The sequence below is a fragment of the Carya illinoinensis genome, chromosome 9 (genome assembly GCF_018687715.1).
Source record: "Carya illinoinensis cultivar Pawnee chromosome 9, C.illinoinensisPawnee_v1, whole genome shotgun sequence".
Classification (NCBI taxonomy): domain Eukaryota; kingdom Viridiplantae; phylum Streptophyta; class Magnoliopsida; order Fagales; family Juglandaceae; genus Carya; species Carya illinoinensis.
The window spans coordinates 17,582,452-17,651,614 of NC_056760.1; the positions used below are offsets into that span (position 1 = coordinate 17,582,452).

The window sequence follows — 69,163 nt, forward strand, 5'->3', positions numbered from 1 at the left end:
TAGTTATGTTGATTAAAATAGGTAAGATGACATAATCCTAAATAATAACTTGTATATTCCTCTAATTATGACTTTTTTTAGTTGCACTTTAAAGTAATGTAGCAATATAGCGTTGAGAAAAATAGGTAACATGGCATATCCTAGCTTGATCATCAGATCTTGGCAGAAATTTCCATTTGTCAATTTCTAAAAATTTTACTTGGTTTTTAAAAATTATATCCAGCTATTTGACTCGTTTTTTCCTAATTTTGTTCTCCAAAATTGTTGTATATATGTCGAGGAAGATTGATTTGATTTTCAATGAAATCTAACAATCTTGACATCAAATTTTAGAAAAGGACTTGAAAAGGCTGCAAAGAACTTAGAAAACAAGTTAATCGAACATCTTATTCCTTGCCTTTATGCAAACCGAGTCTTGGGGGTAACACGTGTAAAATGCGAGCTCCTGGTAGGTTGATATGGGCATCCTTCGATTAAATTCCAACAAATGTGGGCGTCTCATGTGAATTTTAGACAGGTTGTTAAAGAAACTTGGCAGGTTCTAGTCACTGTTGTGGGTCTTTTTTGGCTAGGTTCTAAATTGGAAAAGTTGAAAGTGGTATTAAAGGATTGGAATCGTATAATTTTTGGGCACTCTAAGACTAATATTAGTTATTTGGAAAAGCAAATAGAAAGACTTAAAGGTCAGCTGCAAGCTAGCTTTTCTAAAGAGGTTGAGACAACATTCTTAGTTGCCAAGGAAGAGCTTCCGGTTTGGCTTCTCAAAGAGGAGACTCAGATTTCACAACAGGCTAAAATCAGTTGGATGGAGAAGGGCAAGGCATCCACTCAGTTTTTTAAAACGTTTGTTTCTGTGAATAAGCTTATTGTGCAGGAAAAGCAATTTCGAGATTATTCTTGTTTGAATTCCCCAGAAGCTATCCATACTGGTGTTGTCGATTTCTTGAGTGACTTCCTTCAGGCAAGACCAAGAAGGGATCACCTGGATTTATCATTGTTTGTGAAGAATGTTATTTTGGCGGAGGAAAACAAGATTCTTCTTCAGCTCCCTTCGATCCAAGAGGGGAAAAAGGCTATGTTTTCTATTTTGATTTATATTAGTTGTTGCGACTAAACTCTAACTCAAATTAATGAACCAAAAATTTAGTACAGTTTTACTTGCAAGTATACAGGTGTTGTAGTATCTTATAGGATCGAATCCACAGGGATTGACTTTTGTGATAGAGGAAACAAATTCAGACAATGAAACGAAATTACTAAAAGAAACATACAATCGAATATAAAGATATGGAGAAAGACTAAGGTTTCGAGGATCCGTCTAATAATTTATGATATTGTTTCCGATTGATTTACTTCAATTAAAATAGAATAATGATTCCGTTTAATTGGAAGATTTACCATTTAAGATCAAGAAAAACAGACGCTTATGATCGAGAGTGAACGATTGATGATTAAAACATTTACAAATCTATTTGAATACCACAGGGATTCCTCAAGCATTCACTGTATTCGGAAATCACAATGAATCAAGACGAGTATGTAGATAATCAAAATATCCAATAATAAAATCTTTCAATCGATCAAGCTCGTAAAATAGATTTTACGTGGATTTGAAAACAATATTTAAATCATTAAACTTCACCTCTAACTTTAGTATGAAAATTTAGCCAACCATACTCATAAAATGAGCCACGGAAATAACTAATATGGAAACAACTAAGAAAATGTCAAGAAAATAAAATCTGCTGAACGAATAAATCACAAGATCTGAAATGAAAGTAAAAACTACAAAATAAAAATCAAATCCGAAAAGTAATAGTCTATCAATGATTAAAACCATAAAACTGAAAACTAAAAGAGATAAATCTAAAATAGAAGAAAACTGCTTCACGTCGACTTCAAAATAATCTGGACGAAGAATGCATGCAAGACGTCACCCCCACACTAAAATCTTCAATTCCTGCCGACACTCCCTCAGCTCCCTCTCTTATCAAAATAGCCAATTAAATCACTCCAGTTCCCTTCAACCGACTCACTCCTTTCACCCCTTCAATCATCTCTCGTCTGCACCTCAAATCCTCACCTACCGATTCCTTCCTTCTATCATCAACCAAGATAAATCTCAGCCAATCAAATTATTCCAGCCAATTCCTTTCTCTCATCTCATTCTTTTCTTTAATGAGAGCCCACGTAAATTCCTATCTCAGCCAGCATAATTTCCCATGACCGACTCACTCATTACTCTCCCTCTCTACTCACTTTTTCTCACCCTTTCCTATCTCTTCTTTCCCTCTCTACTCATGGCCAACACACCTCAACTCCTCTCTATGTCCCACGTAACCCTCTCACTCTACACCTCTCCAACCGATTCCTTTTTCTTTTCTCCTGAACTTACCTCTTTTTATAGCAAAAATAAATAGCCGAACAACCCCATTCACATTCAATCGGTTTCTTGCGTTCACATGTTCTCTCAATTCCAGCTGACCGACTGCACACTTTCAGCACAACATATTAACATTACACGTCTCTCTCTAATCTTGCACCCACCGGTTGCCTTTCTTCTTTCAACTTTTGCACCCACCGATTTTCCTCTTCACTTCCCTTTAATCGCGGCACCTCTCTTTCTTTACACACCAACCAACTAATATTCAACTCATGCACCGATTCTTCAATTCAATCAAGCACCTCTTTTCTCTCATCACTCCTACACGTCTCCCTTGATTGAAAAATTAAACACGGCACTTCTCTACTCACCCACTCTCCTATCTCTTCTCTCCGTCCACTTTAGCTGCACCAACCTTCTTTCTTTTTTATTTTTTTATTTTTTAGCCCACATGCCTTCAAGTTTCAGCTCCCTTTTTAGACTTTAATGTTGCACCTCCAAAAATTCTCAAGCCTCCGTGAGTTTCGTTCAACCATGAAGATCACATGCATCTTGAATAATCGAAGGAAGAAAATAACAACTGATTCTTCATTTTGTGTCTTCTTTTTTCAACTGCCAAGTACGTCTTTCCTTCCTCTCAACTAGTATGCATTTTTGATCAAAAGTTCCAACCGGATCTCATTTGAATTTTATTTAAACTGAAAATAAGAAGAAATAAATAACACTCAAAAATAAATTATCAAAAACAGACTATATATGTGAGGAAATATTGTCCCATTAAATTATAGTTATAAAATTAAGCATAAAATGATATCAATCAATTAAAAATCACAACTCGTATTTATGCTTATTAACTATTTTTCCATCTAAAACCAATAATAGTGTCATGAAGAATTTAAAATACATTGGTTTTAAATAGCTAAAACATGCAATATTTCAGCTCAATCATTAGTCCAGGACCAAATGGCTTTGGTTCTGGGATATATTGTTCGTGTTGGGATATTGTGGAGTCTATTGTGGTGGCAGTAGTTAGGGAGTTTTCAGTGGCTCCCCTAATTTTACTTTGCTTCATATATTGTGTTAAGCCTGAAAGTGCAAAACTCAACCGGTTTTGAGAAATTTAGACCCGTCAGTCACAACTGTGTTTGCCTGTTGTGCAAGTGCATGCACCCATACTCGGTAGTTATGTTGATTAAAATAGGTAAGATGACATAATCCTAATTGATTCCTTGTGTATTCCTCTAATTATCACTTTTTTTAGTTGCACTTTAAAGTAATGTAGCAATATAGCGTTGAGAAAAATAGGTAACAAGGCATAACCTAGCATGATCATCAGATCCTGGCAGTATTTGTCATTTGTCAATTTCTAAAAATCTTACTTAGTTTTTAAAAATTATAGTTAGCTATTTGACCTTTTTTTTCTTAATTTTGTTCTCCAAAATTGTAGTATATATGTGGAAAAAAATTGATTTGATTTTCAATGAAATCTAACAATCTTGACATCAAATTTTAGAAAAGAACTTGGAGGGGCCGGAAAGAACTTAGAAAAGAAATTAATCCAACATCTTATTGCCTTCCTTGATGCAATCCGAGTGTTGGGGGTAACACGTGTAAAATGCAAACTCCAGATATTAAAGACACTGGTAAGTCGATATGGGCCTCCTCCATTTAAGTTCCAACAATGTGGGCGTCTCATGTGAATTTTAGAGAGGTTGTTAAAGAAACTTCGCAGGTTCTAGTCGCTATTGTGGGTCTCTTTCGGCTAGCTTCTAAATTGAAAAAGTTGAAAGTGGTATTAAAGGATTGGAATCGTAGAATTTTTCGGCACACTGAGACTAATATTAGTAGATTGGAAAAGCAAATAGAAAGACTTGAAGGTTAGTTGCAAACTAGCTCTTTTGAAAAGGTTGAGAGAGCATTCTTAGTTGCCAAGGAAGAGCTCGTGGTTTTGCTTCTTAGAGAGAAGACTTGGCTTGCTCAACAGGCTGAAATCAGTGGATGGAGAAGGGAGAGGCATCCACACAGTTTTTTAAAACGTTTGTTTCTTTGAATAAGCCGATTGTGTTTGAAATGTGATTCTAAGAGGATTCTTGTTTGAATTCCCCAGAAGCTATCCATGTTGGTGTTGTGGGTTTCTTGAGTGACTTCCTTTAGGCAAGACTAAGGAGGGATCCCCCGGATTTATCATTGTTTGTGCAGAATGTTGTTTCGGAGGAGGAAAACAATATTCTTCTTCAGCTCCCTTCGATGTAAGAGGTGAAAGAGGCTATGTTTTCTATTTTGACTGATAATAGTCCTGGACCAAATGGCTTTAGTTCTACGATCTATTGTTTGTGTTGGGATATTGTGGAGTCTATTGTGGTGGCAGCAGTTAGGGACTTTTTCAGGGGCTCGCCTCTACCTAGATTTTACTTTGCTTCTTATATTGTGTTAAGCCCGAAAGCGCAAAACCCAACCGGTTTTGTCAAATTTAGACCCATCAGTCAACACTGTCTTTTGCTATTGTGCAAGTGCTTGCACCCATACTCGGTAGTTATGTTGATTAGAATAGGTAAGATGAAGTAATCCTAATTAATAACTTGTATATTCCTGTAATTATCACTTTTTTTACTTGCACTTTAAAGTAATGAAGCAATATAGCGTTGAGAAAAATAGGTAACATGGCATATCCTAGCTTGATCATCATATCTTGGTGCTATTTGCCATTTGTCAATTTCTAAAAATTTTACTTAGTTTTTAAAACTTATATCCAGCTATTTGACTCGTTTTTTCCTAATTTTGTTCTCCAAAATTGTATTATATATGTCGAAGAAGATTGATTTTATTTTCATTGAAATCTAACAATCTTGACATCAAATTTTAGAAAAGGACTTGAAGAGGCCACAAAGAACTTAGAAAACAAATTAATCGAACATTTTATTGCCTGCCTTGATGCAATCTGAGTCGTGGGGGTAACACGTGTAAAATGCGAGCTCCTGGTATTAAAGACCCTGGTAAGTCGATATGGGCCTCCTTCGTTTAAGTTCCAACAAATGTGGGCGTCTCATGTGCATTTTAGAGCGGTCGTTAAAGAAACTTGGCAGGTTCTAGTCGCGGTTGTGAGTCTCTTTCGGCTAGCTTCTAAATTGAAAAAGTTGAAAGTGGTATTAAAGGATTGGAATCTTAGAATTTTTGGGCACACTGAGACTAATATTAGTAGATTGGAAAAGCAAATAGAAAGACTTGAAGGTCAGTTGCAAACTAGCTTTTTTGAAAAGGTTGAGAGAGCATTCCTAGTTGCCAAGGAAGAGCTTGTGGTTTGGCTTCTTAGAGAGAAGACTTGGCTTTCTCAACAGGCTAAAATCAGTTGGATGGAGAAGGGAGAGCCATCCACTCAATTTTTTAAAACGTTTGTTTATGTGAATAAGCGGATTGTGCAGGAAATGCGACTCTAAGATGATTCTTGTTTGAATTCCCCAGAAGCTATCCATGTTGGTGTTGTGGATTTCTTGAGGTACTTCCTTCAGGCAAGAACAAGGAGGGATCCCCCCGATTTATCATTATTTGTGCATAATGCTGTTTTGGAGGAGGAAAACAGTATTCTTCTTCAGCTCCCTTCGATCCAAGAGGTGAAAGAGGCTATGTTTTCTATTCCGATTGATAGTTGTCCAGGACCAGATGGCTTTGGTTCTGGGATCAATGGTTTGTGTTGGGACATTGTGGAGTCTATTGTGGTGGCTGCAGTTAGGGTGTTTTTCAGGGTCTCCCCTCTTCGCAGATTTACTTTGCTTCTTATATTGTGTTAAGCCCGAAAGTGCAAAACTCAACCGGTTTTGACAAATTTAGACCTGTCAATCACAACTGTGTTTACCTGTTGTGCAAGTGCATGCACCCATACTCGGTAGTTATGTTGATTAAAATAGGTAAGATGACATAATCCTAATTAATAACTTGTATATTCCTCTAATTATGACTTTTTTTAGTTGCACTTTAAAGTAATGTAGCAATATAGCGTTGAGAAAAATAGGTAACATGGCATATCCTAGCTTGATCATCAGATCTTGGCAGAAATTTCCATTTGTCAATTTCTAAAAATTTTACTTAGTTTTTAAAAATTATATCCAGCTATTTGACTTGTTTTTTCCTAATTTTGTTCTCCAAAAATGTAGTATATATGTCGAAGAAGATTGATTTGATTTTTAGAGAAATCTAACAATCTTGACATCAAATTCTAGAAAAGGACTTGAAGAGGCTGCAAAGAACTTAGAAAACAAATTAATCGAACATCTTATTCCCTGCCTTGATGCAATCCGAGTCTTGGGGGTAACACATGTAAAATGCGATCTCCTGGTAGGTCAATATGGGTGTCCTTCATTTAAATTCCAACAAATGTGGGCATCTCATGTGAATTTTAGATAGGTTGTTAAAGAAACTTGGCATGTTCTAGTCGCTGTTGTGAGTCTCTTTCAGCTAGCTTCTAAATTGAAAAAGTTGAAAGTGGTATTAAAGGATTGGAATCGTAGAATTTTTGGGCGCACTGAGACTAGTATTAGTAGATTGGAAAAGCAAATAGAAAGACTTGAAGGTCAGTTGCAAACTAGCTTTTTTGAAGAGGTTGAGAGAGCCTTCTTAGTTGCCAAGGAAGAGGTTATGGTTTGGCTTCTTAGAGAGAAGACTTCGCTTTCTCATTAGGCTGAAATTAGTTGGATGGAGAAGGGAGAGGCATCCACTCACTTTTTTGAAACGTTTGTTTCTGTGAATAAGTAGATTGTGCAGGAAATGGGAATCTAAGATGATCCTTGTTTGAATTCCCCAGAAGATATCCATGTTGGTGTTGTGGATTTCTTGAGGTACTTCCTGCAGGCAAGAACAAGGAGGGATCCCCCCGATTTATCATTATTTGTGCAGAATGTTGTTTTGAAGGTGGAAAACAATATTCTTTTTCAGCTCCCTTCGATCCAAGAGGTGAAAGAGGCTATGTTTTCTATTCCGACTGATAGTAGTCCAAGACCAGATGGCTTTGGTTCTGGGATCTATTGTTTGTGTTGGGATATTGTGGAGTCTATTATGGTGGCTGCAGTTAGGGAGTTTTTCAGGGTCTCCCCTCTGCCCAGATTTACTTTGCTTCTTATATTGTGTTACGCCCGAAAGTGCAAAACTCAACCGGTTTTGAGAAATTTAGACTCGTCAATCGCAACTATGTTTGCCGGTTGTCCAAGTGCATGCACCCATACTCGGTAGTTATGTTGATTAAAATTGGTAGGATGACATAATCCTAATTAATTCCTTGCATATTCCTCTAATTATCACTTTTTTAGCTGCACTTTAAAGTAATGTAGTAATATTGCGTTTAGAAAAATAGGTAACAAGGCATAACCTAGCTTGATCATCAGATCTAGGCGGCATTTGCCATTTGTCAATTTCTAAAAATTTTACTTAGTTTTTAAAAATTATATCATGCTATTTGACTCTTTTTTCCTAATTTAGTTCTCCAAAATTGTAGTGTATATGTTGAAGAAGATTGATTTGATTTTCAGAGAAATCTAACAATCTTGACATCAAATTTTAGAAAAGGATTTGAAGAGGCCAGAAAGAACTTTGAAAACAAATTAATCGAACATCTTATTGCCTGCCTTGATGCAATCCGCGTCTTGGGGGTAACACGTGTAAAATGCGAGCTCCTGGTATTAAAGACACTGGTAAGTCGATATGGGCCTCCTTCGTTTAAGTTCCAACAAATGTGGGCTTCTAATGTTAATTTTAGAGAGGATGTTATAGAAACTTGGCAGGTTCTAGTCGCTGTTGTGAGTCTCTTTCGGCTAGCTTCTAAATTGAAAAAGTTGAAAGTGGTATTAAAGGATTGGAATCTTAGAATTTTTGGGCACACTGAGACTAATATTAGTAGATTGGAAAAGCAAATATAAAGACTTGAAGGTCAGCTGCAAACTAGCTTTGTTGAAAAGGTTGAGAGAGCATTCTTAGTGGCCAAGGAAGAGCTTGTGGTTTGGTTTCTTAGAGAGAAGACTTGGCTTTCTCAACAGGCTTAAATTAGTTGGATGGATAAGGGAGAGGCATCCACTCAATTTTTTAAAATGTTTGTTTCATTGAATAAGCAGATTGTGCAGGAAATGCGACTATAAGATGATTCTTGTTTGAATCCCCAGAAGCTATCCATGTTGGTGTTGTGGATTTCTTGAGGTACTTCCTTCAGGCAAGAACAAGGGGGGATCCCCCCGATATATCATTATTGGTGCAGAATGTTGTTTTGGAGGAGGAAAACAATATTCTTCTTCTGCTCCCTTCGATCCAAGGGGTGAAAGAGGGTATGTTTTCTATTCCGACTGATAGTAGTCCAGGACCAGATGACTTTAGTTCTGGGATCTATTGTTTGTGTTGGGATATTGTGGAGTCTATTGTGGTGGCTGCAGTTAGGGAGTTTTTCAGGGTCTCCCCTCTACCTAGATTTACTTTGCTTCTTATATTGTCTTAAGCCTGAAAGTGCAAAACTCAACTGGTTTTGAGAAATTTAGACCCGTCAGTCACAGCTGTGTTTGCCTGTTTGCAAGTGCATGCACCCATACTCGGTAGTTATGTTGATTAAAATAGGTAAGATGACATAATCCTAATTGATTCCTTGTATATTCCTCTAATTATCACTTTTTTTAGTTGCACTTTAAAGTAATGTAGCAATATAGCGTTGAGAAAAATAGGTAACAAGGCATAACCTAGCATGATCATCTGATCTTGGCGGTAATTGTCATTTGTCAATTTCTAAAAATCTTACTTAGTTTTTAAAAATTATGGTCAGCTATTTGACCTTTTTTTTCTTAATTTTGTTCTCCAAAATTGTAGTATATATGTGGAAAAAAATTGATTTGATTTTCAATGAAGTCTAACAATCTTGACATTAAATTTTAGAAAAGGACTTGGAGGGGCCGGAAAGAACTTAGATTAGAAATTAATCCAACATCTTATTGCCTTCCTTGATGCAATCCGAGTGTTGGGGGTAACACGTGTAAAATGCAAGCTCCTGATATTAAATACACTAGTAAGTCGATATGGGACTCCTTCATTTAAGTTCCAACAATGTGGGTGTCTCATGTGAATTTTAGAGAGGTTGTTAAAGAAACTTCCCAGGTTCTAGTCGCTATTGTGGGTCTCTTTCGGCCAGCTTCTAAATTGAAAAAGTTGAAAGTGGTATTAAAGGATTGGAATCGTACAATTTTTGGGCACACTGAGACTAGTATTAGTAGATTGGAAAAGCAGATAGAAAGACTCGAAGGTCAGTTGCAAACTAGCTTTTTTGAAAAGGCTGAGAGAGCCTTCTTAGTTGCCAAGGAAGAGGTTATGGTTTGGCTTCTTAGAGAGAAGACTTGGCTTTCTCATTAGGCTGAAATTAGTTGGATGGAGAAGGGAGAGGCATCCACTCAGTTTTTTACGACATTTTTTTTTTTTTTTTTTTGTGAATAAGCTGATTGTGCAGGAAATGCGACTCTAAGATGATTCTTGTTTGAATTGCCCGGAAGCTATCCATGTTGGTGTTGTGGATTGCTTGAGGTACTTCCTTCAGGCAAAAACAAGGAGGGATCCCCCCGATTTATCATTATTTGTGCAGAATGTTGTTTTGGAGGAGGAAAACAATATTCTTCTTCAGCGATCCCTTCGATCCAAGAGGTGAAAGAGGCTATGTTTTCTATTCCGACTAATAGTGTTCTAGGACCAAATGGCTTTGGTTCTGGGATCTATTGTTTTTGTTGGGATATTGCGGAGTCTATTGTGGTGGCTGCAGTTAGGGAATTTTTTAGGGTCCCCCCTCTACCAAGATTTACTTTGCTTCTTATAAGGTGTTAAGCCCGAAAGTGCAAAACTCAACCGATTTTGACAAATTTAGACCCATCAGTCACAATTGTGTTTGCCTTTTGTGCAAGTGCATGCACCCATACTCAGTAGTTATATTGATTCAAATAGGTAAGATGACATAATCCTAATTAATTCCTTGTATATTCCTCTAATTATCACTTTTTTTAGTTGCACTTTAAAGTAATGTAGCAATAATGTGTTGAGAAAAATAGGTAACAAGGCATAACCTAGCATGATCTTCAGATCTTGGCAGTATTTGTCATTTGTCAATTTCTAAAAATCTTAGTTTTTAAAAATTATAGTCAGCTATTTGACCTTTTTTTTCTTAATTTTGTTCTCCAAAATTGTAGTATATATGTGGAAGAACATTGATTTGATTTTCAATGAAATCTAACAATCTTGACATTAAATTTTAGAAACGGACATGGAGGGGCCGGAAAGAACTTAGATTAGAAATTAATCCAACATCTTATTGACTTCCTTGATGCAATCCGAGTGTTGGGGGTAACACGTGTCAAATGCAAGCTCCTGATATTAAAGACACTAGTAAGTCGATATGGGCCTCCTTCATTTATGTTCCAACAATGTGGGCGTCTCATGTGAATTTTGGAGAGGTTGTTAAAGAAACTTCACAGGTTCTAGTGGCTATTGTGGGTCTCTTTCGGCCAGCTTCTAAATTGAAAAAGTTGAAAGTGGTATTAAAGGATTGGAATCGTAGAATTTTTGGGCACACTGAGACTAATATTAGTATATTGGAAAAGCAAATAGAAAGACTTGAAGGTCAGTTGCAAACTAGTTCTTTTGAAAAGGTTGAGAGAGCATTCTTAGCTGCCAAGGAAGAGCTCGTGGTTTTGCTTATTGGAGAGAAGACTTGGTTTTCTCAACAGGCTGAAATCAGTCGGGTGGAGAAGGGAGAGGCATCCGCACAGTTTTTTAAAACGTTTGTTTCTTTGATTAAGCCAATTGTGTAGGAAATGCGAATCTAAGATGATTCTTGTTCGAATTCCCTGGAAGCTATCCATGTTGGTGTTGTGGGTTTCTTGAGTGACTTCCTTTAGGCAAGACTAAGGAGCGATCTCCCAGATTTATCATTGTTTGTGCAGAATGTTGTTTTGGAGGAGGAAAACAATATTCTTCTTCAGCTCCCTTCGATCCAAGAGGTGAAAGGGGCTATATTTTCTATTTTGACTGATAATAGTCCAGGACCAAATGGCTTTGGTTCTAAGATCTATTGTTTGTGTTGGGATATTGTGGAGTCTATTGTGGTGGCAACGGTTAGGGAGTTTTTCAGGGGCTCCCCTCTACCCAGATTTTACTTTGCTTCTTATATTGTGTTAAGCCCAAAAGTGCAAAACCCAACTGGTTTTGCCAAATTTAGACCCATCAGTCAACTCTGTGTTTTGCTGTTGTGCAAGTGCATGCACCCATACTCGGTAGTTATGTTGATTAAAATAGGTAAGACGGCGTAATCCATATTAATAACTTGTGTATTCCTCTAATTATCCCTTTTTTTAGTTGCACTGTAAAGTAATGAAGCAATATAGCGTTGAGAGAAATAGGTAACATGGCATATCCTAGCTTGATCATCAGATATTGGTGCTATTTGCCATTTCTCAATTTCTAAAAATTTTATTTAGTTTTTAAAAATTATATCCAGCTATTTGACTCATTTTTTCCTAATTTTGTTCTCCAAAATTGTAATATATAGGTCGAAGAAGATTGATTTGATTTTCAAAGAAATCTAACAATCTTGACATCAAATTTTAGAAAAGGACTTGAAAAGGCCGCAAAGAACTTAGAAAATAAATTAATCGAACATCTTATTGCCTGCCTTGATGCAATCCGAGTCTTGGGGGTAACACGTGTAAAATGCAAGGTCCTGGTATTAAAGACCCATGTAAGTCGATGTGGGCCTCCTTCTTTTAAGTTCCAACAAATGTGGGCGTCTCATGTGAATTTTAGAGAGGTTGTTAAAGAAACTTGGCAGGTTCTTGTCGCTGTTGTGAGTCTCTTTTGGCTAGCTTCTAAATTGATAAAGTTGAAAGTGGTATTAAAGGATTGGAATCGTAGAATTTTTGGGCACACTGAGACTAATATTAGTGGATTGGAAAAGCAAATAGAAAGACTTGAAGGTCAGTTGCAAACTAGCTTTTTTGCAAAGGTTGAGAGAGCATTCTTAGTTGCCAAGGAAGAGCTTGTGGTTTGGCTTCTCAACAGGCTAAAATGAGTTGGGTGGAGAAGGGAGAGGCATCCACTCAGTTATTTTTTTTTTTTTTTGTGAATAAGCTGGTTGTGCAGGAAATGTGACTCTAAGATGATTCTTGTTTGAATTCCCCGGAAGCTATCCATGTTGGTGTTGTGGATTGCTTAAGGTACTTCCTTCAGGCAAGAACAAGGAGGGATCCCCCCGATTTATCATTATTTGTGCAGAATGTTGTTTTGGAGGAGGAAAACAATATTCTTCTTCAGCGATCCCTTCGATCCAAGAGGTGAAAAAGGCTATGTTTTCTATTCCGACTGATAGTAGTCCAGGACCAGATGGCTTTGGTTTTGGGATCTATTATTTTTGTTGGGATATTGTGGAGTCTATTGTGGTGGCTGCAGTTAGGGAGTTTTTTAGGGTCTCCCCCCTACCTAGATTTACTTTGCTTCTTATAATGTGTTAGGCCCAAAAGTGCAAAACTCAACCGATTTTGACAAATTTAGACCCATCAGTCACAATTGTGTTTGCCTGTTGTGCAAGTGCATGCACCCATACTCTGTAGTTATGTTGATTAAAATAGGTAAGATGACATAATTCTAATTAATTCCTTGTATATTCCTCTAATTATCACTTTTTTTAGTTGCACTTTAAAGTAATGTAGCAATATAGCGTTGAGAAAAATAGGTAACAAGGCATAACCTAGCATGATCATCAGATCTTAGCGGTATTTGCCATTTGTCAATTTTAAAAATTTTACTTTAAAAATTATAGTCAACTATTTGACCCTTTTTTTCTTAATTTTGTTCTCCAAAATTGTAGTATATATGTGGAAGAACATTAATATGATTTTCAATGAAATCTAACAATCTTGACCTCAAATTTTAGAAAAGGACTTGGAGAGGCCGCAAAGAACTTAGAAAAGAAATTAATCCAACATCTTATTGCCTTCCTTGATGCAATCCGAGTGTTGGGGGTAACACGTGTAAAGTGTGAGCTCCTGATATTAAAGACACTGGGATGTCGATTTGGGCCTCCTTTATGTAAGTTTCAACAAATGTGGGCGTCTCATATGAATTTTAGAGAGGTTGTTAAAGAAGCTTGGCAGGTTCTGGTTGCTGTTGTGGGTCTGTTTCGGCTAGCTTCTAAATTGAAAAAGTTGAAAGTGGTATTAAAGGATTGGAATCGTAGAATTTTTGGGCACACTGAGACTAATATTAGTAATTTGGAAAAGCAAATAGAAACACTTGAAGGTCAGTTGCAAACTAGCTTTTTTGAAAAGGTCGAGACAACATTCTTAGTTGCTGAGGAAGAGCTTGTGGTTTGGCTTCTTAGAGTGAAGACTTGGCTTTCTCAACAGGCTGAAATAAGTTAGATGGGGAAGGGAGAGACATCTTCTCAATATTTTAAAACTTTTGTTTCTGTGAATAAGCAGATTGTGCAGGAAATGCGACTCTAAGATGATTCTTGTTTGAATTCCCTGGAAGCTATCCATGTTGGTGTTGTTGATTTCTTGAGTGACTTTCTTCAGGCAAGACCAAGGAGGGATCCCCCCAATTTATCAGTATTTGTGCAGAATATTGTTTTGAAGGAGGAAATGAATATTCTTCTTCAGCTCCCTTCGATCCAAGAGGTGAAAGAGGCTATGTTTTCTATTCCGACTGATAGTAGTCCAGGACCAGATGGCTTCGTTCGGGGATCTATTGTTCGTGTTGGGATATTGTGGAGTCTATTGTGGTGGCTATAGTTAGGGAGTTTTTTAGGGTCTCCCCTCTACCTAGATTTACTTTGCTTCTTATAATGTGTTGAGCCCGAAAGTGCAAAACCCAACCGATTTTGACAAATTTATACCCATCAGTCAACACTGTGTTTGCCTGTTGTTCAAGTGCATGCACCCATACTCGATAGTTATGTTGATTAAAATAGGTAAGATGACATAATCCTAATTAATTCTTTGTATATTCCTCTAATTATCACTTTTTTAAGTTGCACTTTAAAGTAATGTAGCAATGTAGCGTTGAGAAAAATAGGTAACTGGGATAACCTAGCATGATCATCAGATCTTGGCGCTATTTGCCATTTGTCAATTTCTAAAAATTTTACTTAGTTTTTAAAAATTATATTAAGTTATTTGACCTTTTTTTCGTAATTTTGTTCTCCAAAATTGTAGTATATATGTGGAAGAGGATTGATTTGATTTTCAAAGAAATCTAACAATCTTGACATCAAATTTTAGAAAAGGACTTGGAGAGGCCGCAAAGAACTTAGAAAACAAATTAATCCAAGATCTTATTGCCTGCCTTGATGCAATCTGAGTATTTGGGGCGACACTCGAATTTTTTTAACCTGATTTGAAGGGGTCAAACGGTGACCAAGGTTTTTTTTTTTTTTTTGTTGGCAGAATTATATTTATATTAACTAATAATTATAAGAAATTGGTTAATTAAATAATAGGAATAATATAAATTAATAATTAGTTCAGAAAATATAAAATAATACTATTTCATAGTTAAATACTGAATTTACAAAATACAAAATATTGTCCATGCTTAAAACAAAAAATAAATAAATAAAAGATAGAAGGTACTAATTAAGACCCCAAGTCTTTGCACACTTCCTCGACTGTAGCTATACGTTCCTCTATTTGTGTCAGTCGAGTACTGATGGTGACCTAAGTCACAGACATGGTATCAAACTCTGTACCTAACACAGTAATCTCTGTACGAAGTACAGACACAGTAGAATGAATCTCCATACACACTGCATTGATCACTGCTGATGTCTGTTAGCTTATCACTGCACGCATGATCTCAGCCATCTCCTCACGAGTAACATTGTTTACTGATGCCTTGGCCTGTGTGGATGTCTCAGCAGCTGATACTTCATGATCTCCCGACTGTGCATCTCTCTGAGGATCAATCGGTTCTAGAACATGTCCACGAAGATGCAATCTCGAGTGTCCCTTGTTGCGTGAGAGGGTGGTGTTGTTTATCGATCTCATTGGCTCCCGTTTACGCTCGGCAACATCTGGCACAACACCAGCAAATAGCAAAAATCAGGTGATCAAGATTCCGAATGGCAGTATATCCATCGAAATGTACCGAGACTCTGATCGAATATATACCCCACCAAGTCGATAGGAATGCCACGAGCGACCAGTATCATAAATTTCGTCCGATTAATGCCAACCTCTGTCTTCTGTGCCAAGGGTCAATGTTGTTGGCAATTATCAAATTCAAGATCTTGAAGAAAGAAGATAAATCTGCCTGTTTTATGCTGTTCATCTCGTCATACGGTAAAGCATCTGGACCAACAACCAAATCCCTCACCTCATGATCAGCAAGGGTATCGACCTCATCAGTATAAACTGATGCCTCCTCCTCAGCTGTCTCCTCCTCAGCTGAAGGATCAGACTCTCTAGGCACCACATTCGGATATGCATCTGGCAACCTAGGAATATTGAGATGCTCAGCAAGTCCATTCCTTGAAAATACAACTGAAACTCCTCGAATAGAGATCCTGTAGGCCACTTCATCATCTGGGCTGGCACTACCAAGCTCTCTATAGAACTCAGCAACAATGTCAATATAGGAGACTGGCTCCCATGCTTCCTCCCGCTCATCTAGGATAGGTTCCAACTACAATCGCTAAAGACTGATGGCATTGAATGACCCTCCCAGACAAGAATCTGGAAATCAAAAATTTTCACCGATCGCTTCAATGAAACAGTCATCTCCCTGACTGGACCACTACTAGTCTCAGCATGATTGCGTCGCTTATATCTCACCCTAGAAGAAGACATTATAATTAACCTGAAATTTACAATTAAACATTAGATATACAACATTAACAATAAAAATACAATAAATAACTATTCACAGTAGTTTCAAAAGAATAGCAATTTAATAAAGTGAGACATTGTGAACAACATAATTTTTAATAAATAATATTACATTATTTAATATTACTTAGATTAATATTAATAGAAATATAATATTTAAAAAAAGTGATAAATTACGGCATTAATTTAATTATAATATAGAAATTAGTTATAGTAAATGTATGTTATGATTTGTTTAGTATATTAACATATTATATTTTAGTTACAGGCTAATTATATGACACGAAATATTCTAACACTATAGATGACACTATATATGATAGTATATATATGTTATATATAGTTTAATATATTAACATATTATATTTTAGTTTTAGTCTAATTAGAATACACTCTAAATACTAGTACTATAGATGACAATATATATGATAGTATGTACATGTTATACTAGAAAGTATTATATTATCATATTATACTTGACTATATATTAGATGTAGTATGATATTTAATATTATATTATAGTAAAATATAATATAATTAACATCTATGCTTGATTATATATTATAATCAAATATTACTATGTTACTAAACCATAGTATATTATATATTAGATATTAATGTTGTTATTTTATTGAAAAGTATAGTGCAAAAAAAATTCCACTGACCAACATAGTTCAAACCGTTCGAACGTAAATGTTCTACATTTACACGACAGAACCTCACAATTTCGCACTCGTCTCACCACACCCAGTCTCGCTCCTGGAAGCAATATCTTCCAACCAGCGCCATTCTCCCTCAATCCAGCCCCCAAATATTAATAGCTTTCATCCATCTCTTATATTTTTGGATTAAGAGGTTATTTTTACTGCTTTTTGAAAAGTATTTTCGTTTTGGGCATAACGTACGGTCTCCTTGCAATTTCATCTCTCAAAACCAGGTACATATACTATCTTATTCTCATTTTAGTTTGAATATGAGTGTTTCGTTTGCTGTACTGAGTTCGTGATATTGTGTGTTTTTGTTTGCTGTAATGAGCTGGTCATTGTTGAGATTTTCGGAGGTTGAAGATGACTGGAATCTGGAATAAACTCGTTCGAATGGTACACGATTACCATTCGATTGGGTTTATTACGTTCGAAAACTTATTAACACCATTTGAACGTTATGTTGGTTAGTGTTAAAATATTAATTAGAAATTAGAATAGTACTAAATCTTTCAATCTTTCGATTTCAATATTAATTAAAATACTACTAAATCTCTAAATTAATAAAATGAATTTTAATTAAAATACAAATAATTAAGATTTAATAATACTTAAATACTTAAAATTTAAATTAATCAAATAAATTTTAATTAAAATACAAATAGTTAAGATTTAATAATACTTTATATTTAAATTAATAAAATGAATTTTAATTAAAATACAAATATCCTAGATTTAATAATACCTAAATACTAAATATTTAAATTAATAAAATGAATTTTAATTAAAATAAAAATAGTTAAGATTTAATAATACTTAAATAGTAAATATTTTAATTAATCAAATGATGGTTAATTAAAATACAAATAGTTAAGATTTAATAATACTTAATATTTCAATTAATAAAATGAATTTTAATTAAAATAAAAATAGTTAAGATTTAATAATATTTAAATACTAAATATTTTAATTAATCAAATGAATTTTAATTAGCATATCTTGCATTGTTTGTTTGATACATGTTAGCATATCTTGCATTGCTTGTTCATCAAAATAAACCTTAAACTCGTTTGAGAGTTATCAATCCGGATGAATTGAAAGATTGATAACTCTTGAATTGTCCAGAGTGGATAGTTTGGGATTGTAAGATCATTCTTACAAACTATCAAACTATATCTGTTATACATCCAGCATTAAGATTTTGGTAGATTCTTCTCGTGTTCTCTGGATATGCAATTTCAGTGATGGTGTATCGACGTGTTAATCGTCGATGCATACAACCAGACGAGCATATTTGGAGAACTATGGGGAGATGCTACCAAAATTTTGTTGGACATGACAGGTTATAGATAATAAATTTGCGACTATGATCTTACAATTCTGAATGGGATAGGACCAATTACCCGGTGAAAGGTGGTATACTCCTTGATTGATATATGATACATAATACATGTTTGTTTGTTGATGCACACGTGATTGTTTGTAATGAAGATAGTCAGCATGGATAAGAGATAGATGTGAGTTAAGGTCAGAATTACAACGTATATGCTAAAGGTGTTAAGAAATTCTTAGAGTTCACATTGGGTACATGTGATAGTGATGGGCGTATTAGATGCCCATGTAGAGAATGCAAGAATTTACGTTCTCATAAGATAGACTTGGTGAGAAAGCATCTATTTGTCAAAGGTATTGATAAGGGTTATACTGATTGGGTCTTACACGGAAAACCATATCCAACTTCATTCGAGGTTCCACATGAAGAAGAAGAGATTGATGAAGATGTACAACCAGATGTTGTTGGAGATGAATACGATGAGGATATGGAGCAAATGTTAGGTGACATCAATGTGGGAATGTTTATGAATGAAGGTGACACGGACACATCAAGTTCAAATGATGGGAGTCATAACACTTTTTCAAGATTGTGGAATGATTCACAACATGAGCTATATCCAAGATGCAGAAGACACAGTAAGTTGTCATTTACCATAAGTTGTCAATGTGTCGATTATCAATTAAGGCTGTCAATATGTTACTCGAGCTGTTTAAAGAGGTACTGCCATCAGATAATACTTTACCTCGTAACTTCTATGAAGGAAAAAAAATTGAAACAAGGACTTGGATTTGATTACAATGTAATACATGCATGTGAGAATGACTGCATATTATTTTGGCAAGAGAATGAGCAGTTGAATGAGTGTCCCATATGTCACGAATCAAGATGGACATCTGACAAACAAAATGTGTCGCAAAAGGTAGTACGCCACTTTCCATTGATACCCAGATTATAATGATTATATATGTCACGTGCAATGGGTGTAAATATGATATGACACTCATCAGCCAGAGTTAGGAACGATGATATTTTATCACATCCTGCTGACTCCCAGGTGTGAAAGGAATTTGATCAAGAACACTTATGATTTGCTGAAGAACCGTGTAATGTGCGACTTGGGTTGGCAACAGATGGATTTAATTTGTTTGGGAACATGAGTACTAGTCATAGTACTTGGCCAGTTGTACTTATGCCGTATAATCTACCACCGTAGAATTGTATGAAAGATCCATATTTCATGATGAGTTTGCTCATTCCAGGTCCGAGATCACTGGGAAATGATATAGACATACACTTACGGCCATGGATTTCAGAATTGAAAGATTTGTAGGAGAATGGGGTTGTCACATTTGATTCATCAACAGACAAGTCGTTCAAGATGCATGCTGCTGTGTTATGGACAATAAATGATTTTCCAGCTTATGGAAACTTGTCAAGTTGGAGTACTAAGGGGAAAATGGCATGTCCAACTTGTAACAAACATAGTAAATCTGAATGGCTCACTTACGAGAGGAAATTATATTTCATGGGTCAATTGATGTCAATTGAAGGAAAAATGAAGGATACATTAAACTCAAGGAATGATTTGAAGCGGTTGGGAATAAAACTGGAAATGCAATTGCAAGAAAATGGTTCGTCCATTTACATACCAATTGGGTAGTATACATTGTCAAGGAATGAAAGGGCTACATTTTGTGAGTGGATAATGAAAATTAAATTACCGAACAGTTATGGCTCGAATTTGATAAGGTGTGTGCGAACAAATGACTGGATTAAAAAGTCATGATTGTCATGTCCTTTTACAGCGTATCTTGCCAATTGGTATCCATGGGTACTTGACTAGAACGTGCGCGTGGCTTTGACTGAGTTGGGTTTACTTTTCAAAGACTTATGTGCTAGGACATTAAATATAGAAGCTTTGGATCGAATGGAATGAGAAATTGCCATAATATTGTGTAAGTTAGAAAGTATTTACCCATCGTCATTCTTCGACATCATGGTTCACCTAGCCGTCCATTTGCCACGTGAGGCTCGACTTGCAGGACTAGTTCAGTATAGATGGATGTATCCCATTGAGCGATTCCTTGAAAAGTTGAAACGTACAATTGGTAACAAGGCATGCCTAGAAGGATCAATTGCAGAAGCATATATTGATGATGAGTGGCATACCTTCTATTCCAAATATTTCCACAGAGTTGACACTAGGTTTGATAGGCCGAAAAGAAACTTTGACGTTGACCGAGCAAGACATTGAAATGTGTTTTCTGTGTTTTCCCAACAAGTACGTCCACTTGGTGCAGTGCGTGGTTATGACTTATGTGGAAGAGAGTTTGAGAAAGCTCAGTGGTACGTGCTGAACAATTGCCCTGAGATAGAGAACCACTTGAAGTAAGTTATAATCTTTTCTTAATTTAATATTCGCTCATTTACTTTCACAAAATTCTAAGAATATAAAAGACTTGTGGTAATCATCAATTTCAGTGATCATATTAATATGCTCAAGGAACTAGGAGTAAATGATATAAACCAGAAACATGAAGAGGAGTTTCTGAGATGGTTTGAACAACGAGTAATGACATTACATATGCTTTACTCATCCAATAGTTCAGAAAATATTGATTGTTTATTATTGATATAATAGAAGCTTTACTTAATATGTAGGTTGTACAAATCCATACGAATAATCCAAACGATATATCGGATGAACTGTATGCATTAGTGTGTGGCCCATCGAGACGCACTACAAGATATTCTACATGTATTTCTCGGGGAAGTAGATATCACACAATGGATCGAGATTGTTATAGGAAAACACAAAATAGTGGTGCCCTAGTCGAGGGAAGTCATGATGGAGAAAATATTGATTTCTATGGACTTATTGTTGATATAATTGGAATAAAATATTTGGGAGAGCTTGCAGTGTATCTATTTAAGTGTGATTAGTGGGATTTAAGCAATCCTCGAACTAGAGTTTGTGATGATGAATATTTTTTGAGTATTAATACATCAAAAAAATGGTACGAAGATGATCATTTTATTTTAGCTTCTCAAGCATCTCAAGTATTCTACTTAGATGACCCGAAGTTAGGAAATCAATGGCGAGTAGTACAAAAATATTTTCCAAGAAATATATATGATGTTATCCCTCAGGCGGAAGGGCGAGATGAAAAAGAAGATGATCCCCTACTCAAGAAGCATACCAAGAGATTCAGCCCTCTTTAATTTCTTTGTGGATTTGAGCCAGTATGAGATGATTCCATTAAATAGAGAAGATATTGAGGCTGAAATTGTTGATGCGACAATTGAGCAAAATGTTGATTCGTATCTACAGATGATGAGATCGAATTGTCAAATGATACTGATACAGATAGTGATTGACCAATTATGTTTTCACATTACGTGATGATGAGCACCATTTTACTTAATGAATATTGTATCAGTTTTTTGAAATTATGCCTCCAAAGAGAAAGGAAGTTCACATCCCATCTCCACCTATTCCTAGCTCTCATTCAGACTCACCATTAGAGATTGACTCTACAGAACAAGTTAAAGTTCTAATAGTCATAAAAGTTATTAATTAAGGTTATAATAGAAAATTGATTACAATGTTATATATCATGATGAGTTCACAGTACAATCTCGTCAAGGTCGAGGCATTACTAGAGGCGTGATGTTGAAAAAATATCATAAGGTGGGTAAGATCAAGGTTAACATTCTTGACGAACATACCGGAGGTGAAGGACAACCAGCAGCTTGGCTTGCATCGGATGTGAGTGCTCTTACATGAACTTATGCACCTTTGGCAACAAGTTCATGGAAGAAAGTCCCCCAAGATGTTAAAGAGCTTATCAAGAAGCGTTGTTTGGTAATGTTTAAAACATTTATTTAGTTGGTAAATTTTTATATTTTACTTAAAGTTAAAATATTATAAATGATAATATGTTTGTCTAAATTTTTTTTAATGATGATTTCGAATTAAATTTTGGTCGGAGAGAGGAGGGTAAGACTATGGAAGAGCTTATGAGTAATGCATTCTGTAAATCTAAGGCGATGTGTCATGAGCATTATAATAAGTTTGAGAATATGGAAGATGCACGCCAACATCCTTTTCAAGATGTCCAACCTTCTGATTGGGAAAAATTTTGTGACATGTTTGAGGATCCATCATATAAGGTATAACTAAATTAATTATTTTAGTCGTCATATTTTTAATTTCGCTTTCTAATATTTTCAATTCCTATGTAGGAGCAAAGTTCTATAAACAAAACAAATAGATCGAAATTGAAGATTACTCATCATGCAGGCTCAAGATCTTTCCACCGTCTCTCTAAGAAATTGGTATTGCCATTTTTTTTATTTGTATATAGTCAACTGAATATATGAATCCTAATGACTTTATATCTTAACAAATATTTATTATTGCAAGATTCAGATGCCAATTATGGTCTGACAAAATTATATACTGCATCACATACTAATCGTAATAGAGAGTGGAGTCATCCTGATGCTTGTGAAAATTATGTAAGTATTATAATTTGTTTTAAATAAATATATTAGAATATTTATGATGATATTAACTCTTTATCTTATGTGTAGGATAAAATGGTTGCCATACGTGGTAAATCTGCGTCAGATCAAAATTCCTCAACAAATGATGTTGAGATTTTTATTCAAGTTTTGGGTCAACATTTAGGATATTTGAGGGGTTTGGGTCACTGTGTAAAACCTTCTCCCTCTTCCTCTTCTTCTGGGTCTGCCTCTACGGCTGCTATAGCGCAAGAAAATGCGAATCGCAGAATTGAATAATTGGTTGCAAGGCAGCATAAGTTAGATGCTCAATTGGCGAAACAATGAGACATGGAGACATGCCTCAAACAACATGAAGAACAACAACAAGAGTTCAAGAGAGATATGCAACTCCAAATGCAGCAGCTTATGCAATAGTACAGGCCTCCAAGCAACTGATGGTTTTTTACGTATAGATTATGACATTATCTAATTATGTATGAACAATGCCAGTTTAATTATGTATGAACAATGCCAGTTTCACGGTGATCGTTCGAACGTATTTTCATAATTGTTCAACCAATTTAATTGTGTTCGAACGTAAAATAGTAACCATTCGAACGACATTCTGGAACGAACTTAAACCGTGACAAAAAATTAAACGTTTGAACGGTATCGAACGGTCAATTTCAAAATCGTCCCAAAAGATCTATTTTGGGATGTCCTTGGGACGATTTTTTTTTTTTTTGTCCCAAAAAATTTTCTGGGATGAAATCCCTACAATTTGAGACAAAAATTTTCGTCCAAAAAAAAAAACGATTCTGTTGTAGTGATAGGGCACGCAGCCTGAACTCTATTCTTGCTTGGTCTCAACTCACTTCAAAATCATTTCTAGTGAAAGTTAAGAAGTTTTAGTCAAATGAAACTGTTATGCTCTTTTCTAGATTATGGGATCTCCCACACATGAAGACTTTGAAACCATGGAGGTGTGGAACCGACAATTGCTTTGAGGGGGGTCAAATATTTAGTGTGCGACACGTTGAGATTTAAAACTCATAAAAGCATATATATATATATATATATATATATATATATATAATTAGATCTTGATAATTTGTAATTTACACGTAGAAATAAAATTCTAAAAATACAACATCTTAATATATTTTAAATTTTTGACAATAATGTTTCATGAAATAATATTTATCCATTATTGTTTTTATAATAAAATATTTAGAATTAATTTACTTCATATAAACTATCAAGTGATTTTGAGAATGTTATCTTTCATTTTAGTATGTAAGCTAATTTGTTAAGTTTCATATAAATTCTAGATATTTTTGTGTCACATTAAGCATATAATACTATAATACAATTCTTAAATAAGTTTTTCCTTGCTCAATGAAGTCTAAAGGATAAAAGCTCTCAACTATTTTCCATATAGATCACCAACCTTAAATGATTTTTCTTGTATTTTTACTTTAAATTCTATATTAAGAAGCCTAATATTATATAACAAAAAACTTTGGAATCCATATTAGTAAGTTTATTATTTCTCCTAAACTTAGTTTTGATTTAATTTGGTGAGACCACACTCTTGAAAATAAATAATACATAGAAATTATACAAAATTATGAGATTAGAGAAAAAAATTAGAGAGACATTTCTAAGTATATTGAAATTTTATAAAATTTTGTAGAGCATATAGAGATTAAATTTTTTTTTTTTTTGGGGGGCCATTTTCTATATTTATAAAATTATGATTAAAAACTAGGGTATATTTTGATTTTTCAAAAAACATTAGGGGTACATGTAGGTCCGCCATTGCATGGAGGACCTAATTAACCTGTCTTATTTATTTTATTGACTAGAAAGAGAGTTAATTATCATTGCTTCTAATCCAGTATTTTGAAAAAATTGAGATTGTTATAATTATGAAAAAGTTTAGAAAAAAAAAAAAGATCCTAAATTTGGCCCAAAAACCATTACATGTTTTTTTCGTTTTGAAAAAGAGTAATGCTATATATAATCATAAAATGAGTAAGTGCCTTGTAATTCTTTTGAAAAAATTAAGTAAATACAAAACCCACATTATAAAAAATTAATTTTTTGATAATAGACCTCACTCTTTTTTGAAAGAATTGCATGGCACTTACGCATTCTATAATTGTATCTAACATTATTCTAATTATGTAAAGCTGGTGTAACATGCCATAGTGTAATCATGAATTGAGTAATTTATGATCTAAGATCAGGAGCAAAAATAAAATATAATGAAAGATTTCCAGCTCCAAACTGAAGTATCTTCTATATATAATTCTACTTAGTATCTTGCACATCAACTCTTTTAATTTTTTTTTTTTTTTTTTTTTTTTTTTTTTTTTTTTTTTTTATAACAAGTATGTAGTGTATGAATGATAAGTAGATAACTCAATTAACTTTGTAAGAATAAAAAAAATTAAAATATATAAAATATGCGGTCATGTGAGAGGATGAGTAGAATATAAAATATATATTCACAGTTCATGTAAAATATGTGGTCTACTTGTTGCGTCTAAACTTTTACTCAAACTAATGAACCAATAATTTAGTCCAGTTTTACTTGCAAGTATACAAGTATTGTAATACCTCACAGGGTCGAATCTACATGAATTGACTTTTGTTATAAAGAAAATAAACTCAAGCAATGAAAAGAAAATACTAAAAGAAACGTGCGAATATAAAATAAGATTACTGAGATGAAGATTTTTGAAATAATTGAATAAAACCAAAATGATAAAAAGAATTGATATGGAGAAAGACTAAGGTTTCGAGGATCTGTCTAATAATTTAGAATATTGTTTCCGATCGATTTACTTAAATTAAACTAGAATAATGATTCCGTTTAATTAGAAAATTTAGAATTTAAGGCCAAGAAAAATAATCACTAATGATTAAGTATGAACGATTGATGATTAAAACATTAACAAATCTATTTGAATATTACAGGGATTCTTCAAGCATTCACTGTATTCAGAAATCACAATAAATCCAAATAAATATGTAGATAATCAAAATATTTAATAATAAAATCATTCAATCGATCAAGCTTACAAAATAGATTTTACATTGATCCGAAAACAATGTTTAAATCATTAAACTTCATCTCTAATCTTAGTATGAAAGTTTAGCCAACAATGTTCATCAAATGAGCCATGAAAATCAAATAAATATCTTTCACGATAAAATTAAAATAAAACACAAAATAATACTGAAAAATAATCTAGACAAGAGAATAAAAGTAAAAGAAAAAAAAATAGAGTCCAAAAGAACTCCTTTGCGTCTCACTCAAACCAAAAAAGAATAAAATTCTCCGTCGAAGTCGTTCATGTTCCAGCTTCTGTCTTCCAGCTTTTGTTTTCGTTTCTCCCTGGCTTCTATCTCCCCACTAAACAACTAAAAAACTCCAACTCCTCATGACTTGAAAGAAACCAGTCCCCTGCTGCGTCCCTTCACCACTCGTTTATTTTCCAGCTCTTCACTTCTCCGTTCAGTTGAAATCCACAGAAGAAAAGAGAAACAAACACTCTCTTGCAACGTTCCTCCCCTCAGTTTTGTAACTATCTGCTTTCTCTCTCTCTCTTTTTTTTTTCTTTTCTCTCTCAGTCCGTTCTCACCAACTGAAACTCAAACCCCTCTTCCGTTCAGCTCTCGCCCAGACCAAAAAAACCTCCATTGGTTCTCTTTTTTTTTTTCCTCTCAAAACATAGCACTTGACAAGCTCTTGGTTCCGTCTCTCTCCTCTAGAATAGAAATGCTCCTTCATTCAGCAACCCAGGAAATAAAACCAGCTCCAGGTCTCACGCCCAGCACAGCTACATGTCACTACCTAGATTTTTCTAGAGAATTTCCTAACCTTCTAGAGTCTCCTAGTCCTTTGTAGATTACTCTTAAATCTTATAGAATGTTGTAGAATTGTGTGGAGTATTCTAGAATGGTGTAGAACCTCTTAGGGAAGGGCTTTATAGACAATTCTAGAGTAGTGATCTAGAAAGTTCTTTACCCTTGGATTGGTGACAAGTGTCACAATTCTTTGTACCAAGAGTTCCCTATAAATAGAGGGAGTCTCATTTGTGTAAATCACTAAGCAATAAGAGCAAACAAGTTCTCTAGAGCTTCTCTCTCTATCTTCTCTCTCTAGATTTATTTTCTATTGTCTTGAGTCATTTAGAAGGCTTACTTAGGAGCTTTGTGGAGACAAAACCTCCTAAGGCCACACGGGACGTGTGAAGAAATTCTAAATCCGTGACAGTTGGTATTAGAGCCGCCAGGTTAGGGTGGCGGATCTAAGTGAGATCACTATAGAGCCCCAGGAGACACGAAAGAGCAAGAGGTCAAAGGATTCAAGCTCATCTATGGAGTCTCATCTCGATAGCATCGAGAAGGCCATGACCAAGATATTGGCCAAGATTGAGGAATGGGATCAGTCTCACAGGGAGGTGAGCACCCTTGACAACGCTGTGACGAGGATGGAGGTGGCGGTAGCTGATGTCAAGGACCGACTTGACATCGTGGAGCAAGGTTTGGAGGAGCTAGGATTGGAGGGACAATCCGAATTTCTCAAGGAGTCCATTCTGAGCGTCATCAACCCCACCATTGAAGCACAGCATGTTGAGAACGTTGCTTTCCAAGACCGGGTCTTGGGGGAGCTAACAAAACTCCAAGAGCAAATGGAGAAATACCGCATCGGTCTGGAGGAGACCAAGGCGGATTGGGCCATGTGCAAGCGGGCAGTGGCCAATGGGGCGCCATCGGAGCTGGAATGATGGCAACACCAAGGGTGGATACCCCCAAACCAAAAGAGTTCGACGGCAAGCGGGATGCCAAAGAACTAGACAACTACATGTGGCACATGGAGCGCTACTTTGAAGCTTTGAACATGCAAGATGAGCATGTCAAGGTACGTACTGCCTCTCTCTACCTTACTAATCTTGCTGGTACTTGGTGGCATCGTAAGCATAGTATGATAGGGAAGGGTACTTGCACCATTGACTCTTAGGAAGAGTTCAAGCGTGAACGCAAGAGGCAATTCTATCCTGAGAATGTGGCTATTAATGCGCGGAAGAGAATGAAGGAGTTGAAGAACACCTCTTCTATCTGCAACTATGTCGAGGAATTCTCTGCCCTCATGCTTTAAATCACAAACATGAGTAAAGAAGATCTCCTCTTCAACTTCATAGATGGTCTCAAGTCTTGGGTGGCTCAAGAACTCAAGCGTCGAGAGGTCAACGACATCTCCACCGCCCTAACAGTGGCATAAACCTTAGAAGAATTTGAGTATCATAAGAGTAACAACTCTTTAAAGCTCAAGTCTTCAAAGGATAATCACAGTAAGGGTGGGGGAGCGAAAGGGTTCAAGCCCCCACAGTACAAAGACCGTGAAGACAAGCCTTCAACATCAAAGGAGGGCAAGAAAGACCACTCCCAAGACAAAAAGTCAAAGGATGCTTGTTTCCTTTGTGACGGACCACATTGGGCTAGAGATTGTCCTAAGAGGAAGGCCCTCAATGCCATGTTGGAAGAAAAGGAAGTTCAAGAAAAGTCACACTTGGGGTGTTTACAACTTCTCAACTTCCTCAAGGCAAGCACGAAGCCAACCACTAAGGATGGATCTTTGATGTTTGTAGAGGTACTCGTCAATGGGAAGAAGAGTCATGCCATGGTTGACTCAGGAGCTTCTCACAACTTCATTAAGAAGGAAGAGGCCGCACGGCTAGGAATTCCTCTCAAGAAGGGTCAAGGATGGTTGAAGACCGTGAATTCTGAGGCCAAACCCCTTGATGGTATAGCTCACGGGGTAGAGCTACAACTTGGAACTTGGAAAGGTACGATGGATTTCTCAGTCGCTCCTATGGATGACTTCAACATCGTGTTGGAGACGGAATTCTTGAGACAGTTCAATATAGTGTCTCTTCTCCACTATAACTCGTTGTGCATCTTAGAAGGCGGTCCATGCATGATACCCACCGTGTCCAAGCCAAACACCACCCAGCTTCTATCTGCCATACAATTCAAGAAAGGATGGAAGAAGGGTGAGGTGTCTTATTTGGCTTCTATGGAGGAAGATGAAGTGACGATTTCCTCCCCTCCACCTAAGGAAATCCAAAGGGTCCTCAGGGATTATGAGGATGTCATGCCTTCAGAGTTGCCCAAGCAACAACCACCTAGGAGAGAGGTGGACCATCAAATCGAGTTGGAACCTGGTGCCAAACCACCCGCCAAAGCACCTTATCGTATGTCACCTCCAGAGCTTGAAGAACTAAGGAGGCAACTTAAGGAGCTACTTGATGCCGGATTCATCCAACCCTCCAAGGAACCATATGGGGCACCCGTGTTGTTCCAAAAGAAACATGATGGGTCTTTGCAGCTATGCGTTGACTATCGAGCTCTAAATTAGGTGACCATAAAAAACAAGTATCCTATTCCTTTGATTGCTGATTTGTTTGATCAATTGGGCCATTCAAAGTACTTTTCTAAGCTTGATCTAAGATCGGGGTATTATCAAGTGAGGATTGTGGAAGGAGATGAACCAAAGACGACTTGTGTAACTCGCTATGGGGCATACGAGTTCCAAGTGATGCCCTTTGGCCTCACAAATGCTCCAGCTACCTTCTGCACACTCATGAACAAGATCTTCCATCCCTATCTTGATCAATTTGTGGTAGTCTATTTAGATGATATCGTCATCTAGAGTTCTACCCTTGAGGAACATGTGGAGCATTTAAGGGTTGTTTTCCATGTCTTAAAGGAAAACCAACTTTATGTCAAGAAGGAGAAGTGCTTATTTGCACTAACCGAAGTCCATTTCCTTGGCCATAAAATCCAAGGTGAAAAACTTAGCATGGAAGAGGGGAAAGTCGAATCCATCAAGAAGTGGGATCCTCCCACTAAGGTTACCGAGTTTCGATCCTTCCTTGGGCTTGTCAACTACTACAGAAGATTTATAAAGGGATACTCTATAAGAGCATCCCCCCTCACCAACTTGCTCAAGAAAAAAAAGAAGTGGGAATGGTCATCAAGGTGTCAGGAAGCCTTTGATGATTTGAAGACAGCCGTCACGGAGGAACTGGTCTTGGCCCTACCGATTGTACCAAGCCTTTTAAGGTGCAATCAGATGCATCAGATTTTGCCATAGGGGGAGTTCTCATGCAAGAGGGACATCCCGTTGCATATGAGAGTCGCAAAATCAATGAGACTGAAAGGCGATACACCGTGCAAGAGAAGGAGATGACGGCCATCATTCACTGCCTCAAAGTTTGGCGACACTATTTGCTTGGCTCTTATTTTGTGGTCAAGACAGATAATATTGCCACTAGTTACTTCCAAAGTCAGAAGAAACTAAGCCCAAAGCAAGCTAGGTGGCAAGACTTCTTGGCAGAATTTGACTTTGTCTTGGAGTACAAACTCGGGAAGGCCAACCTCGTTGCTAATGCACTAAGTAGGAAGGGTGAACTTTCTGCTATCACTCAAGCTCAAGGGGAGCTACTTAATATAATCCGTGAAGGCATGGAGCATGATTCCTTAGCCAAGAACTTAGTAAACATGGCCAAGGAGGGGAAAACTAAAAGATTCTAGGTAGAAGACGGTCTTCTCTACACCATAAGACGGCGAATCTATGTTCCAAAGTGGAGAAACCTGTGGAGGAACCTTATCAAGGAATGCCATGATTCCTTGTGGGCAGAACATCCGGGCCAACGACGTACTCGAGCTTTGTTGGAAACTTCCTACTATTGGCCTCAATTGAGAGATGAGGTGGAACTCTACGTGAAGAGTTGTCTTGTGTGTCAACAAGATAAGGTGGAGAATCGAAGTCCTACAGGATTACTAGAACCACTAGCCATTCCTTCTCATCCATGGGAAAGTGTGAGCATGGATTTTATAGTGGCTCTACCTAAATCCGAGGGGTGCGGTACTATCATTGTGGTGGTAGACCGATTCTCCAAGTATGCCACCTTCATAACGGCCCTTAAGGATTGATCAGCTGAAGAAACTGCAAAATTATTCTTCAAGCATGTGGTGAAGTATTGGGGCTTACCACCGAGCATCATTAGTGACCGGGACCCTCGCTTCACAGGAAATTTTCTGGTCAGGACTATTCAAGCTTATGGGGTCTGCCCTACATTTCTCTACCAGCTTTCACCCACAGTCAGATGGGCAAACTGAGAGGGTGAATGCTTTGTTGGAGTTATATTTGAGGCACTTTGTAAGTGCCAACCAATTCGATTGGGCTAAGTTATTGGATGTAGCTTAATTCTCCTATAATTTACAAAGGAGTGAATCCACAACAAAAGCCCATTTGAGATTGTAATGGGGCAGCAACCACTTACTCCCCAGTCATTGGAGACAAGCTATGCGGGAAATTGTCCAACAGCCTTCAAGGTTGCTAAGTCTTGGAATGATCAATTGGATGTGACCCGCTCCTACTTAGACAAAGCAACCAAGAAGATGAAGAAATGGGCAAATCAGAAAAGGAGGCATACGGAATATTGTATAGGCGACTTGGTGTTAGTAAAGATATTGTCGAGCCAACACAAGTTCACAAGAAAGCTACACAAGGGGCTTGTACGATGTTATGAGGGACCATTCCCAATCATTAAGAAAATAAGGAAGGTCTCCTACAAGCTAGACTTACCCTTCAAGTTCAAGCTTCATCTAGTCTTCCACGTCAGCTGTTTGAAGCCTTACCATGGTGATGAAGAGGAGCCAACACGAGGAGAGTCTAAGCGCGCACCATTGGGCATAATTACCACTTTCGACAAATAAGTAGAAGAAATCTCGGCGGACCGTGCCATCAGGCGAAAGAGTCATAAGCCACGCCAATAATACTTGATTAAGTGGAAGGGATTGCCCAAAAGCGAGACAACTTGGGAACCAAAAGAGTCATTGTGGTAGTTTGAAGATCACATCCGAAAGTTCCATGAAGATACCACACTGAGAACGTCGCGAAGTTAGGTGGGGGAGAATGTCACCACCTAGATTTTTCTAGAGAATTCCCTAACCTTCTAGAGTCTCCTAGTCCTTTGTAGATTACTCTTGAATCTTGTAGAATGTTGTAAAATTGTGTGGAGTATTCTAGAATGGTGTAGAACCTCTTAGGGAAGGGCTTTATAGACAATTTTAGAGTAGTGATCTAGAAAGTTCTTTACCCTTGAATTGGTGACAAGTGTCACAATTCTTTGTACCAAGAGTTCCCTATAAATAGAGGGAGTCTCATTTGTGTAAATCACTAAGCAATAAGAGCAAACAAGTTCTCTAGAGCTTCTCTTTCTAGATTTGTTTTCTATTATCTTGAGTCATTTAGAAGGTTTATTTAAGAGTTTTGTAGAGACAAAACCTCTTAAGGCCACACAGGACGTGTGAAGAAATTCTAAATTCGTGACATGCAGCTCCCCTCTTCCATTTTGTCTCCTTGAAGTGCAGCGTCTAGAAGAATCCCAACTTCACTGTGCTGCGTCCCAGTTTCACTTTCATTTCTGTAAAATCCCTCCCTGCACTTTAACGTGCCTGTCTTTCACCCAGACGAAAACTCCTTTTATTTTTATTTTTATTTCGTGCGTCTCTCTTTTCTCTCTAATAATCAAGCCTCTCTCACGTCTATCACGATCTAAGCTTCCTAGTGTGCGTCATCCACTAGCTCGCTGAAGTGCAGCGTCAAGAAAGATCCCCTCCCAGATTTTAATTCCCAAATAAGGAGACTTCCGTTCCGGTGTTTTTTTTTTTTCTTTTTCCAAACCTGCTCATTGACTTTCAGGGCTATGACTTTCACGTTGGATGTGATATCCACTGCTAACTATTTTCTTCACCATGCGTCTATGAACAACCAAAATAAGAAAATCATTACCAAAAATTATTTAATGTTCGAAGTCATCTTTATTTTGTATTTTTTTAAGCTGCCCAAGTCCACAGTTTCCTTCATTTTCTTTGTCTTATTTTCTGCATTTTTTTTATATTTCCTCTCGATTAGCATGTACTTTTGATCAAAAGTTCCAATCGGATTCTATGTGAATTTTATTTAAGCTGAAAATAAAGAGAGAAAAATAACACTCAAAAAATAAATTAAAAGAAAAAATAGATTATCAAAAATATGTTATATACGTGAGGAAATATTGTCTAATTAAATCATAGTTATAAAATTAAATATAAACATGATATCAATCAATTAAAAATCACAACTCGTATTTATGTTTATTAATTATTTTTTCATCTAAAATTAATAATAATGTCACAAATTAATTAAAATATATTAATTTTAAATATATAAAATATATAATATTTCCGCTCAATGACTATTTTATTGGAACTCCAGCACATCCCTGAACTCGCCTACTCTTTAAACATAAGATGATTAAAAAAATCAGCAAGATGGTACGTACATAGTCTGTATCGATCATATGGCTCAAATCGGAGTTGAGGTAGGTTTCAAAAAACCGTAAAAAGTCTGAACTCTCAACTTTTGGCACCAAAGTGAAATAACAATGTTTCTACAACTTTTTTATAAAATAATATTTTTTTAAATTTTTAAATTTTAAATCAAAATAAAAAATAAAATAAATATTTAAAATAATATTATTGTATTAAAAAGTTGTAGAAAATGGTAAAAGAGTAGGAATGCTATCATGTCTCTCTTGACAGTAGCTGCTCACTTTGCTTCAGTCTTCGTCAGTCGTCTCGCGATCTGGAAAAGTGGGATATTAACTCCTGTTTTTCCTTTCCTTTTTTATGCACCCATATGCACGTTAACCCAATGAAAAAATTTTCACAATCTCTTAATACTCTACATTTTATATTTTTTTAATTTTTATTATTTTATATTTTATTAAATATTTAATATATAAATAATAAATAAAATAATTAAATTAATTTAAAAAGAATAAATTAAAAAATATATTAAAAAAATATTAAAAAATTAAAAAAAATAAGTATAAAGTATTAAGAGATTGTATAGGATTCCTCTGACCCAATTAAGTGAAGTATGCTATCATTTCTCTCTTGACAGTAGCTGCTCACTTTGCGTCAGTGTTCATCAGTCGTCTCGCGATATGGAAAAGTGGGATATTAACTCCTGTTTTCCTTTGCTTTTTTATGCACGTTAACCCAATTAAGTCAAGTAATCTTTAGACGTGTTTTTCTTTCATTGGTACGTAGTCTGTATTGGCCGTATGGCTCGAGTCGAGCTGTGTTTAAGAAATCCTTGTGGAGTAAAATATGAGTTACGCTAGTTTAGACCGTGAATGTGTTTCATTTAATTTTATTACATATTTTTTTATTATCATAATTTTTTTAAATTTTAAGATAAAATATAATAAATAATTTAATTTTTTTAAATTTTAAAATAATAATAATATTAAAAAATAATATTTTATTTAATTTTTAATTTTAATATCATCTCATTTTATTTCATGCCATTTCAAATCATCTTATTGTTCAAATGGCATATTAGTTCACGATTAATATATATTACTCATGTGAGATGATGAGTAATGTATATGAGAAAAGTTGGGGAGCGATCCGGCTCTCGTTAAGCAGCCCTCCAACTGTTGTACGCCACGTAAGCAGTGTAATATTTTTAAGCTAAACTTACATACACTTGATCACAGGCCCACAAATACTGCCCCCTTCCTTATTCCTTCGTCTTCCATACCATCCCAACTAAACGAAATCCCACCCCACACTCATCTCCTACGGCACTCGACCCAGACGGTGGCAAAGACGGAGCTTGACCACCATACGAGATGTAAAATCAAATCTTCAATCAACTTTATTTCATTCAGGACATTATAATGAAGCATATTTTAGAAGCCAATCTACAAATGCTAGCCGATTGTATCATCAACAAAATCAAAACTTCCATTCAAGTCCAGACACGATCCCATGGCATACAATCAACAAATTAATCTTATAAAAAAAAAAAAAAAAAAAACCCAAAACCGCATAAAGACTCCGGAAGGTAGAGGAAATGGAGGAGATTCACTCGAAACTCGGACTGACGGCGTTGTCTAGAAGGTTCTTTTCAGTAGCTGATCAAAAACTCGGGGCTTCGTAAAGCTTAAATTCATAGTACTGAAGCTCCGAAACGACGACGAAGACGCAAATGGGTGCCTCCTAAAGCTCTCTCATACTCTCTCTCTCTCTAAAGACTTGCAGAACAGTGAGAAAGTTCAGATTTTTACTTAAAAGAGAAAACCTGTGGTGATTCTATGCGGTAAGTTCTAAACAGTCTATTATTTTTTTCCTAGGTGTCATCGTGTCAACAGAGGGTTGCTTTTCTATCTATAACAGCCCGACCATCCTGCAGCGCTTCTAAATATATATATACCCATGAATCATCCTAGTCTATATTATTGGCTCAAATCGGAGTTGAGCGAGGTTTCAAATTAAAACCAGCTTGTGGATTAAAAAGTCTGAACGCTCAACTTTTGGCACCGAAGTCAATGAAATAACAATTTTTTTACAACTTTTTCATTAAATAATATTTTTTAAAATTTTAAACATAGCAAATTAAAATAAAAAATAAAATAAATATTTAAAATAATATTATTATATTAAAGAGTTGTAGAAAATGGTAAAAGAATAGTAATGCTATAATTTCTCTCTTGACAGTAGCTACCACTTCCTTTCAGTCTTCATCAGTCGCCTCGCGGTCTGGAAAAGTGGGATATTAACTCCAGTTTTTTTCTCTTTTTTATGCACCCATATGCGCGTTAGCCCAATTAAGTCAAGTCCTAATCTTTAGACCTGTCTTTCTTTTATAGGTACGTAGTCTGTATTGGTATGGCTCAAATCGGAGTTGAGCTAGGTTTCAAAAATCCTTCTGGAGTAAAATATGAGTTACCCCTGTTTAAATAGTAAAAGAGTTTTATTTAATCTAATTTAATATTTTTTTATTATTATAATTTTTTAAATTTTTTAAATAAAATATAATAAAAAATTCAATTTTTTTTAAATATCAAAATAATAATAATATTAAAAAATAATATTATAATAATATTTTATTCAACTTTTAACTTTTATCTCATTTTATCTCTCTCAACTCACTGTCTAAATATATTAACTTGATGACTAGGACATATATATATATATATATATATATATGTCTGTATGTATCAGTACGGGTGTCTAGCGAACCAATTCACTCGTTGGGACATTTCACAAGTTAATTAGCTCGGCTGTAAGTGTCCAGCGAGAGTCAAGTAATTCCATCTCTGCTTAACGGAAATTAAAATCCCACGAGATGTCTACCAAAATCTCTACTTTTAATTTACGATCCAATTTTGGACCAAACTGATATCTTCAAAAACAATTACAATTTAATTGGACTCATTATATATTTAATAGATGTAATAATATGATTTTTACAAGAACGTACACTAGATTTCCTTGAGTGTAAAATCTACGGCCTGTTGTGTGGAAGTTTTGGTTTCGTAATGCAATGATAGCCACACCACCCAACACTCCAACAAGAAAATGGAACCAGCATTAATTACGTATATGTGAATGTGATCACTACTCTCAAGTCATTATTGGTCAACTTTGAGGGCTTCCATGGAGGGAATCCCCTACTATTTAATTATCCTCTTAATTTTTTAATGCTCCATTAACTTTGAGTGCCATATATATATATATATATACTAAGTCCCCTACCTCAAGTGATCGTTAGATACATCTCTCATGGATAGAGTCATCCTCCTTTGTGTGATAATGCTTTTGGTACGATGTTACAATATGGCTATCTCAGTCGATGCAACCATTCCAAATATTGCCACAGATCAATCTGCCCTTCTTGCCTTAAAGTTTGGTATTTCTCATCCCGACCCTGCATATCATAATATTCTAGCGAGCAATTGGTCCACCAATACATCTGTTTGCAATTGGATTGGTGTCACTTGTGGTTCTAAACATCACCGAGTCATAACCTTGAACCTTTCTTACATGGGTCTTGAGGGTACCATTCCTCCACAGATAGGAAACCTTTCATTTCTTGTTAGTCTAAGACTAAAAAACAATAGTTTTCATGGCTCTGTGCCCAATGAGTTGTCTCGTCTTTACCGGTTGAAAAACTTAAACTTTGGATTCAACAACTTCAATGGAGAAATCCCCATCTTTGGGACTATTATCCAAACTTCGAGGTTTGTTTCTAATTGGCAATAGATTCACAGGTGCTATCCCACAATCTTTATCGAACTTGTCTTCCCTGGAAAGGATTGGTTTGGCCTTCAATGAGTTCTCGGGTTATATACCTCCCTCCCTCTTCAACATATCTACCTTGCAAGCAATTGATCTTGGAGATAATAAGCTTTTGGGTCCGATGCCTTCTATTTTGTTTAACATGCCTTCCCTGCAATCGATTGATCTCTCCTCCAACGAGCTCTCAGGGAGACTTCCAAAAGATACGTTTAATCATCTTCCCAACTTACAATGGCTTCAACTTTCTCATAACAGATTTTATGGCGGGCTTCCATCCACTTTGTTCAGCTGCAAACATCTGCAATATTTGTCGGTGCAGACTAATCATTTCACCGGAAGAGTATTGCCGGCAATCGGAAACTTAACCATGCTTGAGAAATTGTACCTTATCGAAAACGACTTTGCTGGTATGTTAATTTAGTCATTAAATTATATGTAATTTGTGCATTAAAATCATGGAAAGCATCATTGATTAGCAGATGTGCGTTATACGTACGTGCTTATAAAATGATTGTTTCGGATTGGTCACCTTTCATTTGAATGCATGTGCAAGCAAGCTATATATATGCAGAGTACCGATCAACACATACAGGCCAGAAAACTAGAAGATTTTAAGGAAGTCCTCTAGGGAAAAAAAGAAGAAGTTAATATTCGCGGAGGATGGATCAAATATATAATTTGTTTATTACTGCCCTTTTTTTCAAAGAAAAACATTGTTCAAAGATATATTTTTTATTCTTATTTTTCCAATACAAACTATATATTATATACATGTATTACATGGTCGCTAGAATTTCAAACTAAGGTCCAAGCTGTACTAAGTTAAAGATTAAGATATAATAATTCCCAACGGTACGTTTTAATTCATTGGAGAAAATGTAATTATCTTTGTATAATTATATATATTTATATATATACACACACAAAAAGTAAGAAATGTTGAAGGACCAAATCTCTGTCTTAATTAGATTTCCCAAGACTACTGAGGTGGTAGCCCAATTGGTATGAGCTAGTATTTCATAGTTTCAAGTTTAGGAGTTTAAGTTGGGATATAAGTTGAAACCATTTATAGTAGTAAAACCAGACATTTCATAATGATGAATGGCTCCTATGGTCAAGCTCAGGAAGGGTTGCTATGTTGATCACCTCCGCCTCCTCTTTTTAGAATGGAAAAAAATAAATAAATAAATAAATTTCCCAAAAGGCGAGAACGCCGTTTGGTTTTTTTATTTTTTAGTTTTTGATTTTTTTCATGCTTTTTTGTACCATTAAATATTTTTTAAAAAAATTCACAACATCATTAAAAAAATAATTCTTTAATAGCTAAGTTAAAAAAAAAAAAAAAATCGGAACCATTGTCGGACCCATTATGGTGGATTTTGCGTTTTCCTTTCCTTTTTTGGGGGGTTATTAGACATATGGCCCTTTTCAATATATATGATTTACAGATTCTTTATTATTATTATTATTATTATTATTATTATTAATTTTTTTTCCTGAACTAACATACTCCTGATTATTCATATTGTGGCAGGTGCAATTCCGAATGAAATTGGTTATCTACAAAACTTGAAGAAGCTCAATATTGGAGCCAACCAATTCTCTGGACCAATTCCGTTTGAGATTTTCAATATCTCAACATTACAAATCATTGGAATGTCTTTGAATAATCTCTTTGGTCCTCTCCCATCAAATCTAGGACATTTCCTTCCAGAACTTCAGATGCTTCTGCTTGGGGAAAATGAACTCAATGGAACAATTCCCAGCTCCATATCCAATGCATCACAACTCACTCGTCTAGAATTGTCTAAGAACTCATTCTCTGGCTTCATTCCAAATACAATTGGTAATTTAGCTCTCCTCCAGTATCTCAACTTAGGACGCAATAACTTGACTATTGGGTCTCCAAAAATGAATAGCCTTTTCTCTTCTTTGTCAAATTGCAAATATTTGGAAGTGTTATCTTTTGAAAAAAATCCACTAAATGCTATCCTTCCCAATTCCATTGGAAATCTCTCCACTTCTCTTCAGAAATTTTTTTTGGATGGTTCCAATATCAAGGGTAGCATTTTCCAAGATATTGGCAATTTAAGCAGCTTGATCATTTTGGACTTAAGTTACAATGAGTTGGTTGGACTGATTCCAACTGCATGGGAGAAATTGAGCATGCTCCAAGTTTTGTACTTGCATAAAAATAGATTGCAGGGTCCCATCCCATCAAATCTTTGTCATTTAAAGAGCTTGTTTCAGTTAAGTTTAGGAGGCAATGAGCTAGTTGGACAAATTCCTGGATGCATAAATAATCTGACTTTGCTAAGAAACCTCTACTTGGGGGCAAACAAATTAACTTCTACGATTCCTTTGACCTTGTGGAGCATGAAAGATTTGTTGGAGGTTGACCTATCGTCGAATTCTCTAAGTGGCCCCCTCTCATTAGAGCTTGGAAATATGAAGGTATTGAGAGAGTTGAATTTATCAAACAATCGATTATCAGGTGATATCCCGATAACAATTGGTAGTCTCAAAGATCTATATCTTCTCTCCTCAGCACAAAATCTATTTGAAGGTTCAATTCCTGAATCATTTGGTGATTTGGTAAGCTTGGAGCTCTTGGATGTTTCAAGTAATAATTTATCTGGAGAGATTCCCAAATCCTTAGAAGCACTCATATATCTTAAATATTTGAATGTCTCATTCAATAGACTACGAGGTGAAATTCCTACAAGAGGTCCATTTATAAACTTCACGGCTGCATCATTTATGTCAAATGATGCACTTTGTGGTGCTCTCCAATTGCAAGTTCTTCCCTGCAAAAAAGATGGTTCTCGATCAAAAAGGTCCAAAATAAGTCATATACTAACATTTTCATTACCTACAGTTGGATTAACAGTAATACTTGTGGCATCCCTCGTATTAATCTCAAAAAAATGCCAAAAGAAGTCAACAGGATCGGTAGACTTGTCTCCTTTAGCAACATGGAGAAGAGTTTCTCACCATGAGCTTCTACGAGCAACAGAAGGGTTTAATCCAAGTAAGTTGATTGGAGAAGGGAGTTTTGGGTCTGTGTACAAAGCAACATTCTTGGATGGTAAGGATTTTGCAATAAAAGTTTTGAATTTGCAAATAGAAGGGGCATTTCATAGCTTTGATGTAGAGTGTGACGTACTAAGTAGTATTCGTCATCGGAATCTTGTCAAAATCATTAGTGCTTGCAGTAATATGGACTTCAAAGCCATTGTATTGGAATACATGCCTAATGGGAACTTGGAGACTTGGCTTTATTCTGGTGACCGCTTTTTGAGTATGTTACAAAGGCTAAACATAATGATTGATGTGGCAACAGCACTAGAATACCTTCATTTTGGTTACTCAAAAACTATTGTGCACTGTGATTTGAAGCCTAACAATATATTGTTGGATGAAGAAATGGTTGCACATGTTGCTGATTTTGGAATAGCCAAGCTGTTAGGAGATGAGGATCTTATAAAGCGAACCATGACCCTTGCTACTATTGGGTATATGGCACCAGGTGATCTTATAATATTGCTGATTTTGAATTCCATTGATCATAGAATATTGATTTATATGCTTCAAGTCCTTTAAATTTTTCTCTTTTTCTTTTGTATATAATGCAGAGTATGGATCCGAAGGGATTGTTTCTATAAGAGGCGATGTGTATAGCTATGGCATTTTACTGATGGAAACTTTCACGAGAAAGAAGCCTACAGATAACATGTTTGTTGAAGAGATGAACTTGAAGCTTTGGGTAGAGGAATCTCTAGCTGATCTCTCAATAATTGAAATCATTGATGCTAGTTTGTTGGGAGACGAAAGATATAAGAATGCAGCTACGACGAACAGCGTATCATCTATCATGGGATTAGCTTTGGATTGTTGCATAGATTCACCTGAAGAGAGGATCAATACAAGAAGTATTCCAATAGCACTCAACAAGATCAAATCCAAGTTTCTACAAGATTTTCAAAAAACCTGATCATTTTAGATATATGTTGATATGCTTAATTTGTCTGCGACTCTTCTTTAGTTAATATTTGTTCAAATATTACAACAGTGACTTCCATCTAAGATATATACTTGTTTTGTGTGGCCATTTTTGTACTTATCATTGATCTTTTTTTCCCTATAGAAAATGGTGATGACATTTTATTATTGATATATAAATAGCACCAATGGATATTCGAATATTACAAAAAATGATAGATATACAATCTTTTGTACAGCTATGTTTTAAATGAGAAGTATTTTTATAAAAGATTTACAAAAATAACATCACTTTATATAAATATCATTATATAAAAGGTTGTAAAAAGAATTATTTTGAATGAGATACCACTATTCTCCTTTTCATCTATTGAGAATGAGACACCACTATTCTTATGTCCTTTTGTTGCACTGTTTGGGGTTAAGTTTGTTAGGTTTGCTCATGAATGGTCTAAATTACTCGTACTTTTGTATATAGACACACATAATATATATATATATATATATATATATATAAGTATGGACTTTCTTATATAGGACTACTGTTTGTCAGTACGATTTAGAAAGCTACATTATGGGCACATGAATATTTCTAAGAGATGCCAACAATCGCAACAAGGATTTATTTTTATGTCTTTGTATTCAGATATATTGTAATCGAATTACCTTCCACTAATTTTTAGTTTTAAAAAACAAATACACACTAAAAAAGAAGAGTGGAAATAAAACTTAAATTTTCAATGTTCTCACAGTGGAGTTAATAATCCATCTATAAAAGAATGGCAACTTTGATTACAGAGCTAAAAAGGGGAATGCTCACACTTCTCAGCATGATTATGAGTCTAGTTTGATATCACTAAAGTCATGTCTCCACCCGTAGAGGAAGAGCAAAATGTTGTTGAATTGTGGGTTTGGCTTCCACTCAAACTCTGATTTTGCCTCTTTACCGAGGTTTCTCATGGCCTTAAACCTCAGGTCTTCAGGATAGCTGCTTGCTTCTGGGATTCGGTTCGAAACAGACAATCACCCTTCAAGCATGCTTTCCACCTCAAACATGGTTTGCCTAAGTGATGTGGATGCATTTGTGCATAACAAAACTACTTTAACCATAATTCCATCTTCCTTTTCGTTAACCTCAGACTCAAACCTCTCATCAAATGAGCTTCATCAATTTTCTAGTTTGTTGCAAATGACTAGCCTGAGATATAAAGTATTCAATTAGCATATTGTATAAATTTATGGTAGCTTCAGGAATGAGTAAGTAACAATCGAAAAGGGATACGTAGTCGTATGGTACCCGATAAACAAAGTTGTCACTTGGCATATAATTATTGTTGCTCTTTCCACTGATAATTTCCAAGGCAAAAACTCCAAAAGTGTAAACATCTGCTTTGTATGCCAGATAATACCATAATACATGTGATACCCCTCATTTTTTTGTGTTTTTAATGTTATTTTACTCATTATTCTTATTGGTTCTTTTAATTTTAAATTGGTTATTATTATTTTGGTTATATTATTTTATTATTATTACTGCCTAACTTATATAATTTATTTTAATGTGCTTTTTCTTATTATTTATTATTGTCTATTATTTATTGGCTCTTTAATTCAAATTATTTTATAGTTTCACCATTTTATTTTACCAAGTTGTGTTTTTAATTGTCCTCTTATTTATCTAATTCATTCTAAGTTAGTTAAATTAGTGTTTTAAATTCTCAACGTTAAATCTTTTGAAGACCCCAGATGATGGGCTAGGATTAAATTCCAAGTGCCTAGCCTTTTTTCCCCCATTTCCCTTTCCCTGTCTCTCTCTCTCCTCCCTCCCTCAACTCAAGCACAACACACCCCTCCCCCTCTCAAACCGTATGCTTCCCTCAGTCCAACGGCGTCATCGTGCGCCACCCACCTCACCACCAATACTTCATGTCAGCGGACTCCACTACCAAACCTAGCCACCGTCTAGCCTCATTAACTCTCTCTCTCTCTCTCTCTCTCTCTCTCTCTCTCTCTCTCTCCACTACAAGGAAACCCACGAGTTTCTCTTTTCTCCTCACGCAGCCTAACACCGCTGCCACTACCACCCAATGCCACTGCACCAGCTTCCCCGCTCGCTACCAAGCCTCCAACGTTAAACCCAACCTCCACCTCACCACCGTTTGTGGTTTTTAGGCCACCGCACCACCACCAACAACATCCTCCCTCACCGGCGACCTCCCCCTAGCCCCATGCCACCCTAAAACCCCTAGCTGCCACACTCTTCCCCACTCTCTCATTGACTCCCTCTCTCTCACACAGCCTAGATCCATTGCTAGGCCCACCATGGACTACCTCCTCAAGCCGCCACCGAGCTTCATGTACCCCTAGAACCTTCTCCCTTCCTCACGACAGCCCCATCCCCGTCCATCACGCACAACCCAAATTGGATTTTTCTTCTCGCATGGCCTTAGTGTCTTCGTGAGCTAAGCCACAGCCACATTGGACCACCCACGACCCCCGAGTTCCTCAATGCCCAGCCATGACCTCCCCGTAGATCCCCCTTGATTTTTTCAGTTTTTTTACCCACGGCCAACCTTGGTAAAATCACCATCTGCCTCTACTCCGCCACTTTTACCATGTCCTTTAATCTTCCAAAGTTGTCTTTCGTCATTATAAGTAATTTTTCAAAGAACTTTATGAGATTTAAATATATTTTTATGCTAACATATTTTTTTGTAGTCTGTTTGGTTGTGCCGGACCTTGGATTCGAGGAGTGTGGATTTTTGGGTCAGATTGGAGGTTAGGCATATTTGTGGGGTTTGGCGGTGTTTGGTTTTTTATATGTTGTGTGTTGTGTCATGACATTCATCATTATGTTTCATGCATTTTCATGGGTTAAGGATGAAAATTGGGTTTTCATATTGAAAAATGATGTTTGAATGCGTGCATATAAGACCTCAAGCCAAGATGGAGCATTATCTTGATGGATCTCCTCTGGTCACTCAGGAGCGGATAAAATTGAATGACGTCCCCGGGTTATCACTAGGCGCAGAGCTGGGTATTGCTCGTTACAAAGTTACATATACGGTCTTTACCCATGGTGTGACGAAGGGAGCCAAGGTGTACGGATAGTTTCTAAGGAAGATCATGGTGCATACAGAATAATTGGATATGTGGGCTTTTCTAGGAAAATGACAAGTTTTGATAAATGGATATGTGGACTATTTTCTGGGAAAATGATGGATTTATAATTGGGTCATTTTCTGAAAAAATGGTAGTTGGTATTTTAATGGACATGTTTTGAGCCAAATGGGATTTTTGGCATGATTTGGAAAAATTTTCATTTTTGGGGAAAATGATGGTTTGGTATCATGCATGTGCATGCATACATATTGGTGGTTTAAAGGTATTTTTATCTTATGGATTGTTTGGTTGGTTATTTATCGAGATTCATAGTCTCACATGGTATTCGAACCCTATGGTTTCATTTCATAGAATCGCAGATTTTGATGTAGATGAGAACATCGAACCTGAGGCTACGTCTTTGCTAGGGGAGTGACCTGGGGTTACTTGTTGGCTATGGGATTTATTCCCTCCTTTTTTCGCTGTATATTTTGTCTTTGTATTATATTTTACAGATAACTGTACAATCTTTTGAAAGGCTTTTATTATGGTGTTTTTGTATTTAAAGTTTTGGTACTTAGTTGACTATCTTTTATTCATTCATTGCGACTTTTGTTGTACATTTTTTACATGTGCACACACTTAGCACTTGTCGTTTGGGTGTATGACCCATGTTGTCATCATCCTGATGCATTCCGATATCACGATTCCTGCATTTCCATATGTGAGAGTCGGGGGCATCACAATACATATTCTAAAGCCATATATGCTCTGCAAATCAAAATCTGAATGTCTTGTAATTCATCATTGAATTTAAAGCCACTTTGCAAAAAATCATGTATGCAATTAATGCCGTTGGTACGTAAGTTAGAAACCGACATGGTTCCAACAATTTGGGTGGTAATGTGGGTCTTCTACTCTTCATCGAGCCTAGCCAATCCAAAGTTGGATATTTTAGGGTTCAACTCTCCATCCAGCAACACATTCATTGCTTTGATGTCTCTATGAATAATCTTGAGTTTTGGTTCTTCATGGAGAAAAGCTAGACCTCTTGCCATCCCAATACAGATCTTAAGCCTTGTAGGCCAGTCTAGTTTAAGCTGACTATTTTTTGGATGTACAACGACAAGAAATTCATTGAAAAAGCATAAAAAGGGACACTGACACAAGAACATAGTACAAAGAGAAACCAAACTAAATAAAACTGAAAAAACTAAAAGAATAAAAAACAAATACAATGACTATTTGAAAAATTTGGGAAACCTACAAGGAAAAACCAGAAAAAAGAAGATACAAGAACACATACAAGGAGAAACAAAAAATGTAATGCCCTGATCAAAGAGGTCCAGAAAGTTAGCTTCTGTCACAAAAAATCATCTTCAATAACACAACTATATATAATCCAAAGACTCCATAAAAATAATTCATTTATTCAAACCAATATATATATTGTTCTCCACTACGACACTGTAGAAATACCTCAATAATATATATTAAAATCTTATAGACTCAGACATATCCATAACTCAAAATACTAAAATAACATAAAATAATAAATCTACTAACTAAGACTCTCCAATAAAGACTTGTACCCTTTAGCACTTATTTCTCTACGATTATCAAGGATTATCTGAAAAATACTGTGGAGATAATGGGTGAGTTATCAACAACTCAATAAGTAGAGAATACATACTAGTATGTAAACATAAGCATTTATAAAATTCAACATATAGAACAAAATATTTTCATTTTCAAAATGGGAAAGTAGAAACATGTTATCAAAATATCATAGTGAAGGTTCAAAAATATCTTCATTCAAAAGTGATAAGGTGGTAGTTTTCAATGGCTGGGCGACAGTGGTGTAGGGGAGATTCTTGAGTGCACGTTGAAGTGGCTTGTTTGGGTTCTTCCTAGACGTGGAGGTAGCAGTGAAATTGGTGGTTTGTTGCCGTGTTTGTGGGTGGCTACGGTTTATGGCCTGCAGTTGAGGTGGTTGCCAGTTTCACGTGGGGTTGGGCAATGGGCTAGTGGCTTCCGTAGTGTGGAAGAGATCTCACCACGTGGTGTGGTTTCTGTTGGGCTGCTGTTGCACGATGGAGGCTGGGTGGTAGAGGTCACCACGTGTGTGCAAGGATAACACTGTAGTCTCTAGCTAGAGTTGAGATTCACAGTGGTTGAGCAGCAACGTGATAAGGTGGTGGTTTTCCTAGGGTTTGGTTATTGGAAAAACTACGTTTTGGAAAAATGAGCATCCAGCTTATACATGAATATATGTATATAGGGACTGTTGCCGTGCATGCAGTGTGAGGGAGACGTGCATGACAGGGAGTTTTAAAAATGAATAAAGCTAGTCTGCCGCTTCCATATGCCCGCTTTGGATGACCGCTCGACGTGGCAAAGTACTGTAGTGCTGACTAGGCTTCTGAAACAGGAAAAAGAAAAACTCACTTCCCGCCTGCCAATTACGCACAGTGTCTTTCTCCTTCATCCTTCCCGTGGGTTGCCTTCTCCAAGGTCTTTCCTTTCTGGTGGATGTTTAGCAAATCTGAAACCCATTCACCGTCCGTCCCCCAACATCACAGCGCCGACCACCACCAAACTCGGCCCATCTCCGGCGAGTGAAGGCCCCACACAGAAGCTATTCAAACCGAGAACTACGAATCGGAAACAGGGGACATCCGAAACCCATCCACCTGCTGCGTGGGTCACGGTGCCGATCAGCATACAACGCCGGCGAGAGGTGGGTCGAGACAGAAACTCCGATCACCGACTCCTCCGATTCGTATTCCACCCCCTCCCATCTATTTCTGAATCGGCCCCCCCCCCCTGACACGGCCATTCAGGCCACGGCAGCTGAAGGTAAAGGGTATATGTGCATTCCAGCACACTTGTTTTTGCAGAAAATTTCTTGTAAATGTGAATGAATACATGTAAGGGAATCCACATAAATATGGGCGTGATTTATTCTCTGTGAAGTTGTTTGTATATAAACTCTGTTTGTGGGCTATATATTCTGTAAGTAGCCGGTTTTGTTTAACGTGTGTATACACCTTACATTGCAAGATTCTTGTATTATGTAAACATTGTAGAAAAATAAGTATTCTGAAGCTCACAATGGAAATATGATACACCTATATTGATCTGTTTTGTAACCATTTATACAGAGCTTTACAAACCTATCTCAGGGATTTGTACATCTAAGGAGATATTGTGTACATCGGTTACAGATTTGAATCACTAAAAATAAAACAACTACATCAATTAGAGGCCATGATACTCGGCTTGATGAGTGCTGCAAATCACTTCCAGATTTGTTTCTAAATTTGAAATTTATTCTTATCTTGTGTGACTCTCCTTAATAAACATGTGTTTTAATGCAAAATATAATTCGAGAGATTTCCATGAATACATTGGTGTATCAGTGAAAACTTAACGTAAGTAAAGGTGCCACCTTTTAATTGAAGTTATGTACAACTATATTGCTATATTTCAGCTTAGTTAAAAATATTTGCTGAAAGATGTTTTAACTGTTAAAATACATTAAAACCATGGAACTTATTTCTCATAAAGATGATTTACGTTATAGGAGAAAAAAAAATCCTGCTTGAGTTATACCTTTTAAAAAAATTGCTTTAAAAAAAATAAGAAGCTTGATTTATATTGCTTAGAGAGAAGAAATTTTTTGGGCATATATATTTAAAATAATTTTTCAGCATGGGCATCATCGGCATGCTATTTTGTAGGGATCTTTTCTTTGTTGTATGGTATTTATAATTTCACATGTCAATAAAATGAGGGCATATAAAATGATATGCTAATTCAATAGCCTTCGCGATACTAATTGTAGGTTCTCCAAGGCTGAGTTCATATGGCTTCCAATGTACACTTGACGGATGATGAGTATGATGAAGTTTTTGTTGATGATGGGCCTGATAATTATGATGGTACCGAAGAACCTAAGGAAGATGATGGTGTCGAGGAACCAATAGTTGGAAGGACTTTTTCTAGTGAGGAAGAAGTCCGGTCTTATTATATGAGATATGCTAAACAGAAAGGGTTCGGGGTCCGTAAAAGGAATTCTAGACAGAGCGAAGATGGGCGGGTTAGATGGTTCACATTGGTATGTGCGCGGCAAGGCACAGCAAAGAGTCAGGCTTCCAATATACTCAAGCCAAGACAAACAGAGAGGGTAGGGTGTAAAGCAAGAATTAATGCAGTTTTGAATGAAGATGGCGGATATACCTTGTCTAGTGTAATATTGGATCACACACATTATGTCAGTCCAGGGAAAGCAAGACACTTTAGATGCTTCAAGAAGGTAGATGCTCGTGTGGCTAAGAGGCTGGAAATAAATGATGAAGCTGGAATACGTACGTCAAAAACTTTCCAGAGTGTAATTGTTGAAGCAGGGGGGTATGAGAATGTGCCATTTGGGCAAAAGGAATGTCAAAACTATATTGAGAAAGCACGACAACTTCATCTCGGAGTTGGAGGCGTTGAAGCTCTAACTAACTACTTCCAGGAAATGCAGAAAATTAATGCTGAATTTTTTTATGCGATTGATGTCGGCCCTGACATGAGGTTAAAGAATGTGTTTTGGGCAGACGACGTTCACTCCCGGACCACATTGAAACAATTTGTGGATCAGTACGATTCAGCCCTTAGAAGGAAGGCAGAGAATGAAGCAATTGCTGACTTTAATTCATTTAACACTGAGATTCCTTGCATATCTCACTATCCTATCGAGAAGCAATTTCAAAAAATATATACAATTGCCAAGTTCAAGGAAGTCCAAGAAGAATTTCGAGGGTTTTTGTATTTGACTACCTCGTATTTTGGTGGTGATGGGGCAAACTTTACGTACATAGTCGGGGATGAGATTAAGGTGAGTGATGGATTCATTAAATGCGTAAACTATTTTGTTAGCGTATGTGAAGAATCTTCTCTTGATATTACATGCAGTTGCAAATTATTTGAGTTTAGGGGAATATTATGTCGACATGCTCTTCGAATCCTGGCACAGTTAGACAAGAGTGAAGTTCCACCAAAATACATTTTGGATCGGTGGAGGAAGGATATAAAGAGACAATATGTCAATGTAAGAAGTAGTTATGAGGCGACGAGCAATCCTGAGAAACAAAGGTTCAATCGGATCCAGAATTGCTTCTATCAACTATGTTCAAATGCCGCAAAGACCGAGAGAAGCTGTGTGAAATTGATCAGCCAACTAGAACAATTGAAATCGGAGTACCCCGATGACGATTCATATGGTGCTTGTTCCACAGCTGGTCTTGTTACTCCCATTGATGGCACAACCAACAAAGTTCTTAGTCCATTAGTTGTTCGGAGTAAAGGGAGACCCACAACTAAGAGAAGAACACACCCCGTTGAGAAGGCTCTCAAGAAACCGAGTACTAGAAGGAGATTGTCCACAACTGAGGTCCAAAATCCTTTGATTATTTTGATAAGTGTTCCTTTATTTTGTTTATGTATAGAAAGCCCAAAATAATGTTTGCTGATTTTTTCCAGCAATCCTCGCTACATGATCAAGAAAGCCAAGTTTGGACACATGGGCCGGATTTTTTTTGTACTCCCTTGTCTGCTCGTCCACCTCCAGTGCAAGCGCAACCTGTGCAGATGAATGACTCGGATCAGGATGATTTACGACAGCCTAGATGGTGGCAGCCATGATGGTGTTGTATTTATAGTGGTGATGTCCAGGGTAGGGTGTCTTTTGATTATTATTTTTTGTTTTGGACAGAGGGCTGATGGTGCTTGTTGCTGTATTTATAGTAAAAAGGATGGGTGTCTTTTGTGCTTTTTGTATTTTGCACAGTGGGAAGATGGTGCTTGTTGTAAATGGTATGTGCTTTTTTGTAAAGGAGGGGCTTTTTTGTAAGTAGGAGGGGCTGTTGCTGTACTTACTAGTAGTTTTTGTTCCAGAAATATGTTTAGGAAATATGTATAAGTTCTCGAAAATACAATGACCTCAACTGCCATTTTGTCTGAAAGAAAAAAGTTCAATATGAAAACTCCTTTTTTCTTCACAAGCTGAGTACCTATGAGTTGTAGAATTCAAATCACTAATGGTGTATTTGTGGTTATTTCCAGCATATACTATTTTTTTCCATTGCTTGGTCCTGAGAAATAAAATGGGTGAGTTATATTGTTGCAAATTTGGGCATGGTGTTGTTTACATTTTGCTAACCGAGTACTACTTCCAGGATATTGTATTTATACGATCAGGAAATTCCATGACATTTATTTTGGGCATATCCAACAAGTACTCCAGGATTATGATGTTATTTATTTGATTTCCAAAGCAACCTTTTGCTTGGTTGAACTTGCAGTAGCTGTTTATAACAGGGTTTAATAACTAAAAATACAAACTTGAATTCACAGGTGAGTCTTGAATCAGGACTAATAACAAACCACTTAATAATACAAACTTCATTTTCATTAATATCAACAAATACATATCGTTTTCACAAAATACAAACACTTTCCACAATGATACAAAGATCCAGCACTCGGATCCAAAATTTCCAGCAACAAGCTGACAGCCCACCTTCCACAAAATACAAAGATCTTCTACATACTAATAGACTTTTGTAGTTGCTTACTTCTACAACTATATTAACATTTCCCTTTGAACCAACCACAACTAGATATAAGCAACCCAACAAAGAAAAACCACGACAATGAAATTAGTGTCACGTAGGTAGCCTTCTCCATTTGCCTCTTGCGCTTCTCGGACTCTATTTGTAGTCGATGATTCAAGCTTTGGATATCCATTGATGCTTGGATCTTTTCAACTTCAAGTTTTAATTTATCAATTGAGTGTTGTAATCGTTTGATAGTTTTTTGGCAATATGATGGTATTTCAGGGACATACCAGCAGAAGTATCCACAAGACTTCCCAGACTGCAAAAAATCAATTACCACTTAAATTTAGACAAACAACACTATCAACAATAATGATATGTGAGGGCAAGAAGAGTAAATCTCACCATATAGTTTTGGCATCCAAAAAATCGCCGCCCCTCATTTTCATCCGTATGCGCAGTTCTTTAACAAGCTTTAATTCCACAGTAACAAATTGGGTACTCAACTATTGACTTTCCTGAGCTTGAGCAATTTTCACCACGTGACTCAGGCATTGCTGTCCATATACAAAGAGAACAATAAAAGCAGTTGTCGTAGCACATACATAGAAAAATTATTAACATTGTTCCCTTCCACAATATACTCCACTCATTCTTATAGTAAAACCAGGTATCTAACTATTCTTGTTATTTTTTTGAAGTTATGGGAACCTAAGGTGTGCAAATTGGACTTCCCTAAACTATGTTTCATAAAAACCACATGACACTTATCCATATAAATCTTACAAACATATCAGAATTTTTCTTACCAAACGTTTTAGAGTAAATAACTATAAAATGAAGGCCATTTGAACTCCAAAAAAAACTTATTGAACAATATACGCATGGTACATGACATTTCCGAAACAGAATTGTATTCACAATATGTAGAGGCCATTTGACCTCCAAAACAGATTTGTGTTCACAATATTTAGAGGCCATTTGAACTCCAAACCACAAAAGTCTACACAATATTTAGAGGCCATTTCAACTCCACACATATTTAAATATTAGAGTTAATTCAGTAAACTGATCATGCCATGCCAAAGATTAGAACTAAAAATGCCAAATCAAATCTGTTTTCAGCAAGCACAGAAACCGTAATCTTCCTTCAAGTTGTCTAGACTAACAAAAAATTAACCAGCCGAACCCCCTATTGAAGCACGTTGACAGCTTTGTTTTTTGGGGAAAAAAATTCTGCACCAAGTCCCTCTCGCCTTATTCATTCAAGCTAACAACATTTTCATAACCAAGTATATAGAAATCTCACACACACAAAATACTACAACTAGGAAAACTAACAGTCAATCAAACTCATTCTAGACTAAAAAAAAATTAACAAACCGAAACCCTAAGAAGCAACTCGACAGCTTGTGTTTTGGGGAAAAAATTTCTGCACTGAACATCTATCACACTACCTGTGATGAGAATACATTTATCATCAATGGGGAGTACTAGAAGGAGGTTACCAGAAATAGAAATGAAGAGGGAACCGGCAAGGTATTTATTCCAGGAGGAGGAAAGATGGTCTGCCGCAGTCGGGGACGATGATGGGTCGAACCGGATGCGACGGGATCTGATGCAAAATCGATGCAGTAATCTCGCAGAACCAGTGTTCGTCGACGGGATGGCACGGTGACGGCGCAGGGACGGCTGGGAGGAAACGGCGACGATAGGGCTGCAGCGGCTGCTGCTGGGTCTGGGTGGGTCTGGGTTTGAGTTCTGCTTTCAACTTTCACGATTCCCTTCTTTCTGACCGTTTTCTTTTCTTTTTTTTTTTTCTTTTTTTTTTTTTATATTAAATGCCACGTGGCGTGCCACGTCAGGCGGTCAAAACCTGCGATAACACCGGAGCGGCACAGTAGCGCGACCCTTTAAAAATAACTGCACAGTGGTATCCCGATTTTGAGCAAACCGGTGTGGGCCGTAAGGGTGATCGGGTGGGGTTCATTTCAAATATTTGAAGTCAAGTCTTGTGTAGCGTATGAATTTCATAAATGGTTTGGGCTGGTTTGAGCAGTTTAAAATAAATGGTTTGTCGAAATTGGAGTCGATGCAGGAAATCGGAGCCCCTTCTCTCTAGACAGCAAATCGGAAACCTTCTCTAGAGGGAGGTGGGAGCCGCAGCTCCTTCCTCCCTCCCCCCCGTTAGTTTTTCTTCTATTTTTGCTTTGTTTTCCTTTCTTCCAGTATTTTATCTGGTTTTGGGGTGGCTTTTGCTTGTTTCTTCGGTCAGTGCTTGTATTTATGGTGCCTTAGTTTTCTTGCTCTTTTTTCGGAGCCGTACCGAGGCGAGGAACATCTACAACCATATAGGACTTGCTCCCGAGTGCAACCCAGAAGTTGGGTGGCTCGTAACCAAGTAGACGCGAACAGAGACACGGTGGTTTTGTCGAGGGCGGAGGATCTGGATAGAGGTGAGAGGCTAGCCACCCTATTTTGATGGCACAAGACTGAAGGCGTTGGTCTATGGCGAGGCGAGGCGAGGCGAGGTGAGGCAGGGCTGCTCGTCGGCGAGGCGTGGTGTTCTGTTTTTAACAGAGGATTGATGGTACGAGCAGTGGATTCACGACGGAAGATGCTGGTCTTCCTTCTTTTCGTTTTGGTAGCGGATCGGTATGCACGACGCTGCACAGCAACTGGAACGAAAGAAGAAGGGGCGGCGGGGGAGTTAGAGGTGAAACCCTAGCCGATTCCTTGGGTTTCCTTCAGCCCGTATAGTCCAAGTGCTTCCCTCCGGTTTCTAGGGCTTTTTAGGCTTGTTGGGCTGGGCCCATGTGTATGCCTCAGTCCGCTTGTTTTCTTTTCTGCTTGTGTTTTTGTTGTAGTTTTATGTAATTTTATTTTATATTAGGGAGTTTTGGGAATCTGTCTCTAGGACCTAGGGTCCGTAGAGTTTGTCTCTCTAGGACCGGGGGTCCGTAGAGTTTGTACTCCACTCCTTGGGAGGGGGAGTTGTGTAGTCTATCTTAGACGGTGGTCTAAGATAGAGGTGCGTCTCCTAGACGGTTAGTCTGGAGGCCTGTCTCTCAGACGGTTAGTCTGGAGGCATAGGACAAGACCCTACTAGCCACAAAAAACTTTGTGGGCTGGAGCGCGTGATCTGTTAGATTTGGCTTGTATTTTCAAGTTCAAAGTTGTAATTGTCCGTTTATCGAATGAAGGAAACTACGTTTCACCTTTCAAAAAAAAAATAAATAAATAAATGGTTTGGCTTATTGGTATTTCCTTGGGTCAAGTATATAATAAATACTAATGGGTCTCGACTCAAATTCTAAACTAGCCTAACTCGTTCCATAAATTTTTCAGATTAAAAACCAAATAAATATTTTCTACCTGGTCCATAAAATATTAACTAGATTTAACTTAATAATTATCAAACCCAATAAAAAATCCATATTCCAGAATAACCAAATCTTAGGCCCGTAGCCTATTCCAAGATTACCAGTTAAAAACTTAAATAGGCTTTTCATACATATTAACCCACAAGAAAAAATTTTATAGAACTACTGTTTGTCTTGGACTTGGTGCTAGGCTGGGTGTTGCGAAAAACCTGAAGACACAAGAACACAGGAAACATTCAAGGAGAAAAAAATAAAAATAAAGAAAAGAATATAAGATTTGAAAGCTGGATAAGCTCAGCTGAGGCAAACTTTAGCTGTATAAAACTTCAAATCACAAATAGATTCATACCATATTATTTTTGTCATAAGATCTCACAACTGAGCAGAATGGCATATCACTCACCAAATAGGGCACCAGCAAGGCTATTATTTTTCATTTACTTGTATATCAACAATAATTGATCCCCTTCAATGCAACATCCATGAAGCTTCACAAGATTTGGGTGTTACAAACAGGCAATCATTCCCATTTCATTTAAAAACTACCGATTACCCTGTTTTGATTTAGACGAGACCGGCTTAACTGCTATGACAGTATCATCAGGTTATTGACCCTGCACCCAACCTTACTCAAAGAAGCAGGAAAAGCTATACTCAAAAGGAATAAGTCAAGGTAAGTTATTGCACCTTCTAAACAAGACCAATGTAACACCTGGGTCATGCACCAAACTACTTTTTAAATTTTTGGGTTTAGACAGAAAAAGTCCACTTGAGATTAATGTGTATTTTGTTTAGAATGGACTACAACCAAAATTTTTAATTAGGCAGATATCAAAATTTATTGAGCTTTTTATTTGAGTTAAAATCATTAAATATTTTTTGGATTAGGTAGAATCTTTTTTCTGCTTATTTGCTGAGAAAATTTGTGAAACAAATTGAATTACTTTAGAAGTTGAATTGGACCCAAAACTCAGGAAAAAGCCCAAACCCTCCCACACCCAAGCCCGTGAAAGCCTAGGGACAAGTTTCCACATCACGCACATTTCCATGCATGTCTCTCATAGGCAGATTCCCCCTCCTATTGTTTTCCTTTTGGGTTTTTCCCAATCACCTTTATAAATACATGCATGTATTCTCTACTGCATGTAGAAGTTGCCGCAGCCTTGAGGTTCCATAAAACCTTTCCTTCATGTAACTATTGTCTCCTTCCACACAAAAACCACTGTGTGATAGCCCCAATGCCTAGCCCATTTGCAAACTATGAAAACCCATGCCGCAGCCATAGTCCACGTCCAGGAAGCAACCTGTCAGCTCCTCTCTTCTGCCTCGGTCACACCGAACAACAGCAAACTACTGCATCACGAGAAGAGCCTCATTGCTACGGTCCTGTGTTTTCAGTGAAAAACTCTCCTCTACGTAGCTACCGCTAGCCATTGTCCAGCCCTCCTCAAACCACCGCAAGCCTTTGTTTTTGCTCCCCAAAACAGAGCAACTTTGGACACTAACGTAGACCCTCGTCCCTCCATTGTCAGGCATCATTCCTTGCTGAAAAGGCCACACCACACAACTGCAACTCAGTCGTATTGCCCATGGACCACCGTACGTATGTTCCCTCTCTCTCTCTCTCTCTCTCTCTCTCTCTCTCCCCATCAAGAATGACAGTTCGCTCTCCCTCTTTCTATCCCTGTGCTTTACCACCACTCCCAACCTCACCGCCGATAATCACCCAGACCACCGCCGCACGTAGCTCTCTTGGTAAGGAACTTTCCTCTCTATGGCACAGGTTGGTCTGGAGATCAGCTTGTAGTTGCATAAAGTTTTATTTTTAAATTTGCAGCCTCTTCCCAAATAACCCATACATGTTTTGTTCAATCCCTAGAATACACTTGTCACTAGGCCGCTTCTACCTTGGCCATAATTGTTCTTTAGTTATTAAACCCACTTTGTGTGGGCTTTGTTCTAAATACAAGAATTTATAAAGAAACTAAATAAGTTTATAAGTTGTATTTTTGGTATTATTTTATATTTAATAAATTGAATTTCAGAAGCAAATAGTACGCATATAACTTTATTTTGAACACTTAAAATTTGAAGTCTATTTTTATTAAACAAAGTTTTTGCTAGTACTTATATTAGTGAATATCGATTAATTTGAGAAATGATGATAGTTTAGGCTTATGAGAATTTTAGACTTTTAAGAAAAATAGGTTATTTAGTATTTCTGGTTTAAGTATTGAAATATGTATTTAATTGAAAATTTATGAAAGTTACGTGATAATTTTATAGGTGACAATTAATATTTGTTCGGCACTGTTGTGAAAAAATTCTGAAAAAGCTAAAAAATCTAGGTAAGCGGTGTTCCTATACTGGTCATTGCATAAAATGTATAGACTGGGGTTGACTTTGTGAAAAATCATGTATGTTTTTTTATGAAATGAGAACTTTGGAAAAACAAACTCGGTCATTTATTTGCATTACTCATAAAATTTTTGGTGTTCTGTTTCTGATGTGTGAAAAAACGAGCGATTATAAAAATCTGAAAATTAATGCATAGTTTTATGAAAAGGCTTGTATTCTATTTTGAGTATGTGAGAATGATCTGAATATATTTTGTACTCCGTTTTATTTTGATATGGCATGATATTCTAATTTGTGTCTGACTCTGATTCTGCTTTGCTATGCTTTGCTCTGTTTGGGTTGGTACCAAATTCTCTGTCTCTAAGTGCACCCACTTCGAAAATAAAGAGATTTTGTGTAATGTTTATTGTGTACACACTCGGGACTCTGAGAATAACAATGGGAAGATTCACTTTTGTCTCTGCCCTGTTTGGCCATTGGGGATAGCACAATCCTGCCACATGGGTTAAACATGGCCTATGTTCTTATGTGATGCTATGATATGACATGATGATGATACTCTGTTTATGTTATGTCAAAGTACTTTAGATTATAAATATTTGAACCATCGCTTTGTTAGTTTGAAAAAAAAAAAAAAAACATGTTTGTTCTACATGCTAAAACTACAAATATTTGGTTATGCAACCTATACTCTATAAATACTCATGTTTAAACATTGGTATCTATCCTCTGCTTAGTAAGTTGTTGATAACCCACCCCTTATCTTCATAATATTTTTCAGATAATTTAGACGATACAACTGGTGATCAGGAATAGACAGCTTGGGCAAGGTTAGCTAGGGCTAGGGAGTTGGGTACCTAGTTAAGGGTGCTTTCACTATTGGAGTATTCTCTTTAGTAGTTTGGTTTTTAGTATGTATATATGGTTTATAGAGACTTATGAAATTTTTGAATATTATGTTGAGTTTAATGGGAGTTGTGAAGCAACTAATTTATTTTATTGGATTAGTGCTTTGATGACCTTGTTAAGGAACTTATTTATCTTAAAGGATTATTTTAGTTAAAGTAGGATTGCTCTTATGTTTAATTGGAATAGGTGAAATCCTGTTCATGAAGTATTTGGAAATGTTATATATATTGTGAGGAGAAGATTTTTAGGTGTTAGATAGTAACTCTCTAACCCCTTCTAGGTACGGGGTGTTACAATCAAAGCCACCTTCTCCAATTTTGTTGGCACAATTGAAATCATTAGTAGCAGCTTTTATTTGTTTTAAGCTAAAAGTCCCCGTCACCGAATCTGGTTGTCTAGCATCTGTACAAGGACGCACATAAGAACCAGTAAACCAAGGAATTCACTTTCTTGGTAATTACGTGCTCAGCTAGGTTACACTTGAGGAAAGATTAAAAGCTCATTTGCATAGCAAACCATAGGGAATATGCCTACGGATTTTCTTATTTTTCTACATATCATGGTCATAAACTGATTTCTAACACATGCTATCAATTCTTCATTCACAAAATGCGACCGTTAAAAAGGAATACTTCAACCACTTGTATCAGAACTCAATATCGTCATGCTTGAGAATCCCTTTCCATTGAAAAATAAAATCTGCCCAAACAATTTAGCTCAGTATCTCCTTCAAGAAACTTTTCTTTTTGAAAACAATACCTACATAACTTATGGTCCAACGAATGCAGCATAATTCAAGAGCCGAAAACCATGCTTCATGGATACATTGTTGTAAGAAATATTCCTTAAGGAATTAAACACTTCTTAAAGAAGATTTAAGTCTAGATTTTTCTATAAATGAAATTAGGTATAATAATTTAATAATGCACATTTGGATGCATTTCTCTGGCAAGATAAGATGTGTAAACCACAACCACAAAAGTCAAAAAGTCAAGACATCCTCCTCCTTGGACATCATTTAGTCATTTAACTTTGTTGTATACAAGCAATTAAATCAATTTGAGAATCAGACAATTGATTATAGCCTGCACCTTTTTTCCCCTCCTTTTCCTCGGGATTCCCCCTAAAAAGAGTAGTAAGCTTAATGCTCCAATTGCAAGTACTCCAACAACGATATAAATAGTTCCATTGGTTCCACCATTCGGGCAAAGTTTGAAATCTACACATAGAAATAGACTAAACAATTACACTTCCAATCAAAGGATTTAATGAGCAACATATATATCTACATTGGTTCTGCACTGTTCTAATCTTGCAACTAAACACATACTTCAATTTATAGGGTATGATTTAACAAACAATGTATGGAGAGACCATAGATGTATTCCTTTGATTCGACTTCAAAATAGCAATTGCGATTTGTCTTTATGCTCTTTCTTATTTTGAACTACGCGTATGTAAGCCCCAACAAAATGGAAGGAAAATGATTTCATGCATCTCAATACAGAACGAACACTGTAATCTTTTCCTAGTAAGATGAAACGGATAGAATATTCTCTTTCCCATACAAAAGGTTGTCCCGACCAAAAGGTTCCCATGATATTCTCTTGTTAAAAATCATGGGGGCCTAGTGCAAGTAATTAAAGCACATATAGTGTATTTATAGATGGTAATAAGACAATGAGGAAACATTCACACAAAGTGCTCACCAAAAACTATAGAAATGGCTGATATAAGGGGATCATAAACTCCTCTATCAGGAATTCTTATCGTCCCTTTACCAACCAAATAGAATCTAATCTCTAGAATATTGTTTGAGATGATCACATTAGATATAGAATTTACAACTACCTTTTGATTATTCCCTTTTGATAAATAACATATACACCTACAGAGTCGTTCCTAGGGTTGCTACATGGTGAATCCGCCGCCTCGTAATCCTCCTTGGTGGGACAGCCTTTTGGTGGTTTGGGTGGTGCTAAAGAGAATGCTGGCGTGTAAGCTGTGCATATGCGGAATTCTAAAGGGGCTGGGTTTCCTCGTGGCTATGCAGATGTTGTTGCCAATAGGCCTCAAGTATTGCCAGAGGTTGATATACCATTTGGTGAGCCGTCATCTCTTGGAAGTTGGTTTGAGAAGTCTGAGAAAATGGAAGGAAAGGAATTGTTTGATGAAGTGCTAGAACGTGTCTCTTCTCTGAGAAGCTCCTTGAGAATTATTGATGAAGTTTTGGAATATGAACTTTGTCATAATTCAATAAGGGTTGTAGATGAGGGTGAGGATCATGTGGGGTCAAGACTATAGGGTAGTTTTTTGTCGAATAGGGAGGAGGAAAATGAGATAGAAGAATTAGCTGCCAAATGTTATGAATTAGACAGTGAAGTTGAAGTTTTGATTAAACAGCTTAGGGGTAAAAAAAAGAAGAAAGCTATGGTTGTTCTTGAACATACAACATGTTCCAATAAACATTATTGATTTGATGCATATTCTGGTCTGGAATATTAGAGGCATTCGTTCATCGAAGGCTAGTGTACAGTGTATTATTAATAAAAACTGGTCATCGGTGGTAGCATTGTTAGACCCTTTTCTTTCGGTAAATAACTGTTTACTTTGAACACATTGGTTACACCTTCCTAATTTTTGTCATAATGTTGAGGTTAGAGGTAAAGTTTGGTTGTTTTGTTTAGAGGACATTGATCTTCAGTTGCATTCTGTAATAGAGCAAGCTTTATCTGGTTGGTTTTCTATTGGTAATTTTTGGGTTTTTTCTATTGTTGTTTATGCCAGTTGTTTTCAACAACAACGTCGTGTTTTATGGTGCTACCTTAGTGATATTAATGTTGATGGTAAGCCTTGGTTTTTAGGTGGTAATTTTAATATTATCCATTCGAAAGTGGAATAAATTGGTGGTATTTGCTGTTCTTCTCGAGCTTGTGTTGAATTCAATAATTGTATTCAAGAATGTGGTTTAATAGATATTCCATAATCTGGTGACCGGTTTTCTTGGTGTAATGGGAGGTTAGGGGGTGGGGGAATTTGGGCCCAACTTGATAGAGTTTTGGTGAACTCGGATTTTTTGTCAACTTTTCCTGACGGTAGAATGGAGTATTTACCTCGCACATCCCCGAACCATAGTCCAATGATTACAAAGTTGGTTCATGAGTGTTGGGTTGGTCCAAAACCCTTCCATTTCCAAAGAATGTGATGTATCATGAGGACTTTTCTCTCTATGGTTCATAAATGCTGGAATTAGAAAGTGCAAGGATGTCCTATGGTGCAAGTTAGTGTGAAGCTGAAAAAGTTGAAACGAGTTTTGAACAAATGGAACTTTGAGGTCTTGGGCAGGGTGGAGTCTAGGATCAACGTTATTAAAGAAGAATTGGTGGCACTTGAGCAGAATGTTTTAAATGATTATTCTCATGAAATGGAAGTTGAGTTATTGAGTTGAAAGCAAAAGCATCTACATTACATGCTTAGAGAGGAGATTGTGAGACGCCAAAAATCTAAGGTAAAGTGGATTTCGGAAGGAGATGCCAATAAGGCATTTTTTTCATGCTTCTTTGAAATAAATAAATAAATAAAAAAAGAAAAAAATTCAAAGTGTTGGATCGTATGACACTTGAAGATGGCAGGGTGATAGAATTGGATGATGCAGTGCTTGACAAGGTTATGGAATTTTTGAATAATCAGCTTATGACATTGTCCATGAATGTTGAGGACTCATGTATGAATTTGTGGGTCCCTATAATTTTTGAAGCTGATAATTTGTCCTTGTGTAGAGCTCCAGTGATGTCGGAAGTTAAGGAGGCACTGTGGTCAATCCCGTAAGACAGTAGCCTAGGGCCCGATGGTTTCTTCGAAAGGAAGCCGTTGTCTACTTTCTTTGGTGCTAATAATGTTGTGTTACTTCCGAAAGTTGAAGAGCCAAATAGTTTCTCACAATTCCTGCCAATAAGTTTATGTTCAGTCGTATATAAGATTCTTTCTAAGATGTTGGTATATCGGCTATCACTGCTTATGGAGAAATTGATTTCTAAAGAGTAGTCGGCATTTTCGAAGGGGCACAGTATTTTTGATAACATTTCTATAACCCAAGAACTTGTTCACAGCATTAACAAGAAAGCAAGAGGTGGGAATATTATGATTAAAATTGATATGCCTAAAGCATATGATAGAGTGAATTGGAAATTTTTTATGGAAGTTACGCGGAGGTTGGGTGTTTTGAAGCAGTGGAGGGGTTTAAATTGTATTTAAGCTCCTATGTGCTCGATTATGTTAAATGGCTCAATGAATGGCTTTTTCAATCCATCTCGAGGTATTCACTAAGGAGATTCTCTATCACCTTATCTTTTTATTTTATCTCAATAACTTCTTTCTCGCATGCTCAAAGATGATTTCCAAAAGGAAAAAGTCAGGCCGCTTAATTCAAATAGAGGTTTGTTGATTTCTTATTTATTTTATGCAGATGATATTCTTATTTTTCCAAATGGGGAAAAGAAATCTGTGACTCAATTGATGAAGACTTTACATGCATATGAATCTATGTCAGGATAGTTGGTGAGTTCGGCAAAGTCCTCTATTTTTTTCTCTTCTAAGTTTCCTCTTGCTAGGAAATTAGAGGTGCTTTGATTGATTGGTTTTGTGGAAGGAAAATGGCCGTGTATTTATTTAGGTGTGGCGTTACATGTGGGAAGGATCACCATTTGACTTTTTGAGCCATTGCTTTTGAAAGTACAAAAAACATTGGCTGGTAGGAAGAGTAAAATCTTATCCTTTGGGGGTAAAATCACTCTTATTAAACACGTGCTATCTAGCATGCCGATCCATATTTTATCTGTTATGAATTTACCGAATGGAGTGTTTAAAGCTCTAACATCTATTTTCTCAAGCTTCCTTTGGAGTTTTGGGGAGGAAAGGAAGAAGAGGAAATGGGTGGCTTGGAGAAACATTTGTTTACCAGTGGAGGAAAACGGGTTGGGCATAAGAGATATTGCTTAAGTGCAAACTTCGTTATTCATGATGTTTGCTTGGAAATTGTTGGATGGTAATTCTTATTGGGAAAATTTTTTTAAGGCAAAATATGTGTGAGGAGATCATCTTGTGTCTATCTCTCACTCCATGGGCTCTAGATTTTGGAAAGGGATTACGTCAGTTTTGCCGATTGTGGTTAAAAATTCAAGAGTTTTGGTTCAAAGTGGTGAGGCTAATTTTTGGTTTGATAATTGGTTGGGTGATGGGGCTATTGTCGATTCACAGGAGGTGGTTGGTGATGCACAACTAGGTTGTAGATCTTATAACTCCTAGTTGGGATCTGAACAAGTTATCATCCCTTATATATGAGGCTCTTGTTGGAAAAATAATATCCTGGCTAGGGAAGATACGAAGTGGCAAAGATATTCTAATTTGGCAGCTGAATCCAGACCAGGTTTTTTCGACTAAGTCCACTTGGCAACTTATTCGGTCGTGTGGGAATATTTGTCCTTGGCGCAAATGGTTATGGCATAAATATATTCGTAAAAAGAGGTCTAGATCTTTCGCCAATGCAAGTGCCGACTTGTTATCAATAAAAATCTTTGTGGCTTCCTCTTGTGGCATGAGTAGCTCATTCAATAACCTTCTTAGCCAAATTGCATGACAAATACAAGATGTCACAACAGCATATTTAGCTTCACATGTGGACAGCATCACAATTGATTGCTTATTAGAACTCCAAGTAAATGCCATATTTTCCAAATAAAAGACAAAACAGGTAGTGCTCTTCCAGTCATCCAAGTCTCCAACCCAATCACTATCACTATACCCCCCAAGATTAAATTCATTAGAAAATGAATAAAGAAGGTCATAATCAATAATACGTTTCAAATAACAAAGAATTCTCTTAGCTGCTTTGAAATGCATTGTGCTTTGTGACTTCATATATCAGCTAACAAGCCTAACTCCATAAAGTATATTAGGTTTTGGGCAAGTCAAGTATCTCAAACTTCCAACAAGACTCTTGAACATTGTGAGGTCTACCTTCTTTTAGTCATCATGCATGGACAATTTCACTCCATATTCAACTGGGGTGCTCACAGATTGACAACTTCCATCTTGAATCTTTTGAGAATTTGCCTTGCAAAACCTTCTTGAGAGATAAAAATCCCATTCTTCATTTGTTTGATCTCAGTGCCAAGATAATAAGACATGAGATCAATATCAGTCATTTCATATTCTCTCGTCATAGCTTTCTCAAATTCTTCAAACATACTTGGATTTTTTTCCTGCAAATGTAGAATCATCAACATATATGCAAAGAAGCAAAATGTCTCTATTTTCACACACCTTAGCATAGAGAGCATATTCATGTGGGCACTTGGTGAATCCATTGTTTTGAAAATATTTATCAATTAGACTATTCCATGCCCTTGGCGCTTGTTTTAAGCCATACAAGGTTTTCTTTAACTTCAGCACTTTATCTTCTTGCCCTTTGACCCCATAACCCATAGGTTGCTCTGTATAAACTTCTTCCCCAAGGATTCCATATAGGAAAGCCGATTTGACATCAATTTGATAAATCCTCCACTTCTTTTGAGCTGCAAGAGAAATAATCATTCGGATCTTCTCTGATCGTGCAACAGGGGCAAAGACTTCTCCATAATCAATACTGGGACATTGGCTATATAGCCTATATCCCTTGGCCACCAATCTTGCCTTGAATCTTTCTACTTCTCCCTTGGCTTTCTTCTTTACTTTGAAAACCTACTTCACAACAATGGGCTCTTTTCCCTCCGGGAAACTTGCCAATTCCCAAGTATCATTCTTCTTGATTGATTTGATCTCCATGGAAATTCTCCACCTTTTCTCTTGTACTGCTTCTTCATAACCTATTAGTTCACAATCTGCAAAGTGACAAAAAAAAGTTAGATCATCACTTAAATTCTTCATTACCTTATAAAGATCTTGGAGACTTCTCATTCAGGGTTGCCTTTCACTAGAACTTCCTTCGTAAGAATATGATGAAGAAGTACTAGGAATTGTTGGTGATTGAGAAGGTGTCATGAGTTCTTGTATATCATTTCCTTGATCTTCATCTTTAGGGAAGGGAAAGAAATCATATCTTTCTTTTTCTTGATCACTCTAATCCCACGAATCTTCTTCATCAAATTCCACATGTCTACTAATGATCATCTTCCCAATGCTTGGATTGTAAAGCTTGTCACATTTGGATCTTTGATCATAACCAATGAAGATGTGCTTCTTGCTTTTATCATCAAGCTCGGATCTTTCTCGATTGGGCACATGCACATAGCCAATACTTCCAAAAACTCTAAAATGGGAAACACTTGGCTTTCTTCCACTCCATGCTTCTTGGGGAGTTGAGTTCTCTACATTTTTTGTAGGACAAGGTTTTGATAAGTAAACAACACTATCAACCGCTTCCGCCCAAAACTCTTTAGGCATCCTTTTCATCTTCAACATGCTTCAAGTCATATTGAGAATCTTTCTGTTCTTTCTTTCAACCACCCCATTTTGTTGAGGTGATCTCGGAACCGTCAATCCCCGACAAAATCCCATGTGCTTCACAAAACTCATTCAATTCATTAGATGTAAACTCACCATCTCTATCTAATCTCAAAGCCTTAATCTCATAGCCACTTTACTTTTCAACAAGTGCTCTGAATTTTTTAAAAGCACCAAAAACTTCAGATTTTTCTTTCAAAAAATATACCCACATTTTTCTACTTTAGTCATCAATAAAGAGGAGGAAGTATCGATTTTTACCAAATGAAGAAGGCTTGATAAGTCCATAACCATCGGCACGAACAAGTTGGAGCTGCTCACTTGCTCTTGTAAATGATTCTTTCAGAAAGCTCTTTCGAAATTGTTTGCCAACAAGACACCATTCACAAAGCTGATCAGATTGATCAATAGGCGTCAAGCCTTTCACCATCTCCTTTTGAGCCAACAACTTAATCCATCAAAATTCACATGCCCAAGCCTCAAATGCGAAAGCCAAGATGTATCTTTCACACAAGCTTTGAGGCACTTAGCCACATCAGTTTGAACATCAAGCAAAAACATCCTATTGCTTGTCATGGACACTTTAGCAATCAAATTCTTCTTCTCATCTCTTAGAAAAAGGTTATGATTTTTCATTTCAATCTCATAATCTTTTTCCAAGAGTTGCCCTAAACTCAAAAATGTTGCTTTTCATTCTTGGAACATAATAAACATTTGACATAAATTGATGACTCCCATTTTTCAACTGAATTAGAATTGTACCTCTCCTTTTGATGGAAATTTTTGACAAATCTCCACAAGTGACATTCCCACTCACCGATTCATCAAGCTCCACAAACTTGCTTTTGTCTCCGCACATATAATTGCTTGTAGCATTATCAAGATACCACAAATTCTATTTGCTAGTTTCTTCTCCTTTGTAGGCTAGTAGCAAAGTAGGCTTTGCTTCCTCATTTTCAACGAGATTCACCTTCTCTTCAACATTGCTAGCAGAACTCCAATACTCTGAAGCATAATGGCCATACCTTTGACAATTGTAGCATTTGATTTTGGATTTGTCATATTGTCACCCATTTTGCCTTAAGTAATTTCCTTGGCCAAGACCTCTTGAGGATTGACCTCTCTCTTCATGGTTGGCGTTTTGATTGTTTTGTCCACCTCTTCCTCATGCTCATCCTCTTCTTCCTCTTCCTTGTCCATGTCCGTGTCCTCTTCCTCATTGACTTTTATCATGCTCCCCTTCCTTCTCTTTAATAGAGAGTTTAATGACAAGAACCTTCTCAATAGGTTCTTCCTTCTTCATGAGTCTCTCTTCATGGGCTTGGAGAGATCCCATGAGTTGATCAACCATCATTGTCTTTAAGTCTTTCAACTCTTTGATAGCCACCACAATATAAATGAACTTTGAATGCAATGAGTGAAGAATCTTCTCAACCACCCAGACATCCTATAGCTTTTCTCCATATCTCCTCATTTGATTCACAATGGCCAACAATTTTGAAAAGTAATATGCAATCATCTTAGATTCTTGCATCTGAAGGACTTCGAACTCACCTCGTAGTGTTTGGAGCCGTACTTTCTTCACTTTATCAACAACTTGATAGGAGTTTTGTAAGATCTCCCATGCTTGCTTGGAAGTAATGGCATTGGCCACTTTCTCAAACATTGCTTCATCCAACATGCTTGTTGGTCCTTCTTCCGCAACCTTTGCAAAGCCTCCCTTTGATTAGGACTCAACGAAGCTTCATCTCTAGGCTCCTCATAGCCTTTATCTACGACCTCTCATGCATCTTGAGATCCAAGCAAAGCTTTCATTCGAATGCACCAATTCTCATAATTCTCCTTTGTCAAATGTAGAAATTGAAATAGAAACGACGAATTGGCCATCTTCATGATCTAAAAAATTGTAGCTCTGATACTAGTTTGTTGGAGGAGAAAAACTGGTATTCTATTTTAAAGGGAAGAGAGGAGAGACTATTTTTGAAATTTCTCCAACTGAATTATTTCTAAAGTGGCTTACTTTGTGCCAATGCATACATGAGTATTTATAGGCTTGTAGATTCGCCTAGCATTTACTCTAATACATGAACTTCCCTAGTACATGAACACTCAAGTAAATGAATATTCCATATACATGAATATCCCAAATACATGAATAACTAAATACATGAGTTACTTCTTTCAAGATGAACCTTCACCCTAGTTCATGAATCTACCAAAAGACACAATTAAATTAAGTTTAATTTTCAACAGAACCTTCAATTTGTTGCTCAACAATAGGATGCAGCACCTGCACCATAAGTCCATCCAAACCACTACCAGAACCATTACCCAAAAGAACTTCATTACTCACCTCCAAATTGTCTTCCCCTTACACATGTAGCCCCTTTAAGTCTTATTCTTTTGGAGTGAGATCTGTTTTAGCACCCGATTGTTCCTTCCTAATCCATTTTTGACCCTGTTTGCCTCCATCACTTTTCTTCTTATAAACCTACAACTTACTTGTCTTTTTGCATGTATTAAGGTTGTGATCTTGCACCAAACAATGTGTATAGTATGCTGGTAATGTTTCATACATAACATGCTGAATAAAACTTCCTTTCTAATATGGCATCCCAATCCAAAATGGCTCAATTGGTGTCTTAACAATATTCATTTCAACACACACCCTAGCACCATCAGTGCGAGTAGCACATCTAGTACAATTATCTCTCCTCATAAATTTCCCCAAAGGCATCATACTATTTCTAAGGAAAGACTCATGATAAACATTTGGTGGGAGCCCCGGCAACACTATCCAAACATGTACCAAATTCAGCTCAGACTCATCTAAATACTTAGGACTTCAATGAAATACCCTATACTGCCCTCCCTACACATCACACGATTCCCTTGAAAAAGATTTAATAAAATCAACCTCATTAGAGAATCTCAAAAAAATCAACCTAGGATTGGGCATTGCACAGATTGCCAGTTGTGAATCCAAGCCCCATCTTCCACGAACAAAAGCTCTAATGGAATCTAGCGATGGCCATTGACGAAGGAACTTGAGAACCAAAGAGAACATAAACGGCATCGCCGAACGATCGATTTCTTCCTTGGAAAAATTGATGACCATAACCCCATCCAAAACTTTCAGTGGCCTCAAAGGAATCTCCACCGCACGAAGAGGTAAAGGAGTTTGAGCCACCATATCAGCAAAAGAAAGTCGATTAGAGGACGTCGAGGCCCCTGGCTAGCCACCGACGACAGGCATCATGCAAAGAAATTCAAAAGCCTAGTAGAGAGGAAAAAGATCACATGCTTTACTTACAATATTGATTAAAACATTGTGAATCTGTTGTTGAAAAGCTGAATATATTTCTTGATCTGAAAGGAAAGGAATTAAGAAACAAACACAAAAAGGCTGAATGTATTTATTATCCCTTTATAATCCTTCCTTGAGTGCCACAATAATCCTAGTCCCTCAACATACTACTCAGGGACACAAGTTCTACTTTCTTGCTCCTTGATTGTATCACACCTTTATTACAATGTTACATGGCTAGCTTTGCTAATGCAGGAGCTCGCAACATTACCACTGATCAATCTACTCTTTTTGCCTTAAGACTCACATTTCTCATCATCCTCACAATGTTTTGACAAGCAACCGGTTGAGGAGCACCTCTGTTTGCAACTGGATTGGTGTTAGTTGTGGTTCTAAACATCTCTGAGTAGTGGCCTTGAACTTTTCTTACATGGGTCTTGTTGGCACCAGTCCTCCAGACATCGACAACCTTTCATTTCTTGTTAGTCTAAACATAATCAGAAACAAATCTTTTAGCCGCTCTATTCCTAACAACTCGGCTCGTCTTTATCGGTTGGAACTCTTGCACTTTGGATTCAATGATTTTAGTGGAGGAATCCCATCTTGGATAGGATTGCTATCCATACTTTGATATTTGTATCTCCTTGGTAATAGTTTCATAGGTACTATCCCATCATCAATATCTAATATCTCTAAATTGCAAACAATTAGTCTTAGTTATAATCTGCTTTCTAGCTTTATACCTTCCTCCATCTTCAACATATCTACTTTGCGAGATATTTTCATCAGAGAGAACAAGCTTTTAGGTCTAATGCCATCTATTTTCTCCAACATTTTTTCAGTGCAGACCATTGAACTTGGCACTAATAAGCTTTCACGTGGACTACCAATGAACATATTTGATAATCTTCCCAACTTACTATATTTTTCAATCACTCATAATTAATTTTTTATTGAACTTCCAT

General features: G+C 36.7%; 1 protein-coding gene and 1 pseudogene across 1 annotated transcript; one reads left to right on the plus strand and one right to left on the minus strand.

Annotated features, from left to right (window-relative positions):
- The first annotated feature begins 36,570 nt into the window (after positions 1 to 36,570).
- On the plus strand, positions 36,571 to 41,026 carry LOC122276874 (LRR receptor-like serine/threonine-protein kinase EFR). The gene is made up of 4 exons (XM_043086769.1): positions 36,571 to 36,974; positions 37,048 to 37,439; positions 38,567 to 40,561; positions 40,668 to 41,026. Exons 1-4 carry the CDS (start codon positions 36,571 to 36,573, stop codon positions 41,024 to 41,026), a joined length of 3,150 nt encoding a protein of 1,049 aa, XP_042942703.1.
- Positions 41,027 to 41,868: 842 nt separating this feature from the next.
- LOC122276875 lies at positions 41,869 to 57,833 on the minus strand (annotated as a pseudogene).
- Between the last annotated feature and the right edge of the window lie 11,330 nt (positions 57,834 to 69,163).

Excerpts from the sequence above, each read along its gene's own strand:
- LOC122276874 (XM_043086769.1), top strand. The coding sequence starts at position 36,571 with ATGGCTATCTCAGTCGATGCAACCATTCCAAATATTGCCACAGATCAA. Across the intron at positions 36,975-37,047 it reads ACTATTATCCAAACTTCGAG|GATTGGTTTGGCCTTCAATG; the intron begins GTTTGTTTCTAA and ends TTCCCTGGAAAG. Across the intron at positions 40,562-40,667 it reads TATTGGGTATATGGCACCAG|AGTATGGATCCGAAGGGATT; the intron begins GTGATCTTATAA and ends TATATAATGCAG.